General features: G+C 39.5%; 1 protein-coding gene across 1 annotated transcript; it reads right to left on the bottom strand.

The window, feature by feature from the left end:
* Nucleotides 1-35,827: 35,827 nt before the first annotated feature.
* Nucleotides 35,828-62,055, bottom strand: ROPN1L (rhophilin associated tail protein 1 like). Its single transcript, XM_069077144.1, has 6 exons — nt 61,872-62,055; nt 60,927-61,084; nt 57,663-57,786; nt 55,446-55,607; nt 43,030-43,205; nt 35,828-36,048 (listed from the first exon to the last, which is right to left on the bottom strand). Exons 2-6 carry the CDS (start codon nt 61,055-61,057, stop codon nt 35,973-35,975), a joined length of 669 nt encoding a protein of 222 aa, XP_068933245.1. The 5' UTR covers nt 61,058-61,084; nt 61,872-62,055; the 3' UTR covers nt 35,828-35,972.
* Between the last annotated feature and the right edge of the window lie 1,671 nt (nt 62,056-63,726).

Raw genomic sequence — 63,726 nt, 5'->3', positions numbered from 1 at the left:
GTGTGTGTGTGTGTGTGTGTGTGTGTGTGTGTGTGTGTGTGTAGGGTAAGGGAAGGGTTAAATTAATGCTCAGAACTGGGATAGCATTGGTCCAGGTGGGTTCCGAATGGCTCATTCACGATTTTATAGACAAAGTATGATCAGGTAGGAGAGACAGACAGAAAGAGAAAAAGACAGAGAAACAGAAGAGAGTCAGGCAAGAAGGAAAGGAGGGAAGGAGAATGAGAATTCAGGTAGTATTCTCACTGCAGTGAGTTTTTTCCTTCCTGTGAGAATCCTACTGGTGGTTCACCCGTCCAAGTAGTTTCTTCCTGATAGCTGATAGCTCACCTATATTGTGTCTGTGTTTCTCTAATGGCACTTTGTGTGCCTGTGGCTATACTGGGCCCCTAGATCAGTTAAGACCCCTGGGCTGGTTTGTGATGATTCTGCCCCTTAGGCCCTGCAGAAGCTAAATCCCTAATAAAGGGCTTCTGTCACCATTCTTCCCTTTTAGGGTGCACCTAGTTGAGACTGTTTACATTATATCTGCCATTGAGGATATTGCAGAGAAGGAACAACATATATTTATTAGTGTATTTATTAACTTTATGTGGGTACTGTATATATTTTTAAATGTACCTATTATTTCCTCATTAGAATGTAAGTTCCTATTGAATAGATATTGTTTTATTCCTTGTACTTTGTACAGAGTCTGGCACTGTGCCAGGTGCATGGTAGTTACTTAATAAATGCTTGCTCATCAATTGAAAACAGTAATACAAATTGGCATATATTTAATACACAAAAGAAGGAGAAACAAAGTGCTATGACTTCAAGTTAGTGATGACTAATAAATGGTTTGAGGGTGAGATCATGGAAGATCTCATGGAGAAGGAGGCACTGAATTGAACCTTAAAGGATGGGTAGGATTACAAAAGGTAGAGATTGGAAGGCCAAGGGCATTCAATATAGAGAACCATAGGAGCAAAGACAAGGGTACAGGAAAATGACTCATATATTCAGGACACAACAAGAAATTTAGCTTGGCCTGAGCGTAGTATATATTAAAGGGATACAGTATGAGGAAAGGCTGTCAAGGTAAATAGGAGCCAGATGACAGATGACAGAAGGCCTTGAATGCTAAGCTTTGGTGATTCAGCTTTATTTAATATGCAGTGTGGATCAGAGCCACATGATCAAAATTTTATATCAGGAAAATTAATCTAGCAATGGTGTGTGGGATTGATTATGAACAATCATAACATTTTTAGAGTTGACTGGAACCTTAGAGATTACCTATTCCAAAACCCTCATTTGATATTCAACAAGTATTTAGTAATGTATTATATGCTAAGCATATAGTGGATAGCACTGGATAGCACCCAGTGAACTGGGTGCTGCACCAGTCCCTGATCTCAAGAAGCTTACCCTCTATTGATGAAAAAAATATAACATGTATAAAGAAAATAAGGAAGGGGCAGCTAGGTGGCACAGTGAATAGAGCCCTGGCCTTAGAGTCAGGAGGACCTGAGTTAAAATCTGGCCTAATACACTTAACACTTACTAGCTGTGTGACCTTAACCCCAATTGCCCTGCCTTGCCCCCTCCAAAAAAAAAAAAGAAAGAAAAAAAGAAGTGTAAAGCATAAACAACAGGGTCATAAAATAATACTGGGCATTTCAGGCTTATCCCAGCAGGCTTCTTGTAGGAAATAGTACCTGAGTTTTGGAGGAAATCAAGTATTCTATGAGGCAACAGGGAGGAGGGAATGCGTTCTCTGCAGAGCAGACAAGCTGTGCACAGGGACAGGAGATGGAATGTGGCATGCACAGAATAGCAAGTAAGCAGACTTGAGCATGATATATAATGAGTGAAAAAAGTGATGTACAAAAAGCCCAGAAAACTTGTCTGGAGGCACTTTAGGAAGAGCCTTAAAAGCCAAATGGAAGAATTTAGATTTTATCCTAAGGCCAAGAGGGAGTGGTTGGAGTTTCTTGAGTAGGGGTGTGACATGGCCAGAGATGTGCTTAGTTATATTAATTTGGCAGCTGTATGGAGCATGCATTGAAAAAGAAAGAGATTGAAGACAGGGAGACCTATAAGGAGACTATTTCAATGGTCCATGAAAAATGCCAATCCTTGACCTAGGAGATGATGGGAGATATATTGTAGAAGAATGAATAAGACCTGGTGACTGGTTCAATATAAGGGTAAGAAAGAGAGAAGAGTCTAACTCCAAGGCTGAAAACATGAGTAACTAGAAAGATATCGATATCCTCAACAAAATGAGGGAATTTTGTTTTTGTTTTTGGAGGCAATTGGGGTTAAGTGACTTGCCAAAGGTCACATGGCTAATTTGTGTGTGTGTGTGTGTGTGTGTGTGTGTGTTAAGTGTCTGAGGTTAGATTTGAATTGAGATCCTCCTGATTCCAGGGCTGGTGCTCTATTCACTGTGCCACCTAGCCTCCCCAAAATGAGGGAATTTGGGAAGAATTTTGGGGAAAAGAAAATGAGTTCTGTTTTGGACATGTTGAGTTTGAGATGCTTACAGGCCATCCAGTTGGAGATTTCCAATAGGCACTTGACATTGTCAACCTGGAGTTCCAGAGAAAGTTTGGGAATGGATATATGCATCTGGAAATTATGTGCACAGAGAAGGGTAACTTCTGAGATTGATGAAAGCATAGAGAAAGAGGATAAGAAGATCCAGGACAGAGCCTGGGAAGTACCCTCAGCCACAGATGGTGAACAGAGATGATGATCCAGAGAAGGACACAGGGAAGCAGCGGCCAGAGAGGTAGGAGGAGAAGCGGGAAGTAGCAGGATCACAGAAAGTCAGGGGAGAGACTGCTCAATGTGTCAAATGTCTTAGAAAGGTCAAGAAAGACAAGGATGGAGAAAAGCTTGTCCATCGCTGGTAACTCTGAGGAAAGCCATTTCAGATGAGTGACGACACGGTAAACTTGGTCACAGAGGAGGAAGCTGAGGTCTAGAGGGGTTGCCATTGCTTAATTTCACACAAGTTGTTGTGGATAGCACATCTGGGACACAGTAACCACTTAGCAAACACTTAATTGATGGACCGACTTACTCAAAAGCCAGTGTTCTTTCTGCCAGCCTGCTTCTTCCTAATGAAGCTCGAGGCTTTTGTAGAGACCTGGGCCAGTGGTGGCCTCCTCCCTCCTCTGCCTTCCTCTCACCCAGCAGTGGCCATCCTGCCAGGCCCTTTGGCAGCAATACTGATTGACTTGAGTCAATGCCCATGAATTCCCACTGTTGGATGGGCTCCAGACTGCCTGACCCACAGCTGTATTGGGTACTTATGTAAGCAGCTTTCATTGAGGCATCTAAAAGCAATCAATGGCACAAATACCACTGTGTGGATTTCTAATTTCTAAAAATTCCTAATGCCTGGTCCCCAGAATCACTCATTACTACACGTCCACCTTTCCTTTGTCTCTCACACTTCCCTTTGGTACTACAATGTCACTGCCCTTTCCTCCCTCTTCCTATCTTTCCTTCTCTCCTCTTTATGTCTCAGGCCTGTCACTGATATTGGCCCAGCTAGTAGAATTGGGAGTTTTAAGAGGCTGCTGACCTGCGTTTAAGTATGCCAATATGATCTCATTTGTTCCCCCTACCTTTCTCCCAGATGGAAACCGTTTGCTCATAACTATGGTTATAAATGGAAACAAAAAGGACTGCCCTCCCTCTGAGCTCACTGCCTCCTTAATTCCACCTGTCACTCTCATGAGGTGGAGGAGGGCTTCTATGGGAAGCTCCTTCCACCAACTGCTGAAATAAGTGGCATTTCCCTGTAAGTTAAAATTAAGATAAACTGGGAGGGGGGGGGACGCGGTTAGGTGGCGCAGTGAACAGAGCATCGGCCCTGGAGTCAAGAGGACTTGAGTTTGAATCCGATGGTCTTTTTCTCCTCTTCTTCAGCCTCAACATGCCCACTTTTTTTTAACTGATCCTCAAATGAGATAACATGTGTAAAGTGGTTTGAAAAATGAAAAGCTTTATACAGTTGTAAGCTGTCCTCATCAACACATCACCATCTTTCATGATGGAGCTCAGATAATACTATCCAGCATTTACATTGCACTTTAAATTTTGCAAAGCATTGTACATATGTTATCTCATTTGATCCTCACAATATCCCTGCCAGGTAGGTGCTATTATTATTCCATTTTACATATGACAAAACTGAGGCCAAGAGAGGATAAGTGACTTGCCCAGGGTCATACAGCTAAATCAGTGTCTTAGGCAGGATTTGAATTCCAATCCAATCCACCAAATATTCATTAAGCACCTACTATGTGTTTAGCACTGTGCTAATCACTGGAAATACAATTAGTAAAAAGAAAGATTCTACCCTTAAGAACTTGGAATCTAAACAGCACACACAAAAAGGCAGCAAAGTTGGGGGAGGGAGGAAGGGAAATGGAACACATCGAGGGCACTTGCAACAGGGAGCATCTTATTTCTTGGGGTTGAAACCGGGAAGGGACAAAGATGTGTCAATAGAGCCTGAGTTAGCAGCGTGGGGGTGAGTTTAGGAGGGATGAATGTATCCTGGGAAAGGCATCTTGTTCTGCTAAGCTGAGACTGGGCAGGGCAGAAGATACCGAGTGAAGTCAGCGAACTCAGGGCTTCCTGACTCCAACTCTATATTCTATCTGCAGCTGTCCCTAACTACCAACAGGTACAGAATCCACACAGAAGTCACTGTTCTTCTTACAAGTTAGTATATTCTGATTATTGCTTAGGCCGATAGAATAATTGTCTTTCATAATTGAATAAAAAGATTGGCAAGTAAGTTCATCACCTATGGGCTCATTGAAAACCTTTTTGGTACAAGCTTAGTAACAGGTAGGACAGCAGAGATTATATGTGTATATGTGTGTATCTGTACACATACACACATGTATACATGCATATATCTACATGTATATATACATACATGTCATTTCTCATCCTGTTTCTGCCTGGTTTTGCTTTCTTCTTTCTTAGTCTCTATATTTTGAAAACTTTTTATTCCATGTGATTTGGGAATTCTAGGTGTTTTGACAATATCTATTAAAATATTCTTCTTACATTTTTATTACTATGACAATAGGGCCAATTATGGACGACAGTTTTATCTGTGATGATCTGCTTTGGGGATTTGTATTTGTAGTTTGGGGATTTTTCCTCTGGTAGCTTATGAAGGACAGTAAGTTTCTGGTTTATAATTATGGACACCAGACATGTCTTTCTAGGTGGTGTTGAGTAGGTGGCAGATTTTTGCAGCCTGCTCTGATGTATTGCAGCACAGTTTTGATCATTTCCTTGTATAATGTACATTAATCATTACATCTGGGCTCCTTAAGGATAATCTTTCTATAATTTCCAGAGGCACTAACTTGACCTTTAGTTTTAAGTCCCAACCTCCATGTTCCTAAACGAAGTCATAGGACTTAGCTTTTTTGGTTTGACATTTTTTTGTTGACTTATTGTTTGGCTGAATTCCTCAGGAAGTTGCTCATGGAAGGGTTTTTTTTTTCTGTTCTTCAGTCTTAGCTATTTCAAAGGCCCCATCCAGGAGTAAACCACTTACAGTTTTTATATACACACATGTATATACATATACATGCATACATATATGTGCATATCTATATGTATATGTGTATATTTACATGACAAATCCAGTAGCACGTGTCAGGTTTTGATACTGTTTGGTAACATGATGTACATTTGTCCCAGAAGTATTTCAGTGAGTTTGTAATTTGTTTATCTACTCTCTAAAGGTATCTATTAATCATCTTCCTCCTTTTTGACAAGGCAAGTAGTATAACTCTCTTTATTTTACATACAAGGAAGCTGAACCACAGAGAGGTGAAGCGAGTTGCCTAGGGTCACACAGCTAGTCAGTGTATGAGGTAGAATTTGAGCAGATGAAGGAACCGAAGCATAGTTAAGTGAGTTGCCCAAGGTCACACAGCGAGTATGAGGTAGAATTTGGGCTCAGGTCTTCATGACTCCAAGCCCAGTGACCTAACTACAATACAATGTGATACTTTCCAAATCTATTGCCATCCACTTTACTATTCAAAAGTTGTTCATCTTGCTCTCTCTCTTTATTATAATATTACAATGCAAACTGTTCTGTGGACTGATGCACAGGAGACAAACTGACTAAAAGTATTGGGATTTATTATTGTTGTTATAATCATTGCTATTATTATTTTTTGTCTTTTTTGGAGGGGGGAAGGCAGGGCAATTGGGCTTGTGACTTGCCCAAGGTCACACAGCTAGTAAGTGTTAAGTGTCTGAGGTTGGATTTGAACTCAGGTCCTCCTGACTCCAGGGCTGGTGCTCTATTCACTGCACCACCTAGCTGCCTCCAATTAATGTTGTACTTCCCGCATTTTTCAGTGGAGTTCAGACAGAAAAGATCAAGGGACAAGTGTCTGTATTGCTATTATTCTTTCAGAGTTAATGTTCTGCGGACGACTACTTGGGTGGATGGGAAAACTGCTTTTTCTAATTGAATAAAAGTATTGGCATGTATGCTCAACTTCTGTAAACCTGTGTTACCTCACTGAAACCACCTTAGGGACAACTTCAGCAGCAGACAGAACAATGGGTGTCACCTACACCTCACTCCATTCCCCATGGCTTTGATTTCTGCTCCTTCTCTGTATTTTGAAAAGCTTGTTATCATTGTTATGTGACAAGATCTCCAGCCCCTTCGATGTCCTGCTGTTTCCTCTGGACCCTCTCTAGGTTAGCATTGATCTTCCTGAGCTGTCGTGCCCCTAAATGGATATAAGATTCTAGCCCTGGTCTTATTAGGGCGAAGGACTGTGGGTCTATTTGAACTGGATCAGAGGGTGCCTGGAGGTGGCCCTGTGTGTGTGTGATACTACCACCAGCTCAAAGAGCATGTGCAAAGCAATGTGACTATTGGGCTGCATCATCCACTGAGTTAATCTTCCCATAGACAGTAAGGGTGCAGGACACCTGTCTGAGCTGCTTGTTTTAAATGTGTTTGCAGGAAGGATTACAAGCTTCAAGAAGTCCCAATTAACTCTAAATACTTTTCTTAAAAAAGGTTAAAATACTTACTTTCTTGTTTGTAATTTTTTTTGATGATTCCTATATTCCCACCAGTCAGACTCAGATAATTCTAAAAATGAATAGTCAGTCTAATTCATTGTTCTACCCACACTGACTGTAATGGATTTATCTTAGAGCACAAGTAACTTTCATCCACCAGAGAGGCCAGGGACATTCATCATTTGTATTGATTGGGAGGGGTGCATGCACCATTTTCTGTTCATTACATTTTCATTTCTGTAGGTAACCCTGGCATACAGATCCTAGAACAAGGAACCAGGGTCAAGGAATGTCCTCAGGCTGGGCTAGACTCAATCCCTGGGTAAGTGCCAAAGATCCAGCTTTGGCAAGATAACTGCAATTGCTTGAGCCCCTAGAGAATTACCTGTTCAGACTATGTTATTTGTTATCCCTTTTAGGTTCCTAAGTCAATTGCTTTATAACATTTTAATTCAGTACACATTTATTAAGTGCCTATTATATGGCAAGTACTATGCTAGGCTCTGGGGACTAAAGAACACTGGTTTGTTGAGAACATCAGATAGGATGTATACATAAAGTGCATTGCAAACCTTAACACACTTTACAAATGTTAGTTATTATTATGTTTTTATGTCCCTTCTTTGGGTATCTGGTATTTTTTGACAGAACTTGGTACTGTTCCAGGCAATAGGTAGGTCAGGGTTCTAGTGAGGGATGATTCCAGTTCATTCTGAAGTCTGCAGAGAAGTAACTAGGACAGGAATACTAGCCAAAGGGAGCCTGTGGTCTTGTCATTCTGGACCTGCAGATCTTTCCAGCTAACTGATAGTGACTGAGTGCCATTACAGTCTCCTGGAATTCCAACCAGAAGTAAACCCACAGGTGTGTTCCTTAGACCTAAGCCCAGGTCAGGAACTTGCAGAATTCAGACCAGGAAGGCAATGGTTGCACTTGACCTGGATCAGACCATTTTGGGAGCACTGAAAGTTTACAGGTCCCCAGCCCGAGCTAATCCTGGAATATCACAAAACTCAATACTCTAGGTAGAGTTGATTTTGTGAAGATCTTTCAAACAAAGCCTTGGCTCTACTTCTGATAGGTTGCTTATTCTAAGACTCCAATTCATCCTAAGGGCATTTTTTTGAGTTTTTTTTTTTTGCTTTTTTTGGGGGGGAAGGCAGGGCAATTAGGGTTAAGTGACTTGCCCAAGGTCATATAGCTAGTTTTTAGTGTGTGTGTGTTAAGTGTCTGAGGTCAAATTTGAACTCAGGTACTCCTGACTCCAGGGCCAGTGCTCTATTCACTGCACCACCTAGCTGCCCCTCTAAAAGCATGTTTTGAAAGTCCAGGTCTAACACAAGGTCTCTCTACCCCCACCCCATCCTACTTCCTCAACATGTATCTGTATTGTCAAAATCTTCCTTGAGCTGCTCTAGGAAAATGGTTATCATTGAGTCTAGTAAGATGCTTTGGGTTTAAAATCCTAGGGGCTTTCTGGAAGCTTTTATTCAGTTACAAAAAGCTGTCACCTTATGCCCTGTGCATCAGGAATACCACAGAGAGAGAGAGAGACAGACAGAGACAGAGACACACACACACACACACAGAGAAAGACACAGACACAGAGAGAGAGAGAGAACACAAGATAAAAAACCTCTTGGAATAATAAAGTGGATGACAACAGATTTGGAAAGTGTCACATAGTGTCATCGTTATGTCACTGGGCTTGGAATCGGGAAGACCAGAGCCCAAATTTTACCTCATACTTGCTGTGTGACCTTGGGCAACTCACTTAACCTTTCTGTGCTTCAGTTTCCTCATCTGCTCAAATTCTACCTCATATACTTACTAGCTGTGTGACCGTAGGCAACTCACTTCACCTCTCTGTGCTTCAATTTCCTTGTTTGTAAAATAAAGGAAGTTGTACTCAATGCCCTCCAAGAGACAATCTTCCTTAGAATTAGTAGGTTAAGTGGTACTATATTTCATGAGAGACCCATCAGTTGATGTTTGCTGGTTTTGCAGTGATTAATGTGGGCCAGAAACAAAACAAGTGCAGGGCACTGTCAACAATAATTCAAAAGGCCGTCCCACAGCTCAGAAGGGACACTCACTGAACCACCTCTCCCCTTCTAAAGCCTGGTTAGATTGAGGGACCAAACTGGGACCCTTAGAAGAAGACAGCTACTTAGAGGATCCTATAGTGGAATCCTGGAGATGTTCCAAAGGAACCTGGGATTGGAGTCAGACTGAAAGCAGAGGGTTAGGCTAATGACCCTCAAGGTGTCTTCCAGTATCAGTCTTAATCCAGGCCATACCAATACACCTGGTAATTTTGAATGCCTGTTAAATAGTAAGTGTTCAACAATGTTTGCTGACTGATTGAATGAATACTGGGTGTTATTTTACCCCCCAAGGGGGCAATGATGAGGAGGGCGGAAGGAAGGCACACAACAGAAAGTCACACATGCCCCTCTGGTTCTTTATTCATTTATTTCCTCCTTCAAAAACTGAGACAATACTCATAGCCCTATGTTTTACACCTCTCATGTTCAGACATGGGCTCATTTCTCTAGTCCTCTTAAAAACTGGTGACATTTTCCAGGTTATTTTGTTGCAGAATCACACAGTGTATTCAACAAGAGAAGACAACAGGGAGCAGTCCTCTCCTCACTGCTGCTGCCATGAAATATTAACAAGAAAAAGAAATCCAGACAGCTGTATCCCTGAAGAGTCTTTCCCAGAGAGATGCTTCTTGACAAAAGACTCAGGCTCTTCAGGCCTCTGTTAACTTTCCTCTCACTTCTCTCTGAGTTACTATGGAGGCACGGGGGAGAAGTCTACCTCCTTCGATAATGTTCTATTTCAGATTTTTAAAAAGAACAGTGTGGGAGTTAATTCTGGAGGACACTCTGGGCATTTTTAGTTCTGCCAAGCTAACTTGACCAAGGGGTAATTAGAAACTATGCTTAAAATTCAGGGAGCCTGAGTGAACGCCTACTCTGCTCCTTAAAAGAAAAAAATGCAGAGTTTTTATGGAATATTGTTTGCATTTGGGATCCTGAACTCAAGGCTTTCCTGTCATTGTTTCACTATAAGACCTCATTGAAGTCCTTGGTCTGTGTAGTCTGTTTCTTTGTATGTGTCATGGGAATAACAGAAATAGTCTCTTAAATTAGACTCTAGTGGTTTAATAGCACTAAATGTAGATGTATATGTAGTGGCTACTTTATAGTTGTTTGCAACCAGGAATAGTCCATCTGTAAACACTATTAAGAAATAACTACTTCAATAAAAGTAGTAGTAATAGCAATGGAAGAGACGGTAATAACAAGAGTATATAGTAGCTTTCCTTAAGGAAAGATGGAGTGGAAGTGTGTTGCAAAGAGAGATGGAAAGAGAGGTGACTTTGAGTCACAGGACTGGGATTTGAATCCTGTTGCTGCCACTTACTACCCATATGACTCTGTTTCCACATCTGAAAGATGAGGGCTTGGTCTAGGTGAGCTCCAAGGTCCTTTTCCATTTCTAGATCTGTGATCCTATGAAAAAGTCTCATACAAAGCGTCATTCACCTTCCTCTTATCTTTGGAAACACTATTATGGGCTTTTTTTTATTATTATATTTTTAACTAATTATGAAAAACAGTTAAAAAGTATTATCATCACATACCCCAAAGCACTGACAATTTCCTTCTACTCTTTTCCCATCTTCACTGCTAGGGATGAAAAGAAAAACCTCTTATTACTTTGCATTTTTAACTTTTGAAGCCTCCAGAGCATTAGGATGACATTTGCAGAAGATTTGTGGGTGAGTATGGTCAAGGAAGAGGAAGAGGGAGGGGTTGTGACCTACATTGGCGGAGAAAGTTAAAGCATTTGGGATCCTGGCCAGGGTAAAGTACACCTAACAACAACTCTAAAAATATATTTACGTGGAGTCTTGCAAATCTAATGAAAAGAATTTTAAACTAAAAAGGGAAGGGGAAGGAAAAGATAGTCTGTATCTATCCACCAGAGCAGAAAGCATAGAGGGCATATATAAATTTGGAAAAATATCATTAGAAAGAAAAATTTATAGGAAACAAAATCTAAGAAATTGGCCTTTTGAGAAAAAAAAGATACCTCAGTCCCAGACATCTTGTACACAAATGCATTTGCAAGAAGATATTGATCAAACTCTCTTACAAGCGATGGTTTCAGAAGCTGGGGCTGACCTCTGATGATTGGCTGACTGAAGCTCACGGGCCAGGCTCTCCTCAGAAGAGATGCTCTTCACCAGGGTATATAAAAATCAATCTGTGAACCAGCTCCACATGCTTTCTCTCCTTTGGATTCTCAAACTAGACTGCAGCAGGGACAGAGGCATGGGTGGGGCAGAAACTTCTCCCTCAGTCCCCAAGACCAATCAAAAAGGGAGTGATATTGTAATCAGAATCTACAGCAGGTCACCTGGACAGGAAGAGGCATTCAGGAAATAGATAATAAGTTTGACATAGATACATGATACATAGTAGAGGTGTTGTTACTCACGTCCAACTTTTTCTTGGCAAAGATGCTGGAATAGTTTGCCATTTCCTTCTTTAGTTCACTGAGGCAAACAAGGTTAAGTGACTTGCTTAGGGTCACACAGCTAGTAAGCATCTAAAACTGTATTTGAACTCAGGTCTTCCTGACTCCAAGTCCAGTGCTCTATCCACTCTGCCACATGGCTGTCCCATAATGTGATGAAAGACCTCAGATATCCATAAATGCTGGAGCTATCTCTCTGCCCCAAAGGAGAGCAGAATATAATTTCTTGTCTTGCTTTAATGATGATTTTGTCACTCCAAAAGAAGAGAAAGCAATGAGGGAAATTTCTCTTTTGTATCAACTACTTACCAATAGGTGGGGTATGATTGTTGGGGTGGAAATGATGGAAACCTTGGGTTCTAGATATACTGTTGTCCATGCATTTTTCATGACACTACTTGATCACTGGATTCTCCTGCAAAAAAGACAAGGTCTCCTTCTGCATCCTGCACCATCTTCAGTTATCCTGATTGATACCTGGCCATTGGACACAGATGGCTCTGGAGGAGAAAGTAAGGCTGGTGACCTTGCACACAGCCCTCCCTCACTCAAAGCAAAGTCAACTGCAAGTCATGTCATCATTTCCATGATGTCATGGTCCTTTTCAAGAACAAAGGATAAACCACAACCACAACCACTACTATGAATAATGATGCTGATAAGTAATCTTTGTATATAACTTTAAGGTTTACAAAGTATTTTATATATGTTATCTCATTTTATCCTCACAACAGGGGTGATAATATTATTATTAGGTCAAATGACTTGTCCTGGGTCACACGGCTAGTAAATGGATGAAGCATGATTTGAACTCAGGTCTTCCTGACTCCACACTAGTGCTCTCTTGACTTCATTACTTACCTGTCTGATCACTCATTCTTAAGTCTTTACCTCCTCCTATGTGTGGGTTCTAGACTAGGCCTCCTTTTCTTCCTCTTGTTTCTCTCAGTACCCCATTAGTTCCCATGAATTCAGTTATCACCTCTAAGCTAATGACTCTCAAATATATGTAACCATCTCTTACATCTCTTCTGAGTTCTAGTCCCACATTACCAATTGTTTGCTGGACATCACCCAGATGTCCCCAAGGAATATAAACTCAACATGTTCAAAATAGGACTCTTTGTCTTCCCTCCAAAATCTGCCCTCGTTAGTAATTTCAGCATTTCTCCTGAGGACACCAGCATCCTTTAAGTCACTTTGGCTTACAAATTTGGGGTATCTTCTATTCTTCTGTTTTATTTTCATGATATAGTCAATAAATCGCCACATCCAGTTCTCAGAGGAAGAAATTAAACATATCTATAAGTATATGAAAAAATGCTCTAAATCACTACTGATTAGAGCAATGCAAATCAAAACAACTCTGAGCTACCACATCTCACCAGTCAGATTGGCTAAGATGACAAAACAGCAAATGATAAATACTAGAGAGGATGTGGAAAAATTGGAACACTAATACATTGCTGGTGGAGTTGTGAAATGATCCAACCATTCTGGAGAGCAATCTGGAACTACAGCCAAAGGACGATAAGTAACTTCATATCCTTTGTCCCAGCAATACCACTTCTAGGGTTGTATACCAGAGAGACTATAGAAGCAGGAGGAAGACCCATATGTACAAAAATATTTAAAGCAGCTCTTTTTGTGGTGGAAAAGATTTAGAAATTAAGTGGATGCCCATCAATTGGGGAATGGCTAAACAAGTTGTGGTATATGAATGTAATGGAATACTATTGTGCCATAAGAAATGAGGATCAGATGGATTTCATATTTACCTGCAGAGGCTTATATGAACTGATGCTGAGTGAGAAGAGCAGAACCAGGAAAAAATTTGTACACAATTACAGATACAACGTATGTGTGATGACCAACTTTGATAGACTGGACTCTTCTCAGAAATGGAGGGCTATAAGTAAACTCCAAAAAACTCATGATGGAGAGAGACGTCTACATTCAGAGAAAGAACTAGAAAGAACAGAGTTTGAATGCAGATTGAAGCAAACTACCTGCTCTGTCTTTTTCTTGTTTGGTTTTGTTCCCTCTTTCCCATTGTTTATTCCATTTGATACAATCCTTCTTTATAACCTGACTAATGACTAATGTGAAAATATCTGCAGATCCTATACTTGTTTGTACTCTACCATGGGGGGGGGGCAGGGAAGGGAGGGGGAGAAAATTTGAAACTCAAAGAACTGGGGAACTGAATCTTGTAAACTCAAAGTAAACTAACAAATTAATGAAGACCAAAAAAAAAAAATAGATAGACACATCCTGTCAATTCTAACCCCACAATAACTCTGACATCTGTCTGCTTCTTTCCACTCACCTGGCTATCTCCCAGTCCTGACTCTGCTCATTGCTCACCTAAAGTTCTGTAATAGCCTCCCACCTGGCCCCTCTGCTTCTAGTTTCCCTTCTCTTCAAATCACTTTCCTTAGAGCTGAAAAAATAGTCTGACCATGGCACTCCCTTGCTCAAGAAGCTTCCACAGCTCTGTTGTCCTAGGACAATATGTAAACTTCCCAATTTAGCATTTAAAGTCCTTTACAATCTAACTCCATCCATAGTGCCAATAAACCTTCAAGTGAGCAGGCAAAGAGTAGATTGACCTTAGAGGAACAGATTATCCAAACTCTTCTGGAGTAGGGAAGGTAATGATGTAAAAATAAGACAAGAATTATCTTTGGTTTTTTTTTTTAATTTGGATATTGACCTTAATTCATTTCTCCAAGAAAAAACTTTTTGTCCTTGATTAATCACTCACCTTTCCAAGGATTTTGGAAAGGGTTTTGAAGGAAACTATTTCTTAATATTTTCAGTTTAACTAAAATGGTTTTTAATATAATTTCATAAGAGATAGTTTGGATAAATTAGTGATGAGAACACTTGGGATTCGATTTGAGTTTTTTGTTGTTTTCCTTGCATTTTATTTTTTGTCTTTTTACATTATTATAATATTATATGGCTAATTATGGTTAGATCTTAGGAAGATTCAGTAGAAAATGGGCTTTTGTAGACAATGGTTTTGGATAGTGGTCCCCAAAAAGTTCTAGGAAAATAGTGGAATACAACAGAGATGTGGGTTGGGTTAGATTGTTTCTAATGTCCCTTCCAAGTCTGAGATTTTGGGGTTCTGTGCAATCACTATGTCATGGGGCCCAAGATAAGAAAAAACAACACCAAAAATCAAGTAATGTTGCTGAGAGAGAGAGAGAGAGAGAGAGAGAGAGAGAGAGAGAGAGAGAGAGAGAGAGAGAGAGAGAGAGAGAGACTTGTTTACTTAGGCGAATCCTTTGCAATACAGAGGTAGAAGCTACCAGGAGGAAATAACAGAAAACTTCCCAGCAACTGGCCCCAAACCCCAAAGTAGTCTCTTCAAACAGCTATACAAAGATACATTTATTTGCAACATGTACGCACACACATGGAGAGAGGTCAGTTCACTTTCAGGTTTTAATTTGTCTGTCCCAGGAAAACACTCTCTCCTCTCACAATATTGCAGGGACCCAGAATTTGAAGCCGCTGCTGTCAATAGCTCTCAGGAAGGCCACGGTTTAATTCTCCAGGTAGGTCTGCTTGGAACCATAAGATAAAGTTAGAAGGAAGGGGACTTCCTTGTTGGAGTTATCCAGTTTCTGTTGGCCTTGGAGGAGAAAGAGACACATAAATGGCACCTATTTTTGACAGTGCACTGCGGCTCTGTGGGTCTGGTGTTTTGTGTATCTGTGTTCATGTTCCCTTGTGATGTTTGTATTCTTTTTTTTTTTTTTAAAGCAATTGGGGTTAAGTAACTTGCTCAAGGTTACACAGCCAGTTATTTCTGGGTGTGGTGCTGAGTGTCTGAGCCCAGGATTCGATCTCCAGGTTGTCCCAACACTGGAACCGGTGCTCTTACTCACTGAGCCACCTGGCCACCCCAGTGATGTTTGTATTCTTGCAGAAATCTTATCTGCTGGACCACACTGTCAAGCTGTCTTGGGCAAAAGAACATTGAATGGGGTCAGTTAGGTGGTACAATGAATAGAGCACTGGCCCTGGAATCGGGAGGACCTGAGTCCAAATATGGCCTCAGACACTTGACACATACTAGCTATGTGACCTTGGGCAAGTCACTTAACCCCAAGTGCCTTGCCTTTCCCCCTCAAAAAAAACCCCACAAAACAAAACATTGAAAGACAGCAGCACGGATACTGTTTGAGCCCTACCCTCTTTTCCTGGCTATCTCTGTCAGAGGTAAAGAGATCCCGATAATCAAAGATTATGGGATCTTAACATATGATCCACAGTCTTCTCCCTTAAAATGTGGTTTTAGAATTTAACTCAGGTTCTAATATCTAAGATATCAGAAGCGTCTAATGTTCCCTGCACCAGCAACTGCCAGTCATCAAATTGAGATAGGTAATTCAAAAGGCCATTTATTCAGCCTAAACCTGGAAGGAATACTGTGCCAGGGACTATGAACTCAATAATCGCTGCCCTCTCATGCTGTTCTGTAGCTCTTTCTGTTGTTGATCTGTGACTCCAGAGCTGGACCTCAATTTAGCTTAAAAGCTCTATCAAAAACTGTCTGCTCACTTGTGAATGAAGTCTCCTGGCCTAAGTGGACAAGGATCTCTCTTCTCCCACCTCACCTTTCTCTACCCACCCCCCTCTCTTTTTCTGAGCAACATTGCTTGATTTCTGTTGTTTTTTTATCTCAGGCTCCATGACTAAGAGGTTTCTACCCATTCTGGTACTGCTGACATACCCATAACCCTCTCCTCATAGAACCCAGGAAGCCAAACTCTTCTATGGAAGAGAGACAGCCACAACACCCCTTCCCACATTCCCTTTCTTTATGACCCAACTCCTGGAAGAGTACAGGAGAAATAGGACAATAATACCTAAACTACTCAACTGACTTTTTTATTTATTTTTTTTTAAAGCAACCAGGGTTAAGTAACTTGCTCAAGGTTACACGGCCAGTTATTTCTGGGTGTGGTGCTGAGTATCTGAGCCCAGATTTGATCCAGGTCATCCCGACACTGGAACCGGTGCTCTTACTCGCTGAGCCACCTGGCCGCCCCTTCAACTGACTTTAAAAAGTGGGTCTGACCAATGTTTTCTCAATAACATTGTTAATACTTCATAAACAAATCCTGTTATGAAGATTGTCCAATCACCCCTTTGTAGCATTTTAACATCATGGCTGTGAAATCAAGTGCTCTCACTTTAATCTACTCAGTCTACAACAAATCAGCTACTGATTCATAGCATTTGCCAATGCTGTTTAATCGAATGTGGAAGGTTTGGTGGCTGTGTGTTTCACTTTTTTACTCATGCTCTTTTTTTATAACCTTGTCACTTTCCAAGGACTTCACCCCCCACACTCCCATAACAAATAAATAGTTAAGTAGAACAAATGAAAATGAATGAGATCTGAAGTCTTTCATTGTTCTTTTTTTTACATTATTTTGACCATCCTAGAAATACACATTCCTACATATATACACAAAATCAGTGGGAAGAATAGATATACATAGGGAGCACACATGAAGGGGAATACAAAAGCAATGGTTTTGACCAGGGTCCACTCATGGAGGGGGTACCTCATGAATTAAAAGCTGCAGGGTCATTGATGTCTTCTGGTGATATAACTGCCCAGCTTCTGCCAAGATGTCCCTTCCTGGTCTCTTACATCACTGTTCAGTGTTGCTCAGAGGGACATTGCCCTGCTATGCAATAATCTACTGGACAGTGCTAGACAGTGGGAGATGTGACTAATACATGGCTAGATGGGTAGATGAATGGGAGGGGTATTGGGCAGGGGATGAGAACAGTTAATTCTCGGTATATTCTTTTTTTTTTTAAAGCAATTGGGGTTAAGTAACTTGCTCAAAGTTACATGACCAGTTATTTCTGGGTGTGATGATAAGTATCTGAGCCCGGATTCGATTCCACATCATCCCGACTCTGGGGCCAGTGCTCTTACTCACTGTGCCACCTGGCCATTCTCAGTATATTCTTGCAAAAAGCACAAGAATAATACTAAAAAGAAGAGGTGTGACACAGTGGACCAAGCTGGTCTTGAAGTTAGTAAAACCTAGCTCCTAATCCCATCTTTGACACATACTGTCTGTGTGACCCTGGACAAGTCATGTAATTTCTCAGTGCCCTAAGGAATTCTCTAAGATTGTAAATTACAGAGAAGAACCCACATTGGGAGAGGAGGTGTCCTCAACTGATAGTTCTCTATACCAATGAAATCACAATTCTAGCCCCCAGCCCTAAGGGTGTACTGGTGAATGTTTAACAATTGACTCTCTGAGGTGGGGAAGGGGGAGGGAAGAGGATATGTATGTGTATATATGTATATGTGTGTGCGTGTTTTTGTGTATATATGTTTGTATAGATTTAGGTGTCTGTGTGTGTGTATGTATGTACACAGGATACAGTTTTTAGTTCAATTTGCATTAATATTTTTCCATTACTTTAATCTAGTCAATCAACAAATCAATTACTGATTTATAACATTTGCCGATTTCCAAGATGTAAATGCTCACTCTGAAAATTTAACAATCAGTTTCCCCAGTATAAGCTGGCTCTAGCCCACCCCTGTCTTTATACTCAAAAAAGGGAGACTGGTTAATGAAACAAAGCTAAAAATGTTGGAAAGTTATGACTCCCTAGGGGAGTTTGGGTGTGGGTGGGTTGGGGGAGCAGGGAATTCTTGACCCCACAATTCTTACTACAACAGGATCAAATATTTAGAACTGGACCTTAGCATCAACTAGTCTAACTCCTTCCTATTATACAGGAGGAAACTGAGTCATTGCAGAGGCTAATTAATTTGCCCAAGATACAACAATAAACTGCAAGGATGGGGTTCAATCACATTGCTAGCCATAAATGTCCTACCTTTCCAGTTGAGATAGTACAATGTAGATTGGCACTGACCTATACAAAGTAAAGAACAAAGGGTAGGTCTTGGGTAGGTAGACAGGACGCTGACCTTTAGAGAACAGAGTGTGTCATGCAGTTTCACCCATCCCAATTCAGTGGTTAAAAAAATATGCTTCTTTTTCAGAAAGAGAAAATAACCTTGTGGGTTGAGCAACAGGACATTTTTTTTATGGTGCTGTTGAATCAGTTTGACAGAAAAAGGCAGGAAACCTTTCAAAGCTTTAGCCAGTCAACAAAATATTTTTCAGGTAGAGGAAAAAAATATAGACCTTCAGTTTTGTTTACTCCCACTTAACTTCTTGGGCCAGAAAGGGGATTCCTTTCACCAGAGAACTGAAAAATAGCCTCCATAAACTCCTGGTTCCCTTTCCTTTTACAGCAGAAACCCACTAGATTAGGGCTGAGGGTAGGTTTTGGGCAGTTTGTCTTTGGGAGCCATTTGGCTTCCTTTTAAATTCCTCTTTAGCCCTTAGGGTACCTGCAGTGCTTTGTCTGTCTCAACCAGCAGTCAACTAATGCCTGCAAAAGTTTAGAGGGAAGATCCCCTCCCGAAGGTATTTGCATTTCAGTTAGAAATTCTCCAAGTCTGAAAAGTCTTTTAAACCCAGAGGAATGAATCTCTGATGAGAAAATTTCAGGCTAGCAGCAAAGATACATAGAGCCAGGTGTGCATTCCAGATCACACCCTGGAGGGAGCTAGCTGTCTGGCGTCTGGCGTGTCAAATTGGAAGGCTGACAGGGTGCCCATACCTATTCCATCCCAAAGTTCAAATCTATGTGCACCTTATGTGATTAGATTCCCGAAGGTGTGTGTTCACTTGGGATTTTTATAAACTGAAGTTTATTTGAAATTCAAAACTCTGCTCCAAAGAAACCCATGATAAATCCTGTTGTAAAGTGAATAATCGCCCCCTAATTTATTACATCGGACAGCTCAGTGGTGAAGTGGAGAGAGTGCTGGGCCTGGAGTCAGGAAGACTCATCTTTCAGAGTTCAAATCTGTGCTCAGACACTCACTACCATGTTCCCCGATAATAAGACACTGTCTTATTAATTTTTTTGGAAAGAAAAACACCAGAGGGCTTATTTTCAGGGGAGGGCTTATGTTGTCCTGCCTCAGCTCTCCTCCACGGCACTGCTCTCAATGGCGCCAGCAAGCAAATCACTGGGGAAGAACAGGATGACGTGCTCACTGCTGCAGCTCTGATTGGATGCAGCTTGGAGCACGGCATGCGTTTGGGGGGGGAGGGGACGGTGCATACAGAGGGTACCGTAATGTAGCGTGTAGCGCAGGGGATCTCAATAGGGCTTATTTTCGGGGGAGGGCTTATTTTAGAGGAATCTTACACAGTAAGGGGAGAGCTTATTTTCGGGATAGGTCTTATTATCGGGGAAACATGGTAGCTGTGTGACCCTCGGCAAGTTACTTAACCCTATTTGCCTCAGTTTCCACATCCATAAAATGACCTGGAGAAGGAAATGGCAAACTACTCCAGTGTCTTTGCCCCCTAAAAACCCCAAATGGGGCTATGAAAGAGTCAGGCATGCCTGAAAATGACTTGAACAACAAAATAATTGCATTTGTAGATTCAACTGTTCATGTCTTGGATTTGTTTATATATTTATTTATTTAAAGCAATTGGGGTTAAGTAACTTGCCCAAGGTTATAAGGCCAGTTTTTTTTGTATGGGTGTTAAGTGTCTGAGGCCAGAACTGATCCCGTGTCCTCCTGACTCTGGGGCCGGTGCTCTTACTCACTGTGCCACCTAGCCAACCCAATGTCTTGGATTTATTCAGAGCAAGACACACCTACTATCTATTGTATTCTTCAAACTTTTCTTAGAATTTTAGAAAAATAACTAACTCTTTCTGTAAAAAAAATGTGAGAACAAATACTACATATTGAAAATCGATAGCTGAAAGGAGTTATTCTTCAGCCTATCTAAGGCATAGGCTCTATTTAATACAACTAATTTTCAGTAGTTTTTCAATCCAGCTAATTAAAAGCACATAGGACTGTCCAATTAGTGTGTATAATAAGTCCCCTGAAGTGGTATCATTATTTGAATTTGCAGGGTATATTTTCATTGAACTGGGACCAATTACCATATGTTACATAATTATAGCTTCAAATAGTATGAATTAGAATATAGGCAACCACTAATACAGTGTTGGTCTAAGCCTGATCTTTGCCATTCTGTTTTCCGATTTTCATCAAATAGGGAGTTCTTTGCGAAGCAATTTATGTTTCCCATTGCCTTGAACATTGGGTTATTGAGTTCCATTGTTTGTCTAGCCTGTTTCATTGATCAGCCTCTGTTTTGTTATCCATACCAGATGGTTTTGATGACTGCTGTTAAACAGTACAGTTTGATGTCTGAAAGTGTGGTACCTACACATTCATATCTGATCATATATCTATTATTTTCCTCAATTTTTCTTCTATTTTCAGATGGTCTTGTCTCACTTCAAGCTTACTATTTCAATTTATTCAGTTCTATCTCAGTCAATAATTATATTTCCAAAGATTTCTTTATCAATGACTAATCTGAAACTAAACCTGGAGTTTGGAGATCACTGATCTCCTAGAGTAACCCCAAAGGGTTTGAGCAGTGATGGACCAAGGCAGACTAGGAAGTGAGTTAGGTAAGAGTGTGTGGCAACCACAGAGAGCCAAATAACCCAGGGATTAGTCAACACAGAAAAGGTGAAGGTAAGGTAAAGGTCCAGATGCCTACCAGGGGCTCCCTATTACCTCCAGGATCAAATATTAAATCAAATCAAATATATAACTCTCTGTTTGGCTTTTAAATCCTTCATAGCTTGGCCCCTGCCTTTCCAGTCTTGCACCTTACTCCCCTCTATGTAGTCTGCATCCCACTGATGCTGGCTTCCATACTGTTCTTCCCATGAGACACTCCATCTTCTGACTCTCAGGCTTTTCCCCTGCTCCCCCTGTGCTGGGAGCTCTCTCCCGTCTCTCCACTTCCTGACTTCCTTTAAGTGTCAGCTAAAGCCCTGCTTTCTGCAGAAAGCCTTTCCCAGTCTTCCTTGATCTTAATGTCTTCCCTGAGATGATCTCCAGTTTCTCCCACATATCTTATTGTATATGGTTGTTTGCAGCCACATCTTTCCCAAAAAACTGTGAGCTCCTTTAGAGCAAGGCCTGCTTTTTTTTTTTTTTACTTTCTTTGTAATCTCTGGTGTTTAGCATAAAAAGTGCTTAATCTTCTTGACTTGACATGGAAGAAACAGGAAAAATGGGGAGTCTGAATAGAAGGACTAGAGCCAAAGCTCCCCAATGTGAGCATATCCCTGGGATAAATATGTTTATTTTCTATGAGTTACCTCACCAGGCAGGTGTACCGGACACAGCAAGACTGTTTGCCAAAAAGAGCCAATCAGAAGCCTGCAGTGAGCCAAGGTCTTGCTTACTCCTGGACACCTTTGCTAGTGTTTGCTGGCTGACCTTACTGAGCTGTGCCCCCCAAAATGGCCCAAAACAGCCTTGCAGTCAATTGTTCCTGAAAAACATCCTGCTTCTATGTTCCACCTGTTCCTGGGAAAGATTCCTTTTCCCAGCATCTCCCTAACCTGCCCCTTTGTGGTTTTCAAGCATAGATCTCCCCTGCCTTTCCTGGGTTCCAGGTTTCTTTGTACTTTGCACTGGGGTGTCTCAACATTGGTATTTGATTTTCTTTCCAATAAAACTTTCGTGCTTTCAACTCAGCTTGAAAGCCTCTACATTTTGAGGGATGGGCTTCGTCCAGTTGACACAAATCCAGATTGGACATGAGGGCACAGGTAGAAATGTAGACCAAGCACAGAGGGAGAGATTGGCATACATTATGGTCTAGACAGGTAGAGATCTCTATAGATAGTGGAGATAGTACGCTGGACGTCAGGCTGGGGCAGGCATGGAGTGGCCGTACAGCAGGTCAGGCTCCAGATAAATATTCTAAACAAGAGGGTCAGAACTTGACCACTGAACAATTAAGTAACAGGTGTTAAGAGTGTGGACACAAGAATCAGCAGCAATATACTAAGTGAACTTCTCCCAATGCAAGGGATCCTTATATGCCACCTGAGTGGGGCCAAGGCTAGGATCATGTGATGCCGAGAAACTCAACATCTGTAGACAGGGGCACATCAGCACATCTAACAAGTTGTCCAGTAATAGGGAATCTAAACTGACAGGTTAGTAACTGGGTAAATTTTCAATCAAACAAAGTGATCCTATTCCAATAAATGGTTTAAAGTTGTTTAATGTAGGGGTGGTTAGGTTGCACAGTGAATAGAGCACTGGCCCTGGAGTCAGGAGGACCTGAGTTCAAATCCAACCTCAGACACTTAACACTTACTAGCTGTGTGACCTTTGGCAAGTCACAAGATACCCCCCAAAAAAAAGTTGTTTAATGTTTTCTTCAATGTACTAAAGAAATTTTATTTCTGATAATTTGTATACATATCCTAGTAATGGCCTTCTCTCTATCAATGACTATCAGAAACAACTGTTCTTGAAAAGTGGTCTGGGGCACTGAGAAGTCTAGTGACCCACCCAGGTCACATCAACCAATATTTGTCAGAGGCAAGGAGCATGAACCAAGGTTATTCTGACTCTGAGGCTGGCTCTCTACCATGCTATTGCAGAGGGGAAGGGTGCAGGAGAAAATCTATAATTGTGAGAACAGCAAAGACTCCCAAGGGAGGAAGGAAACAAGCATCTACCAAGCACTGTGCTAAAAACTAGGAATACCAATACATAGTTTTGAAATCCAAAAGGTCAGATACAGGTCAGGTTCTCTTTGGCCTGGAGGTGTGAGAACAGTGTTACTGGGTAGTATAAATCTCTAGGATCAGGATAGGGAGCTAATAAGGCAAAAGTTTGTCTGTAGCTCTTAAATGTACACTTGCATCTGTGCCCTGTCCAGAAATCTTATTTCTTTCAATATTATTGCCTCAATGTACTCTAGGCTGAATGTAAAGAGAAAATATTTTTCAGAGACTAAAGTTCTCTGAAATGTTTAAAGAATAAATTACTATATGTGTACATATATATGTGCACACAAATGTATATACTATATGAGCACACACATATGTGTATGTATACATATGTGTGTACATACATATATGTATATGTACACATACATGCACATCCATACACATATACACAAACTCCCATTATATACTCAGGCCACTGTCATTGCAACAATCCATCCTGACAAGGGTACTCTCTAGCCAAGAATATCAGGACACTTCCTGGAGAAGGTGACACTCAAACTGAGTCTTGCAGAAAGGGAACATTATTAATAGGCAGAGGGAGAAATGGAACCTGTTCCAAGAATTCACTCTGTCTGCAGAACAGTCTCAGGAGCTCTGAACCAACAGCAAGGTTCCAAAACCTCTGCAACAACAGCACTGTCCTTCACCAGTGGACAGATCTGGCAAAACAACTTCAAAACAGACAGACAAAGTACCAGCATAACAGCCATGTCTCCTTAGTCCTTGGCAGCTCTGGGTGGCAGCTCTCAAAAGTCCTGGGCAATTCAAACTGGCCCTCAGCAATCCTCTCAGTCTCTCTGCCTCCAAGATGCTGCATCCAAAAAGTTCTTCTGCCTCTCTCTTTTCTTGTGTCTCTCTAAATTTACATCACCAGCCCCTCCCAGTTCAGCCTTCTCTTTTCACAGTCAACAAATGCATCCCACAAGTGGGATTCACAAGCTCTGGGTTTTAACACAATCAAACCAAAAACTAAGCCAATACAGGGGGATCTTTAAATTCTATTACTATTACAGTGGGCAGAGTCATATATGTGGGAGAAAGTGGGATGAAATCAGAGCACAAGAAGCAGCCAGTTTTGGCTGGAGTATGAAACAAATGAGAAGGAGTATTGGGACTTAAAACTGGAAAAGTAGATTGGAGCCAGATTGCAGAGTTCCATGAATGTTAAGGCAAAGAGTTGCTATTTTGTTTAATACATAATGCAGACAAATTGGAATTTTTGTTTGTGTGTGTGTGTGTGTGTGTTTGTGTGCATGTGTGTGCAGGAGATTTGTGCATTAGGATGATTACTGTGGTAGTTATGGGTGTATTAAAGAGGGGAGAAATAATAGTTTAGATAAGATGTAATGATGGCTGAGCTAGGGTGGTGGTGGTCTGGATGGAAGGTAAAGACAGATAGGAGATAATTTGGAGGGAGGATCAACAGAACTTCATAATAACCTGGCTGTGGAGGAGGTGGATGCAGGAGGAGAGGGAAAGGGAGAAAGTGCCAAGAATGAGTCTGAGCTTTGGAGCCTCTGTGACTGGGAGGATGGTGGCACCATTAGCAAAAATGGGAAAATTAGGAGGAAAGAGAGGTATCAGAGGGAAGCTGATGAACTTCAGTTTTGGTCACATTGAATTTGAGGTGTTTTGTTGTAGTTTTCTGAAATTACTGAAAAAGATCTTTAGTACCTGTCTATCTTTCCCCCTCTGAAGTTAATACTATCATCTGATATGTCAACAGTGTAATCCTCAAGTCTGATGAAGCCTAGAATAGAGGAAATCTAATCACTCAATTGATCACTTGTCTTCACTTGGCAGGATGTTAAGGTCAAGATCATTCACACTAACCCCAATACTTATAGGAACATATTCTAGTAAGACAGGAACAACATTTTGAATCTCTGTGGATAGATTAGTCTATCTAAAAAAAGTAAGGCACAATGTTTTGTCCAAGTTAAGTTACAAAATCTTTTGAGCACCTTTGAAGGATTGGCCTTTTTGTTAATATTGTAGAAAATTTAGATCCAAATAACATTGAAATTGGCTTATAAAGAACTCATATTCAGAGGAAAAATTGTGGTTGTGCTATATAGAGCATGATATGCAAAGATAAGCAGTTGTTGTGTCTTTCAACATGAGATCCATTTTGACAGAATCAGCTTTCAGAAGTGTTGTTATTGTTCAGTCATTTCAGTTATATCTGACTCATCATTACCCCATTTGGGTTTGTTTGTTTTTTGCTTTTTGGAGGGGACATTGGGGTTAAGAGACTTGCCCAAGGTCACACAGCTAGTTTTTGTGTTAAGTGTCTGAGCCTGGATTTAAACTCAGGTCCTCCTGACTTCAGGGCCTGTGCTCTATTCACTGTGCCACCTGCATTTGGGGTTTTCTTGGCAAAACTGCTGGAATAATTTGCCATTTCCTTCTTCAGCTCATTTTATAGATGAGGAAACTTGAGGAAAACAGAGTTAAGTGACTTTTCCAGGGTCACATAGCTAGTAAATGTCTGAGATTTGAACAAAGACTAGAAGTATACCAAGTATTTATTACAGGTTGACCAACCTCATTCCCATATTTGCTGTTATTATCTCAAACTCTAGAATAATCCAAATAGTATAACTGGATATTTTCTAATTAAATAATTAAATTTCTACCTTTTTCTTGTTAATGATCATCATCACCACCACAACTCATTTAATATTATTTAGTTCATAAACTAGAGAAATCTTCTTTCTCAAAAGTAATAACATCACTTCTTATCTTTAATCTACTATTATTAAACAAATAATAAAATTGTAGAATGCATAATTTATTAACAAATGAAATCAATAATAAAGATATAGATAAAATATTTTAGCTGAAAGAAATAGCACAACCTTAAACCTTCCCTAAAATGATTGATGACATTACTTAAGAAAACACAGTCCCCCCACTATTGTTTCTCTCAAGATACCAAATAAATTGTCTTCTCAGAAATTCTCTTCACAATATAACAGTGAAAATAGCTTCATTAAAAAAAAAATTTCCATCTCTTTTTTCTGTCTTCTTCAGCTTCTCTCTACAGCCATGACAAGGAAACAGTCTCTTTACTAGGCTTTCATAAAATTCAACTTATGTTTCTTCATGTTATAAATTAACATTCCTAACAAGAAATGAGTTTCTCCTCAGTTTACCTGTCTTTTTCAAAAACTCTTTATAGATCTTCATAGATTAAAGATTTAATTCACACACCCCTTCTCTGACTCCATAGGGAGAAGCATCGCAAAGTCATATATTTCTGTCAGTCCAAATCACCACCTTGAATTTGTTTTTTTTCCCAGTTTTCCATTGGGTTCTTAAAGATAAAATGACAGTATCTATAGCCTCTATGCAAAAGTTAGTGAAATTGGTGTTATGGAAGTAGCTTTATCATTAAAGAGTTCAGAGTGAAGTCATTGTCCCTGAATTGGACATTTGAAGTATTCAGCTTTCAGGAGCAATTAAGAATCTTACTACCGTGTTTCCCCGATAATAAGACCTATCCCGAAAATAAGCCCTCCCCTTACTGTGTAAGATTCCTCTAAAATAAGCCCTCCCCCGAAAATAAGCCCTATTGAGATTGCTACTGTAGTGAAGGTGATCCCCTGCACTACACGCTACATTACGGTACCCTCTGTATGCACTGTCCCCTCCCCCCCGTGAACCGCACGCTGCGCTCCAAGCTGCATCCAATCAGAGCTGCAGCAGTGAGCGCGTCATCCTGTTCTTCCCCAGTGATTTGCTTGCTGGTGCCATTGAGAGCAGTGCCGCAGAGGAGAGCTGAGGCAGGACAACATAAAAACCCGGTATGTAAGCGGGAGTGAGGGGGCATGATGGAGGATAAAAAGGGCATGATGGAGGAAAAAAGAAGAACTCAGGGGGCATGATGGAGTGAAAAGAAGGACTGATGGTCATAATTTTATTATTCTGTCTGTTTTGACCCCCAGACATGAGTACAAAAAAGGAAGAGCTATACTGTTGAGTATAAGAAAGCAATTGTAGAGGAGTCACATGTCATTGCTGTCAATGTTCATTAAAATAAGCCCTCCCCTGAAAATAAGCCCTCTGGTGTTTTTCTGTCCAAAAAATAATAAGATAGTGTCTTATTATCGGGGAAACACGGTATTACTCAAACTTTCCTAAGGCTCTGAGATCTCATCAGTTTTAGTATTCCATCCATCAGTGCAGATTGCAATTCATTCTGTGCACTTCTCATCCATTCTCATATCTCACCCTTTGTTTACCATAGGGATGGGGTACAGGAAGGGGTTCACACATGTCATAGGTCTTCCTTGTATTCTCTTAACATCTCAAGGACACTGGTAAAGCACAGGGGTTTGTTGAACAACCAAATTACCTTTTCACATCACACATTTCTTCCATGGCTCCCATTACACCACTCGTAGGTTTCTTTATTTGTAAAGTGCTCCAGACGGTTTAATCACCATGTCCTCTTCATTCACCTTTGTGGAATCTTCAGCTTCAGTTCTTCCTATATATAGTCTTATGTTCCATGACTTGGAGCCATACAACATGACCAGAAAAATGGATATTAAAAAGCATCTAGAGATGCTTATGAAAGCTTTGTAATTTCCCAAAGGCAATTCAGCGTGTTCTCTTCTCCCTATTCAATGTCAAACCCAGGCATCCATCCATTTGTAGTATACATCTATGTGTTGTTATTGTTGCTTAATTATTCCAATCATGTCCAATTCTTTGTAATCCCGTTTGGGTTTTTTTTTGACAAATCTATTGGAGTGGTTTGCCATTTTCTTTTCCAGCACATTTTACAGATGAGGAAACTGAGGCAAACAAGGTTAAATGATTTGCTTAGGGTCACACAACTGGTGAGTTTCTGAGGCAAGATTTGAACTCAGGAAGATGAGTCTTCCTGACTTCAGATAAGGCACTCTAACCACTGTGTCACCTAGTTGCCTTATGTCTGTCTGTCTATCTATCTATCTATCTATCTATCTATCTGTAAACACAAATATATACACATGTCTCTGTGTATATAGATGTATGATCTCTACATTTTGTCCACTAAATTGAATTATCCTAGCTGGATAATAGGCCTTGTTCCTTCACTAAATATTTCATTTATGCATAAAGCAACTAAATTCTTTTGAGTACTGATGCAATTCACTTAGAAAGTAACACAATATTCCAAGGCTTAAGGTAATCAGCACAATGTCACCTGCAAAGAAGAATATCTGGAGGGCCTTGCCCTCCCTGCAGAATCATTTTTTGACCTTTATAAGCTGTGCTGGATCTCCTTCAGCACAGGATATAAACATCAAGGGAGCATATATACCTCCCTATTTTAAGCCTTGCTCATTATTCATAGAGGTCATCTGTGATTAAATCTCTGGAAGAATCTTATATGATTTGAGTATATTCATTGGAAACATTTGTTGGAGAAAAGTCTTTAAGGAGACCTCTTTCTCTACCAATTCATGTGCTTTTTAGTCAATAAAGAAAAAGCAAAATGGGTCCTTGAATCTCTACATCTGTAGACCAATTGTATGACATTAAAGATACGGTCCCTGTGGTCTATCACTGGTGAAGGTCTGCCCATTTGTTCCCCTCTAACACTGTCATCAAGGATGCCCTCAATACAAATATAAACCATATAAATGCAATATTGTCATTATGCTATTCTGTCAGAGATTTCTTCTGTATCTTTGGTATCTTCCACAATCTGTTTTCTCCAGCGCCATTTTCACTTCCTCAAGAAGCATACCTGGGACTGTGGTGTTAAGAGGCCAAAAAGTCCATTATCTCTGATGGTAAAAAGAATATATAAGAACCTTTGCAGATCTTTACCATCTTGAATCTGTTGTTTGTGGAGAGGACCTTAGGAGGAAGAGAAGAAGGAAAAGCAGAAGTTGAAGGACCCAAGGAGGATGTAAGGATAAAGTAAATTAGGTAAAGGAGGAAATGGAATTTAAAAAACTCAAGGGCAAGGAAAATGTAGTTGCTACATTATTAATTTAAAGTAAGAAGTTAGAGAAGAGAAAGGAAGATGAGAGTCACAGCTGTCAAATTGTTAAAAAGTACTAATGGGGCTGTCAAGGTGTTAACCTATAATCACTCACAAGTGGTATGAAAGACAGGGATCTAACTTTAATAAATACACAGGTAATATATTACACTGACTTGCAGAAGAGATCAGAGGGAGAAAAAGGGGCAGGATGACAGTATAAATAGCTACATGCTGGGCTTGAAGAAGAGAGGACTGAAACCATAACAAACCAAACAGTCCTGTCCCTGTTTCCCAGAGGGTACTGATGGCAGGGTCCCCTAGGAGACTGAGGTAGTCTTGCAGCCATCTTCAGGAATTCACCTTCCAGCAAAGGGGAATAGGATCAGAAAGTGACTGATGGAGGGATAAAAAGAAAAAAAAGCTGAAATATCAAATATTTTAAGAGAAAAGGCGTTAAGAAGGTGAAAAGACTTGAAGAACACCTCTCTACACACCAGGTTATCAGGAACAATGCAGTGTTCCTTAAAAAAAAAATAGAATGACTTCAATGAGAAACGATATGTACTAAATGTTATAACAAACATTTTCTCCACCAAGAACCACGGAACCACCACACTTGGACTCTAACATCACACTTCTAGATGGACTTATAGAGGAGCTTGAAATGGTACTGAAAAGAGCACAAGAAAAGCAGCCAGATTAGGTCAAGTGCATCAAGCCAAGATCTGTGCTGGAGATCATGTAATCATGAGGGTGTTAAGAGATCACTCTCTGAGGCATCTGAAGGATGGAAAAAATACTGGATATTACAAATATGGAAAAAAAGGCAACCAAAAGAGCATCAGTAGTAACTACCGGCCTACATATCTATTCTCCCAGCTATACAAAAACTTTACATAGTTCACAGACAAGTTGGGCCAAGTTTTGGAAAAAAGCCAAACATTCCTCTGACCATATGTCCCCTGAGGGAAGGGGACAAAGTGCGACACCCTGCATTTTCCAAGCACCCAAAGCACTCCCACCTCCTGCTGCCAGCCAAAATATCTCAGTTGGTATATGGAGAACCTCCAGTGAGAGAGGAACAACCTTCCCATTGACTCCAGATTCCTGCTGCACTCATCCTTTGAGGAAAGAGGAAGAGGAAAGTACCAATCTCCACCTTATTTATTTATTTATTTTTAAGCAATTGGGGTTAAGTAACTTGCTCAAGGTTACACGGCCAGTTATTTCTGGGTGTGGTGCTAAGTATCTGAGCCCAGATTTGATCCCCAGGTCATCCCGACACTGGAGCCAGTAATCTTACTCGCTGAGCCACCTGGCTACCCCTAAGCAATTGGGGTTAAGTAACTTGCTCAAGGTTACACGGCCAGGTGTTTCTGGTTGGATACTAAGTGTCTGAGCCCAGGATTCGATCCCCAGGTCATCCTGACACTGGAGCAGGTGCTCTTACTCGCTGTGCTACCTGGCCGCCCCTCAATCTCCACCTTTTGAAGAGTAGTAATGAAGGGGGGGATCTCCCATCTCATTCTGTACTTGTCTCCACAGCCTCCTTTGGAAGAGGAGTGGTATCCTCCACTCAGTGATGAACTTCCTCACAACATCCCAGGGATTCTGAACCCTATAAGTCATCATGCTAACCCTGTTTCCCACCCACTACCTCCTAATTCCTTATTCTCATACTTCTTAACTCTCCCACCCCAAAGTTTCAACCAAATACTACCCAGCCCATCTACTGTGCCTTCTGGAATTCCTTTTATCCTGAATCATTTTCTTCCCCATTCCTTCCATCTACTATCTATTATTGAAGCCTGGCTGTTGCCTGTGGCACAGCCTTCCTGGCCACCCTTTTCCAGATGTCATTTCTAGTACTGGCTGCACCTTCAATCATTCACCTTGGCTCACTGATCAAGGCAGGGGAGTTACAATACTTCTTGCTTCCCATTGCTACTTCCAGATATTCCCCCACCTTAATCACCCAGTAACATCTTGTTTTTTGAGGTTCATGTTATTCATCTCTACCACACACTTGAAATCCTGGTAACTGTTTTCTGTAAACTTCCAGGTCACCTCCTTCCCTTCCTCAGTGAGTTTAGTACATGGCTCACAATTTTTCTCTCTTCCCCAATTCCTGCCCTTATACTAGACTTTCAACATACATATGGACTCTGCCTCAAACACCCTAACAACTCAGTTTTTCTTTTTATTTTTTTTTACAACTCAGTTTTTCAACCTGCTCACTTCCTACCTCAATCACACACAAAGATGGTCAAACCCATTATCTTGCCATCACCCATAAATGTACCACGCTCTGCATTTAAGAATTGTAAACTCCTCTTATCTAACCATAATCTATTGGCTTTTCAACTCTCCCTCTCCTTTTTCTTATGAAACTTTACCCTTTGTCTGCAATGTGACCTCCAATCCCTTCATCTCTTAGGTCTCTCCCAGGGTATCTTCTCTGCACTAACCTCTCTCTCTTCTCCCTATCTTAACCCTTTGGTTAACCAATTCAATCCTGCATTGTCCTCTCTGCTCTTGAATCCCTAACTCCCTTATCATATCACTGCTTTTGCCCAGCCAATCCTCAGCTTTGGATCCATCTCACCATCTGTCACCTTCAGTCCTACACAACTGTAGCAGCAAGCACCCCAGCATCCCCAGGGTGGCTGCCAACACAGGTTCTTGGATCAGTTTTGATAAAGGAAAGCAACTCAAAATGTGTTAACAAGCTTATTTTAATCAGTCAAACATATATCATTTACCTAGTTCAGGGGAAAAAGGTCAGCACCTCGAACTTCAGAGTATACAGACAGAATTATCAAGACAGAGAAACAGATCAAGTAGACAGGTTTCCAAACTGTCCAACCATTACATCCATACCAAATCAACATCTGGGTTTTTCAAAGTGGGGGGGGGGCTCTCAACATCGGCTTCCCACAGTCTCATCTGATCAAATCACACAACACTTCTCAAAGTGAGCCCCAAAGCAAAGCTTCACATCAGGGATTATACAGCCTTCTCCTGGGTCAGAGAATGTAACCCCCTTCTTGACCCACTGCCCAATCACACAGCATCAAGGTGTGGGCATTCCTGAAAACCAAGCCTCCTGCCACAGGCTCCATGTGACCACATTCAGCCTATTAGGAGGCAGAGTATATTTTCAAATCAAGGAAGATTCTCAGAGTCTCTTAAGCCTATCAAAGGGCCTAAGGGCAGGGAAGATCTTTAAATTTGCATTTCCATTACAACAACCTGTTTCTGAATGAAGGTAGAGTAAATAATAGAACCATTCTGACTGGGCCCTAACTGCTGTGAGGCAATCCTACTGTATCAGTTGCTATCCCACTCTCCATAGTGGCTCTACTGGAACATTTTCATCCTTCCTCAAACCTCCCATTATGCCCCATCCCAAATTCTCTCAATTAAGAACCTTGAGGGCATTCCTTAAGAGCTCCCTTTTCTTTGTTCCTCCTCCTATCACTCATATGCTTCCTGTCCCTATCTCCTCCTCCGCCTCTGCCTCATATGAAGAAGTTGCCTTACTCCCTCCCAAGGCTAACTCTACCTGTTCAAGGGATCCCACTGTTTCCCTTCTTTATCATCTGCACCCCATCACTTATTTCCAATCTCTCCCTGTCTATGACTCATGTATTACTGCCCACAAACAGGCCTATGTCTCTCTCATCCTGAAAAAACCCTCACTTGATCTTTCCATTTCTAATTATCTATGATGGGGGCCTCTGATTTTTCTTCTCTCATTCTTTTTATTAAGCTCTTGTAATCTGGCTTCTGACCTTAATTCCACTGATCATCTTTTAGTTGCTGTATCCCCGTCACTTAAGACAATGCCTGGCACATAGTAGGTTCTTAATGGACTGCCCATGTGGTGAGTTCAAAAGATGGCAGAGACAAAGCTCCCCTGGTGCCCCTGTGGTATTAAGAGAATATGAGGAGGAAGGCTATTAACACAAGGGTTTGACTCTCTGTTGAACTGATGGAAGGTATGGACAAGAATTGCACAGACAAGCATGGATAGGTTGTGACCTATGTTTTTGGATCAAAGATACTTTGTTGAATATGATACATTTTAGACCAGGCTTTCATTTTGAATTTTTTAGGTCTTCCTGGATTAAATTGGTTTGTTTAAAAATTCATTCTGTGATTCTTTTGTATTTTGGGGGGGGGGATTTAGTCCATTTGTATTTAGTATTGTAATTAATTCTATTCAACAATCATATTAAGTACCTACTATATATGTAAGTCACTATTCTAGGCTCCACTCACACAAAGACATAAATGAAATAGTTTCTTCAAGAAGCTTATATTTTATTGTGCTATGAAGTAAAATGTACACAAGTATGATAGAAAGTATAAGGAAAATACCTTTTTATTAATTTTGTTTAAACCTAGCTTTGTGTGGTTGAACCCAGAAGGTACAGTTAGTATTAACAGGTGATTCTGACCCTGGTGACTCTCTATAGAAGCCAAAGATGCCACATAAGTCTTGTGTTGGGACCTTGCCCTAAGCTTCTGCTTTGGCCAGATTCTTATGTCATGTTTAGATATACATCGTATGGATATATATCTCAAACAGCCTACATGCTGTGTCTGGAAACTATTCAAGTGATTAATATCCTGGTGCCCTTGTTTAAAAACTCTATAGAACGTAAAATTTGAGACACACCTTTTTCTGACTCTCCTCTCTGCCAAACAACTTAATAAAATTCTTTCTAAAAACTTTTTTAGTTTTGAGGTTTGTTCTCAACTAACAAAGGGAAACAAAAGGTAAAAAGCACTGACAATGGGGAAATTGGGGAACAATTCATGAAGGATGTGACATCTGAGATGAACCTTATTGCAGAGTTGAGAAGGGAATTCATGCTAGGCTTGGGTGATAGCTTATGTTAATTCATGGAGGAGCAATATTAATCATCAAATTTGGGGAAGAGCTAGTATTACAGTTTCACTGGAATATAGAGTTCATGACAGGAAGGAATACAAAATAAGACTGGAAATGGGTGTGAGCCAGTTTTCTGAAGACCTTAAATGCTAGGCAAAAGTATTTGTATTTTGTCCTATTGGTAATTGAGAAGGTTTTTGAGGAGAATGACATGGTCAGACCTATGTCTTAGAGATCAGACTCGTGATTTCACTAATAGAGGAAATTCCTGGATGAGGAAACATCCATTGCCAATGCAGGTGGGCACCTCCTCTACAATTCGGACAGCAGGCTAAACTTAAGCACTGAGAAGTTAAGGAATTTATCCAGGCTCACTCGCACAGCATATGTCAGAGCCAGACCTTAAGTATGGGTCTTCCAGGCTCTGAGGTCAGTTCTCTTTTCGCTATGTCACACCATTACACCCTTTCTCCATAGCTGCTATTTTTTAAAAAGGCATTTTTTTATGTATTTTCCATTTTTGTGACACTACCCTGGAGAGGCAAATGCATTTGACTAGTTCTTGTTAGATTTACTCCATTTTCTAGCTAGAAACACTTTGTTGCTATATTTTAAGGTGCAGCCTTTTCCTAGCCAACTGTTAATTTCCTAAATCTGCCATTTTCTTCTAACCCACATTCTCTTAACTGTCAACAGAAACGAAAATGATTGCCAGCTCCTCAAGGGCAGCAACTGTCTTGCCTCTCTCTGTGTCCCCAGTCCTTAGCATAGTTCCTGGCACGATGTAAGCACTTCATACTTTACTCATTCATTGCATTTCCATGGCTGGTTGATTTTGTGGCTCATCTTTTGTGACATATTTTTACTGTAATGGTAACAAATTCCTGTTATTACTTGTCAAAATACTGGAATTTCCATACTATTTTAATGGTTCATGGAACAGTGGCACTAAATCAGGGCTGTCCTAGAAAACTGTTAACATATGGTTTGCCTAAGGAAGGCCTGATAATTCTGGTCTTTTTTTCCCTTGCCCATTGTCTTTTTGGAGCAACAATTTTGGTCTCCATGTGGAGTGTGTGTGTACACATACACACACACACATATAGTTGTGAGGCAACTGGGGGTTATGACTTACCCAGGGTCACACAGCTAGTAAGAATTAAGTATTAAAAGTGTCTGAGATAACATGTGAACTCAGGTCCTCCTAACTCCAGGTCTGGTGTTCTATCCACTCTCTACCTAGCCACCCCTCAGGTTAATATACTTTCAAACTAGACTTTCATGAAATCTCAACTTTTATCTCCTCATCCCTATGTGTTGTGTTAACAACAAGGTAGAAGAATAAAACGTAATTCCTATTGAAAGGTGAGGATTTTGAAGGTGTTCTAATATAAGATTTTTCTATATAGTCACATTTTTACTTTAATCATTTTTTAAAAACCGGACTCATAATTACATCAATGTAAGAAGTTCCTAGAAGAGGAACATTCTCTGCATCTTAAGACTCTTAGTTACTTCAGTCATGGAGAGATTAAGTGACTGGTCAAAGGTGACACATTTCTTTAAAAAAGAAATCACAGTGCACATAGTATGTTGGTTAATGCAAAGCTGTATTTTGTGCTACGTTTTTATAAAGCACTATTTGATTCTTAAAAGCACTCTATTTTCTGAACTAGTGCCATATGTTTTCTGAGAAATTTTTCCCAATTTTGCTTCTTAAATTGCACGAAATTTCTTCTTGTCTTCTATGAAGAAATCTGAAACTCCTATCATGCCATTTTTCCTAGCAACTCTAAGAAAAATAAATAAAGGCACATTCATTAGTACATTATTACAGGAAGGAAAATTTTTAAAAATTTATTGTAATATATAACAACTAATATAAAATTGTCTAAATAAATTTAATTATGGTCATTTACTCAATACCCTCTTATTTTTATTTTTTTTCCTTTTAAATTTATTTATGTTTAATTTGTAACATTCAGTTCCACAAATTTTTGAGTTCCAAATTTTCTCCCCCTTTCTTCTCCTCCCTACCCTCTTCCCCCCAAGATGGCATGTGATCTGATATAGGTTCTTCACATTAAACACATTTTCACAATAGTCAAGTTGTCCAGAAGAATTATAACCAATGGAATTAACCACAAGAAAGAAGAAACAAAAAAAATGTAAGAAAGCAAATAGTTTGCTTCAATCTCCATTCAGACTCCAAAATTTTTTCTCTGGATGTGGATAGCCTTTTCCATCATGAGCCCTTTGGAGTTGTCTTATAACCTTGTATTGCTGAGAAGAGCCCAGTCTATCAAAGTTAGTCATCACAGATACAATGTGTCTGTAATTGTGTACAAAGTTCTCCTGCTTCTGCTCCCCTCACTCAGCATCAGTTTATATAAGTCTCGCCAAGTTATTATGAAGTCTATCTGCTCCTCATTTCTTACAGCACAATAGTATTCCATTACATTCATATACCACAACTTGTTTAGCCATTCCATAATTGATGGGCATTCCCTTGATTTCCAATTCTTTACCACCACAAAAAGAGCTACTCCTCGATAATTCTTATTACAAGACAAAATTTTCCCTTATATTAAGCCCAAATTTGCCTCTTTACAATTGCCACCACCCACCAGTTCCCATAGATTCAATTATGTTCTATATACAAAAATGCCCAGATTAGTATTTGATCTATAACATCCTACAGTGGATAGAAAATGGTACTTTGAGTCAGGAAGACCTTGGTTCAAACTGTGCCTCTAGACATTCAGTAGTTATGTGACTATCTCACCCTTGGGTACCTTTTTTATCTGACACACTACAATTCCACAACAGTTGTCTTACTCCAACATTCAGTTTCCCTGCTCCCCTCCCCTTTCTTCCCACCCCTATTTGCCAGCTAAACACAGACCTTAACTTTTATATTGGCAACATACTCTCTTTCCTTCTCCAACTTGATCCCATGGTGAACCATTTCAACTCTATATTATTTTCTCTCAAGTACCTTGTTCTTTTATCCTATTCAAAGACTAGACCCTGCTAAACCTCAGCCTTGGTATCCCCCACTATTCACTGTCTTTGTTCCTACTCATATGTTGTCAAATGAAACTGAAGAAAAATCTCGAAACTGTGCTGACTGGATCCTCTACAAATTACTGTTACAAAATCTTAACTGGGTCTTCACAGCAGCAAGGCAATCCTTGTATAACTATTCCACTCACCATAGAGGATTTTCCAAACCTTTTCATTCCTCTTCAAACACCTATATAACTCCCTCTCCTTCACACTCTCTCAGCTGAGAACCTCACCTCATATTTCACTAAAAAAAATGAAAACAGTTGCTCCCCCCTTCCCATCTCATCCTGCTTCATCTCGCATCACTGAGATAGATGCCTTCTGCTACCTCATTCAACCCATGAGGTGGTCTTTCTTATTAAGAAAAACTCTTCTAAGGAGAGGCCAGGTGGCTCAGCGAGTAAGAGCACTGGCTCCAGTGTTGGGATGACCTGGGGATCGAATCCAGGCTCCGACACTTAGCACCACACCAGAAATAACTGGCTGTGTAACCTTGAGCAAGTTACTTAACCCTGATTGCTCAAAAAAAAAAAAAAAGAAAGAAAGAAAAAGAAAAACTCTTCTATATGCATATGTAATCTCAATCCATTCAGTCTTCTCCAGGCAGATTGCCCCCTCTATCTATTCTCTCACTAATCTTTAATTTCTCCCTTACAACTACTGGCTGTTTCCCAATAAGCACACCTATGTCCCTCCCACTATCCTCAAAAAATCCTCATTTGATCTGTTCATTTCTACCAGCAATTACCCCATCTTTCTCTCCCTCCTCACTTCTCTCCTCTCCTGTTTTTGTGACTAAACTCCATCTACAACAGATGCCTCTACTTCCTCTCTTCCCACTCTTTTTAAATTCTGAAATCTGGATTCCCTCATCACTCAACCAAAATTGTTCTCTCCAAATTTACCAATTTTTTTTTGCTTGTCAAATCTAATGGACTTTTAAAAATCCTCATCCTTGCCCTCTCTTGTAGCCTTTGACAGTGATAATCACCCTCTTTTCCCTTGATACTCTCCTCTCTAAATTTTCATTATATTACTCTTTCCTAGTTCTTCTTTCTGCTCTTCTCTGTCTTCTCTTGTCTTCCATTTCCCATCTCTGTTCTCTTTTGCTAGATATTAATCCAAGTCACACCTGCTAAACCATGAGTGTCTCTCAAAACTCTATATATACTATTTCACTCTCTCTTCTTCTCCACCTCTTGGCTTCCTTGACTCTTTCAAAAAGTCCCAGGTAAAATCCTACTATTTGCAAGACAACTTTCTTAATTCTTTCCTTTTTTCTTTTTGATTTTTGGAGGGGGTAAGGTAGGGCAATTGGGGTTAAGTGACTTGCCCAAGGTGACATGTCTAGTTTTGTGTTAAGTATCTGAGGCCAGATTTGAACTCAGGGGTCCTCCTAACTCCAGGGCCGGTGCTCTATTCATCGTGCCACCTAGCCGCCTGAACTGTCTTAATTCTTAACCTTAGTGCCTTCTTTATGTTGATTATCTCAAATTTATTTACCCTTCCTATTTATATCTTGTTTATATGTGACTGATTGCATGTTGTCTTCCCCATTAGACTATGAGCTCCTTGAAGGCACTACTTTCTACTGTGTGCCTAGCATATAGTAGGTGCTTATTAAATGCTTGTGGACTGATTAATTGACTTTGGGGGAAAGTCTGGGTTTCAGTTTCATCATCTGTAAAATAAGTGAATTGGACTCAGAAGCCCTCTAAGCCCTTTAGCCATCTCTAAATCTATATGACCATATAAGCCTCTCTATCTGGTCTTCATTTCTTTCCCTATCTGTAATCCTGTCATCACCAACTATCTTTTAGACATTTCAAACCAGATATCCTACAGATATGTCAAATTTTTCCACCAAACCCAGTTTTCTGAACCTCCCTACCTCTATTCTTCAGTGGCATCTTCGACTCTTCCTTCTTTCATATCTAACCAGTTAGTTGCTAGATTTGGTCAATTCTACCTATGTCACTCACATTTATCCCCTTTGCTCCACTCACACAGCTACTGTCCTAGACCAGACCCTCGTCTCCTCTCACCATGCCATACCCCTCTCCCTTTTCCTCTCCAATCTCCTCCACTCAGCTGTCAATGGGATATTCCTATGTCACTCCACTGCACTTAAAGTCCTTTACAACTTGGCTCCAGTTTACTTTTTCCTCCCCATACACATTCTTCCCCATTTCACACACAGTGCAGAACTGGCCATTTGACTTTTTTTTTTCCTGTTCCTTAATCAGCTAACAAACATTTATTTAGCAGCTGCACTGTACTACATGCTGGAGACACAATAAATCAGTCTCTGCTTCTCAAGAAGCTTACGTTCTACTGACATTTCCTCAGAGTATCTATTCTTTCTCCCATCTCTGTGCCTTTGCTCAGGCTAACTCTTACCTGACACCTGGAATGCCTTATCTCCCACCTTTTTCTCCTTAGAATCCTTTGTTTCCTTCAAAACTTAGTTCACATGCCTATGTGAGGCCTTTCCCGATGTCTAGCTCCTAAGCACTTTCCTCCACCCAAATTACTTTATTTTGTATATCCTTACTTACTTACTTATTGTAAGTATATACTTACTTATTGTCCATGTTGTCTCATCTGAAACATGTAAATTTCTTGAAAACAAAAACTGATTAATTTTTGTCTTTATATCTTCATCAGTGCCTGGTATATTTATTAAAATTAATAAATGCTTACTGATTTATTGCTCCTAGTTCTTCCCTCTGAGGTGAAGAGAAAAATCTCTCTATTTTCAGATACCTGAAGATCGGTATCATGCACCCCCAAAGAAATCTTCTCCAGGTTAGACAACCACAGTTCTTTCAACCAAGCTTCATGTGGAGAGAACTGGAGAATTTTCACCCCTGATGGCCTTCCTCTGACTTTCAATAGCCTCTCAATATCCTTCCTAAAACTGCCCAGAACTGAACATAATAATGCATTATAAGGTATGAGTAGGACAGCATACATATACAAGGAGTCGATTTTTTAAAGTGAGTGGCAGCACTAAGTCATCCAAAGTCCATGCAGTAAGTGTCTAGGCTGTCCTTGGGAGTAAGGAAGGACCGGGCTAAGTTTCTATCTCTGATACATGGCTTTGTTACCCCAGCATGTTCCAAGTAACTCTTCAGGATTTCAGAGCTGCACAGAAGTTGCTGGTCTGCATCACTCTTTGATTGTTAACGCTTCATTCGAATACCTTACATATTCAATCAGTTATCTAGTTCTGTTGATCCCACACTTTTTCATTATTTCTTTGTATCTACTCCCTCTGGTTCCGTTTCTACTGCCACCCTTATTTCTTTGGAATATTATTGATTTGTAAAATATCAGACAAACCTATTATTCAGATGAAAGCAATTAAATATACCCCTCCAAAGGTAAATATAAATAATTTTAAATCATCATTTGAAATTATCTATGATATTCATTCTATTGGCACAGAAAATCAAGAAAAAACTGTACATAAAAATTACACCAACCAACTATTCTGGGGAATAATTTGGAACCATGTGCAAAAGGCTATACCTGTGCCTACCGTTTGACTCATCAATAGCACTACTAGGTCTGTATCCCAAAAAGATCAAAGAAAAAGGAAAGGATCTACATGTAGAAAAATATTTATAGCAGTTCTTTTTGTGGTGGCAAGGAATTGGAAATCAAGGGGAATGGCTGAACAAGTTGTGACATATGATTATGATGGAGTATTATTGTGCTATGAGAAATTATGAGGAGGTGGTTTCAGAAAAACATGACAAGAATTATGCGAACTGATGCAAAATTAAGTGGGAAGAACTAGGAGGATCATTGTGCATAGTAACAGCAATGTTGTAATGATCAACCGTGAAAGACTTGAATACTCTTTTCAATACAATAATCCAAGACGGCTCCAAAAGACACATGATGAAAAAATGCTATCCACCTCCAGAGAGAGAACTGATGAATTCTGAATGCAAACTGAAACATAATTTTCTCACTTTTCTTGTGATACAGCTAATATGAAAATATATTTTGTATGATTTCCCATTTATATTATCATTTTGGTTGTCTTCTCTGTAGGTGGGAGAAGAGAGAGAACTGGGAACTCAATTTAAAAAGAAAAGAATGTTAAAAATAATGGTAATAAAAATAAATTACACCAAGAATATAATTTGTCTAAACACAAATGATACAACTCAATTTAAAAAGAAAAGAATGTTAAAAATAATGATAATAAAAATAAATTACACCAAGAATATAATTTATGTCTAAACACAAATGATACAATCACTTCCTTAGGCAACTGAAAATTGTGCCTGTCCACACGCCTTCAGCAGTTAAGTTAAAGAAGGAACTTAAGAATAACTCAAAGGACCAAACTGTGTCAATTGATAGTGCATTTTTTCTAGCCACAATGCAATGAAAATATAAGGTGAAAATTATTTCAGAGTGAAATGGTAATGAAATGTTTGCATTACTGGATGTGCCTAGTCTTTCTTGTGTCAAATGTAGGCTATCGTAATAGGTCACATAAACCTCTTTGAGACTGAGAAGTTATTTGTGCACCTAACCAGGCAACAACAACCAAAACAACTTGTTATCATGGAATCTGCTTTGTGAAAGTATTTAATTTGCAGAAATAATTTAACTTCTATGGTTTTCATACAGTTAGCTAAATTACTTTACTTTTGCTTTCACACTGCACTTTTTTCTTCATTTTTTTTACACTTTTTTCTCTGCCTACCATAGCTTCCCTCACTTTCTGCCTATTGAATTGCATTTTAAAGGGTTAGTTTTTGAGAAACTAACTTTGATAGTCAAAGCCCCTCACACTCATTACACCACATAAATGAAGCATAATCAACTTATTGAAGTGACAATTGGAATTGTCACCCTACTAATGACTTGATAGCTTATCTAGCACCCCCCAGGCACTTAGGATGTGAAATATACTGTTCTTTGCTGGCTATCTGCAGTAGCCACGTGCCTTCATTTGTCATCCCAGAAATCTAAATCTCTTTGATGCGTACAGTTTTCTGTTTCATTATCAAAAAATTCTAGTTATCTTTCTTTTTTTTAAACAATTTTCTCCTTTTTTGGTGCTCTTTTTGGAGGGGGGAAGGCAGGGAAATTGGGGTTAAGTGATTTGCCCAAGGTCACATAGCTAATAAGTGTTAAGTATCTGAGGCCACATTTGAACTCAGGTCCTCCTGACTCCAGGGCTGATACTATATTCACTGCGCCACCTAGCTGCCCCTAGTTATCTTTCTAAATATATTTTTACATCACATTATAGTTAAAATTATTTGAAGGATTGGATGTAAGAACGAATGTAAATTTATTAAAAATTTTATTTAATGGGGAGAATAAAATTTCTTCCTCCAATGACTAAAATGAATTGAATAGAATATTGTCAATTATGGTAGAGATCAAGGAGATGATATCTTCAAAATTATTTTGTTTGATATCCTAAGTCAGGGGTGGGGAACCTGCAGTCTCAAGGTCACATGGCCTTGAGGTCACAGGCTCCCCACCCCTGTTCTAAGCACGTAGACCAATCACAAAATTGTTCCTTTAACTTTTATCAGTCTCCTTATTAGTGTGTAATAAAGTAGGTTATAAGATTACTTAGTTGAAATTTAATGGAAATGTGCATTTTCCATAGTAGAGTCCCACATTCATTAACATTAAAAGAATATCAGATTCAGTTTATACTTACACTGTTTCTTCAAGATTACTGAGAAAAAGGTTAGTATCACTCTCAGTTCTATCCTGATCTAAGCTTGAGAGATAACTAAAGATGTAAGAGAAAGTCTCAAAGGGGATACGAGCAGGTCCTCCTTCAGGATCTTCTGTAAGGATTTCACAAGCATGCTTCATTGCACTGTGTAATGTCTGGAAACAACAACAGAGAGAAAAAAAGTTAAATTTTTTTAGATTTAGATTCATATAATCTATTTAGATTCATATAATAATCAATAATTACAACAAAGGGGCATTTTATTGAAATTCTCTGTCAAGGAACTAGAAAAAAGGGAAAAGAAAAGGCAAAACAGGATATAATTGATCTAAAAATATCTTTTCGTGGACTACTGAAAATTGTGAGGAATGAAAAAAGATCATTAAGACTAAGAGAAAATGTAATGGGATACCACCTGTCAACAAAACCACCCTTATAAGGCCAACTACTGTCACACTGAAATTGCAGACTCTGGTTAGTATGATTTAAAATGGTAGTCCTAATTCTGTAAACACATAGACAAAACTTTGAGATTTCTTGCATGTGTTCTAAATAAACTTCTAGTCTTTGAGAGCTGAATTAAAGTATTAGCTATGTACACAATTTATTTTTGTTTTTCTGTTATTTTGTGACTTTACTACCCCAATATAAGTGCTTATTTAAGAGTATCACAGATCCCAGCTTTGGAGTGTTTACCACTTTTTGAAGCTCCCCCCGCCCCTCAAAGTTTTATTTTTGTAATATTCATGAAAAGGTAGCAGTTGATTTTGCATATAACTCATATTCATATAATCCTGTATTTTTTTTTGCATTTGTGCAATACTTTCCTACTTTCTACCATCCTCATGAGTGTTGTAATTGATACTGTGATAAACGGTCCAGAAATCCTAACACAATACAACAAAAGGTGACATAAAAGTATTCATTGGCCAATAATTATGTCATACTTTAATTTCCCATTCAGAGAAAAAGTGACACTGGCTTTTATGTGTTTTTTTCATAGATGTTGGACTAATGTAGTGAAAGTGGTTATACAAATTACACAAATCCTTTACATAAATACAAATTACATAAATCCTTTACATAAATTCAAAGTTGTAACTGGAAAGATACCCCAACTCTCTAGTCCCCATCCCCCACAAAAACATGAGATTTTCTAAAAGAACTTCCAGGGGATCAAATAAAACTTCTGATGGAAGGATATTTCTCAATTCCAACCTAAGCATGATTGATATAAATGCAAAACAAGGGACGGAATACTTTTTTTTATTTTTACAAATAAACTATAAAAAATTTAAAATTAAACAAAGAAAAGAAATGAATGAAGTTGGTATCATTAGTAAAATTAACCTTGAAAATACAATGGAGTTTTTGTCAGACCTTCCAAGACACCTAAAAGGCTAAGGCAGCTCCTTCTTAAATTTTCTGTTTTTCCACCTCTGCTATTTACCATGTTCCTCACTATGCCTTAAATACCTACCCTCCCTTCTGTCTGTTGCAATTCTATCAAATCTTTTCAAAAACTGGCTTCAAATGCTTTTTCTTTCAAAAAGTCTTCCCTGACCCACTCTGGAAAATAAAAAATCTGATATTTCTATTCCTTTGTCTTTAGATAATAATAGCAACAAAATCAACAATAGCCACTACACTACATAAGTGCTAGTTTTTCTTGCAGGCCAGGTAGTGTGCTAGGCACTTTACAAGTACATGCAGTTCTTGCTTTACTTAAAGGGTCTGTTCTACAGACCTCTATGTAAAGCAGTTTTTATGTAATGCTAATTTGCCCCTACCCATCCACTTCATTTAGCCTATATAATACAAAAGCATGCACAAAATAACTGTTACAAAATGTACTTAAATGCAGACATATTACTGTTGTCAAAATAAACAAAATTATGAAATGAAAGGTAAACTTAATGATAAAATATGCACAGTAATTGTACAGCAAAGTGTGCAGTGGCTGTGTTCAGTGGTTGGCTGTACAACTTTTTTTATGAAATTATCGAGAGATGTTCGGATAGGGATTCTTCTCTTTTTTGCCTTGTATAGCCAATGAGACAAAGCAATATTATCCTCAACTAATCTTTGAATTTTAAAAAATCTTAAAGTAGGGGCAGCTGGATGGAGCAGTGAATAGAATACCCACCCTGGAGTCAGGAGGACCTGAGTTCAAATCTGGCCTCACACTTTACACTTACTAGCTGTGTGACCTTGGGCAAGTCACTTAACTCCAATCGCTCTGCCTTCCCCCCTCCAAAAAAAAAAAAAAAGCAAAAAACAATGATGAAATGTTTCTACCAACTGTTTTATTGTGAAGCTTTTTGGTTCAACCTTGGGTTCTGACGCTTCCCTTTCTTCACCTTTTTAGCTAGCAGCTCAATCAGACCCTCATTGGATAGTTTTCCTCCATGAGACTCAATCAACTCCTCGACATCATTTTCACCCATTTCTAGCTCCAATTCTTGTGGTAATTTTACAGTCCTGTTACTCACTTCTTCAAATGTTCTATCTTTGTCACATCCACAAAAATGAGGAACAAACTGTGTACATACTTTTTCCCAAACTCTCTTTATACATGTTTCTGTTACATATCTTCCCATGCCTTTCCGTATTCTTTATGTAAAGTAGAATCTGCATACTACAAAAAGAAGTACATACTAGTAAAGAGAACTATCTGTATTTCATTTTACCTTCACAACAATCCTGGGAGGTAGGTGCTATTATTGTCATCCCCATTTTACAGTTGAGGAAACTGAGGAAAACAGAGGTGAAGTGACTGGCCCAAGATCCAGTAGTTAGTGTTGGAAGTTGGATTTGAACCCAGTTCTCCCTGACTCCAGGCTCATTGATCTATCTACTGTGCCGCCTCACTGCTTTAAAAAATGGTTGGGGCTAGGAGATAGGTAAGAAGGGACTAAGCAATTAGTAAACACCTACTTTGTATCAGTACCGTGTATTATGCACTTTATAAATATTATCCCATTTGATAATACTCACATGACACTTTGTAACTCTCATGAATTAAAATAATTTTTTTTATTATTTCTGTGTGTATTTCCCTTACAAGACAGTAAGCTCTACAAGGGTAAGAGCCAAGTCTTGTCACTGTATCTCCGGATCACATCCCATAATACTCTATGTATAGTAAAGTATTTAAATATTAAGTAAAATTGAAACTTAAAGGATTGGTTCTAAGGTTTAAGAAATCATTAGGGTAAGGTGATAAATGACCCCCATTTAATGGGAACAACTAGTAGAACTTGCTTAGTCACACAACTCTACCTAACTACAATCACTAATGTTCACTTAATTTTCATAGTATGCCAATCGCTCCTCTGCTCAAGGACTTTGAAGCTCCCAAGTATCTAATGAATAAAGTACAAAACTTTTTAACCTGGGAATCAAGGTCCTCCACAATCTGGTTCAAACATACTTGTCTAGTTTTATTTTTTAGTCTTTTCTTTCATGTAGTTCTAGCTATACTGAGCTACTAATTCCTCTTGTCCTGGTCTCTCCCATCTCAATGCCTTTGCTCACACCACTTAATGGAAAGTGTTCTCTGAAAGATGTAATCAAACATTTTATTACAAAATCCAATGGCCCTTTTTCAGTCTTCTTGACCAACTCCTGTAATGTTTGACATTGATAATCATTTCTTCATCAATATCCTTCTCTCCCATTCTCTTAGCTGAGAACCTTTTGTAGAAAAAGTTGCAGCCATATGGGATGGCTAGGTGGCAGTGAATAGAGCACTGGTCCCAGAGTCAGGAGGACCTGAGTTCAAATCCAACCTCAGACACATAACACTTGACCTTGGACAAGTCACTTAACCCCAATTTCCCTGCCCTCTTTCCTCCAAAAAAAAATTTTTCTTAAGTTGTGGCCATTCACCATGAATTCCCTTTTCCCCTCTTCCTCATCCATCACTCAGCTGTCTTCTGTCATTTCCTCCTCCTCCACACCACCTCACATAACGAAGTGGTCTTAAATCCTTATCAAGGCTTAACCTATCTATCTGCTCAAGCAATCCCATTCCATCCTGCCTCCTCCAACAGAATGTCCCATTATCCCACTTCCTTCACATATTTTAAACCTCTCCTTCTCTACTAGATCCTTGTCTACTGCCTACAAACATATCCACTTCTCTTATCCTAAAAAAAAACACAAACAAAAACAAAACCCTCTCTTGATCCCTCCCGTCCCCACTATCACTCTATAATCTCTTCTGCCCTTTGTAACTAAACTCCAAAAGTCTGCAAAGGTGCCTCCTCTTACTCTTAACCCCTTAACCTCTGACCTTATCCCACTGAAAACAGCTCTCTCCAAAGTTATTAATGGTCTCTCAGCTGTCAAATCCAATGGCCTAAATTTACTCAATCTTCAATTCTCCTTGACCTTCCTGTAGCCTCTGACATTGCTGATCCCCCTCTCCTCCGTGATACGCTCTTCTCTTTAGGTTTTCAGGACACCACTCTCTCCTGGCTCTCCCTCCTATCTATTTGCTCCTTCTCTTGTCTCCTTTGCTGGATCCTCCTCCAGATCACACCCTCCAGCTGGAGGGGTCCCACAGGGTTTTGTCCTGTCCTGTTCTCTTCTCCCTCTACACTATTTCACTTCATGATCCCATAAGCTCCCACGGATTTAATTACCATCTCTATGCTGATGATTCTCAAATCTAACTTTCCCACCCACCCCAAGGTCCCTGCTGACCTTCAATAGCACATCTTCAGCTGCTCTTTAGACACTTCCAAGTAGATGTCTAAATGCAACATGTCTAAAATGGAACTTACCTTTCCCTTCCAAACCCTCCTCCTCCTACCACCTACCCTTGTGACTATAGAGGGCAATGCCATCCTCCCATTCCTTCAGGCCTGCAACCTTGGATTCCTTACTATCTCTTAAGCCCCCCACCCCCAATATCCAAGCCATTGCCAAGGCCTGCCGATTTCACCTTTCCAACATTTCTCATATACACCCTCTTCTCTCCTCTGACACAGAATGTCAACCATTCTGGTTCAGGTCTCCATCTCCTTATGCCTGGATTATTGCAGTAGTTTGCTGGTGGATCTGCCTGACTCAGGTCTTTCTCCACTCCAATCTATCCTCCATTGGGCCTCTAAAGTGAAGATCCTTTTATGTCATACACACACATCTCAAACTTCAGTGGCTCTCTATTGTCTCCAGGAGCAAATACAAAATGCTGTTTTGCCTTCATAACCTACCCCCATCCTACCTTTCCAGTTTTCTTACACCTTATTCCTCAACATGTATTCTTCCATCCAGTGACACTGGTCTCCTGGGGGTTCCAACGAAAGTCCTACTTTCTGTAGGAAGCCTTCCCCAAACCCTTTTAATTCCAGTACTTTTTCTCTGTTTATTTTATCCTATTTAACCTGCATGTAGTTTGCTTTGTATATATTTGTTTGCATATCATCTCCCGCCATTAGATTGCAAACTCCTTGAGGGCAGGGATTCCCTTTTGCCTTTTTTTGTAACCCCAGTGCTTGGCACAGTGCCAGGCAAATAGTAGTCAATGTTTATTGATTACAACTAGTACAATTAGGAAAACATGTACAGCAGCTAACCATTGGCTTTGAGATTCTAGAAGAAAGATTAGGTCTGGATATAAAAGTTTGGAGTCAAAATTAAACTGTAAAATTAATAGGGAAGCACATTTTTCTGAAGTATTATCACTGAGAACCTAAAAATTCTGTAATCTTTATGTAATTTATATTGAATCAGTTCTAAGAATTTATACATTTTGTAATGGTGAATTTCCACATATTAATTTCCAGTTTAATAAGGGTAATCATAGTAACAGTTCACCTTTATATAGTACTTGAAAGTTTGCAACAAAGTGCCTCACAAATCATCATCACCACTGGCATTTCTATAGTGCTTTAAGGTTTTGCAAAGGGTTTTACAAAGATTATCTCATTTTATCCTCACAATAATCATAGGAGGTAGGTGCTATTGATAGCACCAGTTTATAGATGAGGAAGCTGAGGCAGACAAAAGTTAAATGTCTTGCTTGCCCATAGTCACATATGTAGAAAATGTCTGAGGCTTAGATTAGAACTCAATATTTCCTGACTTTGTATATTCACATTTCATTCGATCTTTCCAACAACCTTCTTACAAAGTTATTATTATCCCTATTTTATAGATAAGGAGAGTTAAGTCACAAAGAAATGAAGGGTCATACACAAAGTAATTATCTGAGACAATATTTGGACCCCATAGCTTCCTATTATACTCTTATCTGCTAGACCAGGTTGACTCCTTTCTGATGAGAATGAATGAAATAGAACATACTGTCCTAGGCCTCAAGGAGCTGACCATATAGGTAGGAAGATACAACATTCAATACATAGTGGGCTAGGGAAAGGTGCAAAGAGGGAAAGGAAGACTGAGCAAATAGAGAAGTACACCATTCCACTTCTAAGAGTGATCATTAACGGAGGAGTCTTGTTCTTGATGCTGACAATCCAAAGAATACTTCAACTTTGAAAATAAAGTACAGTGGGGCGGCCAGGTGTCTCAGTGAGTAAGAGCACCGGACAACCTGGGATCGAATCCGGGCTCAGATACTTACCACACCCAGATATAGCTGGCCGTGTAACCTTGAGCAAGTTACTTAACCCCAATTGCTTAAAAATAAAATAAAATAAAAGTAAATTGGGGAAAACAGTGTCAAAGTAGAAGGCCAGATCTAAAAGGGCTCATTGTTTCTTTCAAGGTTTCATCTGTTGGCAGGAAACAGCAAGACAGGATAGATACTAACATGGAAGGCCCACTTGATGGAGCCTGGATTTGTGAATCTCCTGCTTCTGAGGAGTTTACAAGGGGGCCTGGTTTTCCATAAGACTATTCTACTGCCATCTAGTGTAGTAAAAAGATTTGGCAAGTGAGTGTCTATATTAGGTTACAGAGAATATTTTTGATCTCAAAATCAGTTTATGGCCAAGAACTCAGTTGGCACGGGATACGCAGGATCCTTAAAAAACCGACCTGGATGAGGATAGGTATGGGAGAGATGGGGGGAAGGAATGGGGCAGATAATTTCTACTGTATCTCTAAGGATTATTCTACCCCTTACTCAGGGATCCTCTCCCATGATATAGTTTTAGCATTCGTGTCAAATAGCTTCCAACAACTTGTGCCAACAATGAAGTATTTCAGGTAAGAAGCTATTAATAATGATGATTTTCCACACAGAATCTACAAGCTTGAAAATCCCATATATTGAAGTCAAAGTCAGTTGTTGGTGTGACAAATCAATCTGAAAGAGTCTGGAAAAAACTGAATGATATTCAAAGAAGCAAATTTGCTATAATCCAGGAAATCTAAGGAAGACACAGACTCTTAATTTATCTTTTATGTTATGCCACATAGGTAACAGTAAATATACCAATACATCAGGTCATCATTTCAAAGTAACACAATGAAAACAGTAAAAAAAAATTATGAACTCACTGAAAAACCTGAACAGAAATGCAGCATTAAAATGTGTCCCCCTTTTTTCATAGCGGCTAAGTTTCTTTAACTTAAGATATAGTGTCAGATATAGAGAGACACATAACTATGCCTATTACACCCCAAGAATTCATGGAACTAAAAATCTGAGCACAGAGATTTCCTCAATTACCTGCTAGGGCTTTGAGAGAACTAAACTCTATTAAAATGAATAGAAGTTGAACTATCCTAAAAGATAAGAATCTTATAGAGCAGTATTGTCTCTAACTAGAGGGACTCCCACAAGATTTGGGGGAGGGGAGCAGGAAGAAGGGCAGCAGTTTAGCATGCTGTCTGAAACTGCAGCTGAAGAGCAAATAAATTCACTTTTTGTGAATTTTATGTGAAAATTTTAAAAGGCCACAGCATGTCAGTTTAAAAAAAACCTACTTTATTTCTTGTTATCTTTACTTCATTTTCAGGAAAAAATAGTATCCCTTGAAACTATTGTTTTCCTGCCATATACCCAATATCAGTACTTGAAATAAAAGAATCTCCTGTCTTGGCTCTGCTTGTTTTCCATGAAAAACCTCAAAGGAAACATGTGGCAGGGAAGTTTATTCTTATAATAATCAATGTAGTAGTTAACATCTATTAGTATTTTTACACACTCAAGTATAAGAAGTATCAGCTATTCAGTCAAAGTTTACAATATGTCTAGCTACCAGATAAATGCAAAACTGTATAGTCACATGGGATTCTTTAGTCCAGGGGTGCAATCCATAACAGCCTGTTTTGGTACTACCAGCAAGTCAAGAATAGTTTTTACATGTTGAAGGTTTCACTGCATTTAAAAAAAATGTAAAATTCATTCCTAGGTCAGGGTATACAAAAACAGGTAAAAGTCTTCACCAGGAGATGGCATAATTAGTGTCATTACTAGTTCAAAGTAGAGACTGAACTCAATGAATATGAAGAGAGTTTAAAGCCTTATCATCAAACAAGCTGAATTCATATGGCTCCAAGGTATGTAGTATATGCCAAGACTGGTGGACAGTGGGGTAGGAACCATATACATTTGTAAATGAATAGATAAATCATTTATTTTCTAGCAACATATTACAGAATTTCGGAGTTGGAAGGGATTTCAGCGGCCACCTAGTCCAACTCAAAATTAAAGAAAATTCTTACAACAGCATACCCCAAATGAGTGCTATAATGCCCTATTTCAGAAAGCCCAGCTCATTCCACTTTTGTATTTGAAAACAGCTGTTTTGCCTCCCCTTGTTCTTTCAGCTTTTAATCTTTTTATGGGCCCAGAATTGGCCCTTTAACCATTCTAGGAGATATCCTTTGGATGGTCCTTAGTTTATCATTGGCTTCCTAAACTGTGGTGTCCAAAGCACAACATAATGCTCTAGATGTGATCTAATCAGAGCAGAGTACAGAAGGAATATTGCCACTTAATTCCCGGAATCTGTAAGGCTTCATTTCTCAATGTAGCCCAAGAACATGTTAGCTTTCCGGCTCTCACTTAGCTTGAGGTCCATTAGAATGACCCCTCCCCCCCCCCCATCTTTTTCAAACTGCTGTTAACTCAGCTTACTGCTCTCCTCATCTTCTCTTGTGGTTAATTTTGGGCACCCGAATGTTTAACTTTATATTTATCCCTACTAAATTTTGTCTAATTAGAATAAAAACAAATAATTGGGGGAAAGAGATATGGAAAAATATGTATATCCCAAATAAGGAAAACGATATCCCATTATTCGAAAGTAATGTTACTAAAATAACAATGTCACTGATATTATACAAAGCTTTGCAAAGACCTTAAGGTTTTTCCTTCTAGACGGTATCTGGTGAGATACCTCCTCAATGACATAATCTAATCTTAACACATTTGAGAAGAGGAAATATCTTCTCCTTCTCTCCCTTAACTCAATGAACTCATTTGCCAAGTATATTATTAACCACCAACTGATTGAGTAGGTAGTTTTATCCATGACAAAATGTTGCCATCTAGTGTTAAAACATTTAAGTGGGTGAATATTTTCCCAAATAGATTCACAAAGCACTTTGTTTTTTATTTAGTTTTTGATTTTCAAAAATAGGGAAATACACATTTAAGGTATGAAATTTCTTGCTTTTTAGATCACTAGAAATTAAAATTTCATAATTAAAAGTTACAGATTAATAAAACTGTGTGGGTGTAGGTGTGGGTGTAGGTGTAGGTGTATGGGTAGGTGGTTACCTAGAAGAACTGAATTCACTTTTTTTGTTCATGTCCTCCAATATAATATTTAGTGAGATGCCTCAATGGCATATTCTGATCCTCTGAACTTGTAACAAGGATATACCAAGAATTTACAATGTCAGTTACCAGAAGCTTCTTGGGCCAACAGTTAGGAAATTTTGTTATACCACCATGTCCAAGTTTACAGTACAAACCAAGTATATGGTACAGTACAAGTTTACAGCTACCCAGAAGTAGCTGTGCCAAGGTCAAAAATGTTTTTCATTATACATCTTTGGGCTTTTCTCCTTACTAATCATAGATAGTCATGCTTCCCTTTTGGAGTTTCATAGCTGCCTCATTTATATATGAACATTTTATCTCTTCTTAATATTACCCCTAATCAAGTATCATCCTTCACTAACCACTCTATATCATCTCAAACATGTCTCCCTCTATCTTCTGTGACTTGAAATTCCACTTTGCAAAGGGCTTTTAAATCCTCCTTTGTGGTACCCTCTCACCTCCCCAACAACTTCTTTTGAGGGTATCCAAGAAATACAGAAGTTGCTTGAGTATAATTATAACTAGGACTTACCACAATTTTTTGTGTTATGTGGGATACCTATATAGCCCTCTAACCAAAGATGTTCCACACATCTCTAACCTGAGCCCTCTTCTTTTCTCACTCTGTATTATTTCATCGCTTGGTGATTTCATCAACTCCCAAGGATTTAATTATTATCTCAATGCTGATGATTTCTCAAATATACCTTTCTTGCCTCAATCTTTCTACTGACCTCAAGCTTTGTATCTCCAACTGCCTCTTAGACATCTTAAACTGGATGTCCAGCATGTCCAAAACTGAATTCATTCTCTTTTTCCCTAAACCCTATTCTATCTCACCTTCCATCCAACCTTCCCTAACACCAAGCTCACAACCTAGGAGTTATCCTGGATTCCTCACTATCCTTCACTTCCTATATCCAATTTGTTGCCAAGGTCCATCGATTTTCACCTCTGCAACATCTCTTCATTACATACCACTCTGGGACAGGCAGGCCTTCATGTCTCTTTTTTGGATTATTGCAGTGGCCTGCTGGTGAGTTGGCCTGCCTTGAGCCTTTCCCCACTCCAATCTATCCTCCATTCAGTCACCAAAATGATTTTCCTAAAGTGCAGGTCTCACCATGTCACTCCTCCCTCCAATAAACTTCATTTGATCACCTTCAGGATCATATACAAAATACTATTTGGTGTTCAAAGTCTTTCATAACTAAGCCCCTTTCTCCTCCAGTCTTCTTACACCTTACTCCCTACCACACACTCTTTGATTCGGTGACATTGGCCTCCCCTTGCTGTCATTTTTTCTGGCTGCCTCCATGCTCAGAATTCTCTCCTTCCTCATCTCTCCCTCCTGGCTTCCCTAGCTTCCTTCAAGTCCCAATTAAATCGCATCTTCCACAAAAAGACTTTTCTCAATCTTTCTTAATTCCATCACTTTCCCTCTCATTTACTATTTACCCTGCATATTAATTGTTTGCATGTGTTTCCTTTTTGTCTCCATTAGATTGTGAGCAGCTTGATGGCAGAGACTGTCTTTTGTTTCCTTTTTTGTATCCCCAGTGCTCAGCATATAGTAAGTGCTTAATAAATGTTTACTGACTAATTGACAGATATTTTTACACAGTAACTGCAAAACATTTTAAAATCACTTATTGTAGTTTATTTGATTTAGCTATTAAAGTATTATTTTATGCTTCCTTTACAAATGAAGAAAGCATGAAAAATGGATTAGGTAACACATGAAATGATGAGCAAGGACTTTAATAGTACACATAGCACTGGAAATCAAATCTTTCTATATAACAGTAATACAGAGTGTTTTTTTTTTTTAACTTACCGACATTTTTCTTATACTTAGTACCATGATTTTTAGAAAATACATTTAACTAATGTCACTGAATTTAAAAGGATTGTGCCATATACTTTAACATTTAAAACTGGTGATTTCATAGATAACTCCCCTCCCCCAATTGAGATTACAACTCTATTATAGCTAAGAGTTGATATGATCACAAAATGTATTGCCCTGAGACCAATCTGTTAATGAGGTCCTCCAAACTTAGTTAGGCTGGTCCTTGAGGATAGACATATACCACTAGATTCACATTTGAAAGACCCGGCATAGCAGTTGAACAAGCCAGGTCACTGCCATGCTGCCATGAGGCACATGAGAGTAGGGCTTTAGAGTGGTGGAAATAAAACTAAAAACTGAAAATTCTAGGTCAGGTACAAAATTACCAAAGTGGTCATAGTGCTTTTCAGTTTCACTTATTCAAAGTCATAAATTAAATTTTAGAGATGTTTTAGAGTTGTTTAGAGGCAGTCAGGTTGGCACAGTGAAATAGAGTGCTATGCCTACAGTCAGGAAGACCTGAGTTCAAATCCAGATTCAGACACTTATTGTCTGTGTGCCCCTGGACATGTCACTTAGCCTCTGTTTTCTTCAGTTTTCTCAACTAAAGAATGAGAATAATTAATAATCCTAGGGTTCTTGTGAGGAACAAACAAGATAATAATTGTAAAGCATTTAGCATGGTGTCTGACACATAAGAGGCACTATAAACATGCTTATTTCCTTCTCTTTCCTCCCTTTTAACTGTCTTATACAAAGTTATTAATATGCTTTCTGTAGAATACCTACCCCACCCAATGTACTACAGCCAAGTGAGAAAAATTTCATCCATTCTACTGTGTCTTCAATAGGATCCATTTTGAGAATGAATTTGAGTGTTTCTACCGGCAAGCACAGAGCTTTCCATTTATCCTGAAGTTCTTTTAAATCCACAACGTGTTTATGAGCAAGCTTTAAGAAATATAAACAAAAAGTTAAAATCATAGGATAGAAAGCAGTTTTAAACAAAAGTAATTGTTGATCTTCTAAATTTCAAGTACTCTGGGAAAATTGAATTGTTTCATATGTGAAAAAATTAAAAGAAACTTATAATAATATATGTCTTTAAGATGAAACTTAGAACTAGAAGGAACACTGAAGATAATTTAATTCAACCGCCTCGGGGCGGCTAGGTGGTGCAGTGATTAGAGCACTGGCCTTGGAGTCAGGAGGACCTGGGTTTGGGTCTGGCCTTAGACAGTTAACACAAAAACTAGCCGTGTGACCCTGGGCAAGTCACTTAATCCCAATTGCCCTCCAAAAAGCTAATAATAAAAGTAGTAGTAATAATAATAATAATAATTCATCCGCCTTCATTATGGGGAGGAAAATGAAGCCATGAGAGATGAAGTGGTCATCCCAAAGTCACACAAAGAAATCTTATTCCTGCAATTCCTCTATTACAAAACCTCCATTTCTCAAAAGCAAAATACTTCAAAAGATGTGAAAAGGAATTAAGATTATTATATCCTGAAGTTTCAGATACAAATACCAGTTAATAATAATTATGGAAGGGGTAGCTAGGTGGCACAGTGAATAGAGCACCAGCCCTGGAGTCAGGAGAACCTGAGTTCAAATCTGGCTTCAGACACTTAACACAAAAACTAGCCATGTGACCTTGGGCAAGTCACTTAACCCCAATTGCCCTCCAAAAAGCAAAAAAAAAATTTAATAATAATAATAAATATGGAAGCTTTGGTTCACTCTATGATAAGATTTTTACAGAAAGATCCTTTCTAAATTGAAATGGAGAATTCAGGTGAAGAAACATGGTTCACCGTTTGTCAGATATTCTTTTTTTTTTCTTTTGGAGGAGGGAAAGTAGGGCAATTGGGGTTAAGTGACTTGCCAAGGTCACACAGCTAGTAAGTGTTAAGTGTCTGAGGCCAAATTTGAACTCAGGTCCTCCTGACTCCAGGGCTTGTGCTCTATTCACTGTGCCACCTAGATGCCTCTATCAGATATTCTTTATGCCTATAAAGTAACTATTTCTAGAGACCTCCAAAAACAGATTGAGGACCACATGCCAAAGCTACCCAAAGCAGTGGTCCTAAGGGAGATGGTATGGTATTTTTCCTGATTAGATGGATGGGAAAAAAATTATAAAAGTGATGTGATTTCTGAGGTCCACCCTCAAGATTGAGTTTAGTCTGTGTAAAACTTGGAGACCTTGGCAAGGTGCTGTGCCACATGAGTTACATACAACCTTACTCTAATTTTTGAGCCATTAAAATTATTTTCCCTTCCTGGAAGAAAAACTAATTGGAAGAGCTTTGCAAGAACACCTCTGACAAAAATAAAGGTCAGAACATTTCAACTTTAGAGACTAAAGTACTGAACGATTCCTTTTTAAATATGCTACAGTTTTTTAGTCAACATTGGAAACATGGTTCAAAAGTTTAAGGGAATAAATAATTTAGAAAATGAGTTGTAACTTTATTCATAGAAAAACCAATGAATTTTTAAAAAGGAGTACTGGATACATGAACTAATGACAATATAAGATTTAGGTGATGATGAGTAATCCTACTTAGGGAAACCTAACAATGAATCATATAAGCTTGAAGCACAGGAGATAATTATGTATAATTACATGTGCTTCCTCTTCAAATAAACTTTTAAAATTTGTTGGATGTCAAAATAGAACTCGTTAATGTCTCTTGGTGGTATCAGCCTCTTACAGTACACTTAGGTGGGTTTGATTTCAAGAACTAGAAAATTAAACCGTAGAAATAGTATTAGAACTACAGTACAGAGGGGTGGCTAGGTGGTGCAGTGAATAGAACAACAGCCATGGAGTCAAGAGGACCCAAGTTCAAAACTAGCCATGTGACCCTGGGCAAGTCATTTAACTCCAATTCCCCTACCTTTCCCTCTCCAAAAAGCAAAAAAAACCCCAAAACCCCCCAAAACAGTAAAAAGATGCTATACCATTATGAAGGTTTTTAAAAAGTGGTTCTTTTGTACCTGCTTGTGTAAAACTTTAAGGAGTCCTCTTGTCAATCCTGTATCTGTTTTTTGGGTAGCCACTGGCAGTTCAACTCTTTCCTTCACAGGAAGGGGATCCCCTCTTGACAAAGCTGAAAAATACCTAACAGTAAAAGAAAAATCTTAGATCAGTATTTATAATCTAAATGAATTAGGCTCTTAAAAGAGTTTTGTGAGTGATTCTAAAAAGGTAAAAATGAATGAACGCAGTTAGCTAAAAAAGTAACTAAAACTTTTCAACCAGGCTCTAGCATCAATCTAAAGTGTTAAATTAAAATAGAAACAGGTGCCACTACACTGTACATAAGGATCCCTACAGACCACATATTGACACAGTTATAAGGTGTAATAGTATCTATGTTTCATTGCATTTTTATTTATTTCATTTAATATTTTCCAATTACATTTTCATCTGCTTCAGGTTGTACTCAGGAGAGTTGTGGGCCACTGGCCATCTATTTGACATTCCTCTTCCTAAACTGTGGGGTCAAGACCCCATGTAGGCGGTCATAAAAAATTTGGCAACAATAAAAGGTTTCTGAATGTGCAACGACCAAAAATTAATTCAAAATCAAACATGTAATGAATTCGAGGTGTTTCTGGCAGCTCTTGCCCTTTAGCATGATGCAACTTCACTACAGTCTTGGTTCTGAACATAAATCATGCACACTTTTCACTTTGCATGCCCTCAAGCCACATATCTCCAAAGGGGAGGGGGAAGGTGTCTCAAGTGAAAGAAGTTTAAGAAGCCTTGATCTAAAGCATCAAGTCTAACTAAGGCTGGGCTCTTGAGTAGTGTAGTGCCAATGCAATATTCACAGAGCCAATAGCAACTGTAAATATGCCAGCATAGCTCTCAATCATAAAATATAACAGACTCTCCATACAGAAGACAGAAGCAAAACATTTATTCAGACACCAGGAAACCAAATCCCAACACTAGAAAGTCAAATCCATCATTGTAGCAAAGAAGTTAATACACCATAGCACAACATGAAGCCACACCATCCTACAAACCAACTCACAAGCCTGTCTCTCTGACTGCATCCTTTGCTCCCTCAATCTCTAACTGCTCTGACTCCCAGCTTCCTGTGGGCTTTGCTCCACCCTTCAGCAAGCTCCTCCCACCACAGGCTCCATGAGATTATATTCAGTCTATTAGGGGGTAGGGAAGATCTTCAAGTCAGGGAAGGTCTTCAAATTCCCTTAGGCTTATTATGGGGCAGGGAAGATCTTCAAATTACCATTACCATTACAAGTAGTTGTACTGTTGTTCTGAATTTCTCATTTTGTTGAATTTCTCCTCTTCTCCCCCTTTCTTGAAGTTGTTTGTTTTAAATACTAATATATTAATGGAAGTTTACCATTTTTGTCATTTTCATTTCATAGTAACCCCAAATCAAGAGGTTTCTTGTTACTGAAGTAGTGATAATCATAAAGACAGATGCTAACCACCTGGGTCTGCTGTACGGAGGAAGATATTCTAATCTACCTGCCCATTCCTCATTCCCCAATAATCACAACTCTCCACCATTTCTCATCAAACCCCTTCATTTTTCCTTTCTAAAACAAACAGGAACTCAGAAGTTTGAAATTTTTCTCAATGGACTCACTGAACACAAACTAGGAAACTGGTTGGCAGGCTCTGCAGAAGAGGATGAATAGTTAAAGGAGAGGTGGTCATAACACTGGCTACTACTAAGTACGTGAAGGGCAGGAGGGCTTCTTTGTTGCCATTTTGTACCTGGCAACAAACATAGCTGATTTCTTGAATCTAATTCATTTCAGCACTCTACTCATTAGACGGAAGTATCTTGGAAAGGGACTTAAAAGTACTCATGTATGAAGTAACATTATCTTGCTACATAGTTCAGACAAAAAACCTCATGGAATTCAGGTAACAGACTCATGATTATAGAGAATTCTACTTTTTCTCCTAATAGCTGTTATGACCATTGAATTCTCATAATATGAGAAGCAGTAGGAGGAATTAAAACACTTGCATTTTTTATAGAGGAGTAAAATGATTTAACCAAAGTTATTCAGTTAAATGGCAGGGCTGAACCACAACCTTAAGTCTTCTGACTCCAACAGAAGCCATAAAAAAGATTAATATTGGTAAATAAGTAAGGTTTATTAAGAATTTGGGGTCAAAATTATTTTTAATATCTTAGGGCCCTGAAAATTGTTTACAAAAATGATTTAAAGATGTGTGTCTACTTTTGTGCCATGATATCTTTATGTTTTCTTCTTTCATAGATTTTACCCAACATAACTTATGAAATCTGTCACCAATGACATTTGCAATACTAGCAGTTTTACACTTATTTTTATACTCAGAAATTATCTTCTATGATTTATCAGTGAAGAAATAAAAAAGCCATATTTTATTACTTCAAAACTAAAGCTTCAAGAGTGTTGTGAGATATGTGTCCTTTAGTCAATGATGCCTCACAATGACATTACCTAAAACAATAGACTACAGGGTGATGTAATATTACATCATACACACAGTTTCATTTTTCCAGTACTGATAGGAATTTTACATATTTTTCATTAAAAATTAATTTTTAGTGGAAGAGGAAAAAAACACAAAAAGCCAAAACTATATAATTTTAACGAAAAATAAACTGAAACTGAAAGTGAAGTTAGTTTTTCTGGGAAGTAGTTTTAAATAGGATAGGCAAGCTCAGCTGATGGAGAGGAATGAAAATTGTTTGGATTCTCCATCATCTAAGATGCTCTTATGGAAGAACTTGATGTTAGAAGCTTCTGTCTAATACTGACCACAAAGTAATATTGCTTTAAGTTTTTCAAGTGCACCTCAAAACTAAAACTCGGCTTAATAGAAGTTAGTGTTAATCATTATGGTAAGTTTTTTAATTTAACATTTCTCTTTTTGAGCTCTTCTCCTATCACATCCCATCACACATAAAACCGACAACGGAGCAGCCAATCAAGAAGTATTCTCTCTTAGCAGGAGTTCGCTCGCACCAATCATAGACATTGTGTTAGACATCTCTGGTCCCTCAAAATTGTGAGCAGTTCCTTGGCAAAGAAAAATCCTATTCCTTGGGGGAATAAAAATTCCTTTTCACTAAAATAATTTTTTTAAAGACAAGTTACAACAGCACAGTACTCATTTCTTAACAGGACCTGCGAGTGCCTCGGTTGAAATATTAAGGATTTCCAACAAAAACCCAACCCACGCACGCAGAGGCGCTTTCTGAGGAGGGGGCTTACCCTGCAGACCACTGCAATACATCGGTTGGCTGAGTTCTAATAGCAGCTTTGGTGAACTGTTTCAAGATATCTGGAAGTTCTGGGGGTATGTGAATCTGCTGGGCGCAGAACATAGTGTCTGGAAGAGGCATGATTCTCCGGGAGTTTAGCAACCCAAGCTTGAAAAGAAAAATAAAATAAGTGTCCCACGGAGATAGTTACGAGGCTCACTGCTCTAAGAGGAAGGTCATAGTTACCAATGTGATGTAGTTATCCTGAGGTCTTGAGGGGAGTGACTTTTTTGGGGGGATGGGGGAGGAAGCAAAGTAAAGATTCTTGGGCATTTGGGGAGGGGAGGGGAGGGAGGGAGGAAGGAAGGAAAAAAGGGATCACAAAACACAGGATTTTAAACCAGTCAGGAGAGAGAAGATAGAGCTTAGTACTTTTTTTTTTTTTTTTAAGTCTCCCCACCGCCCGACCTGGAGTCAGGCAGACTCATCTTCCTGAGGTAAAATCCGGCCTCCGGCCTCAGACACTTACTAGCTGTGTGACTCTGGACAAGTCACTTAACTGTTTGCCTCAGTTTCCTCATCTGTAAAAGGAAATGAATGGCAAGCCACTCCAGTATCTTTTCCAAGAAAACCCCAAACGGGGTCAAGAAGAGTGGACACGACTGAGGACTCCTGACCAGCATTACTGCCCCATCCCCCCGGGCTCTGGGAAGGCCGGCACACGCAGGTGCTCCCTAACCGGGTCGGCTGGGGTCGCGGGGGGCCGAGCCCGCCTCCTCCTCCTCCTCCCCGGGAAGGGGAGGGTCCGGACGCCGGAGCTGAGAGACGTGTCAGGCTGCGGCGCTCGGACTGTCCCGAGGACTGGGCGCAGCTTTCGGGGAGCCGCCCGGGGGGCTGCCGCCGAAGCATGGGCAACTTCTTGAAGGGGGACCGGAGATGTTGGGGTAGCTCTTACCGGCTCCTCCTGATCCACTGGAAATGAGGACCAACGGCGGATCCTCGAGATTACCCCACAAACCCGGCCACTGGTCACAGGGTGGGGTCACGATTGTTTCGCGCCGTATCCAGGCAACGGGGACGCGCGGAGAGCCTATCTCCCCCATCCCCCCCCCGCAATATCCCGCCGCGCAGGCGCACAGACGAGCCGGGGCTGGGCGGAGGTGGTGCAGGAAGGGGCTTTCCGTTGATTCAGGTGTCCGAGGAGAGCTCAGGCTTTGGCGGAGGTCAGCCGAGAAGATCGTGTCTACAACTCCCACTAACAGGCGGAGTAGAGCGGCCCCTCACCACACACTCTGCAGTTTCCCCGAACTTTGGTTGGGGAAAAGCAGGTTTCCTGTCCTTTGCCACTGAATGGGCGGCGCGGTCAGAAGGATGAGTGCAGGCTGGCCTCGGGGTCAGGGCTTGCTTCCGCCACATTACTGGCTGTGTGACCCTGGACAAGTTACTTAACTTCTCATTATCCCCCCAACCACTCTTCAGACCGCAGGTCCCAGAGCATCAACGGATGGTCATCGGTAGAAGGGAGTTCTTTGGGAGGTGCCTAACAATGACTGAATCACAAGTCCTGTCCAAAAGATAAGCTTTGGAACAGGTTATCAGGTGAACCCAAGGGGGAACAATCTATGTCAGGGAACTTGAAATGAATCCTGATTTAGTTCATTGCATGCCACTTTTATCCTGGGGACCCAGAGTTAGGTAAACGGTTTGTAGACTAATCGCAATTTGCAACGTTTGATTTAGTGGAACCCCCAGAATAACTTTCTGAAGGACAAGGATTTCGGGAGACGGGAGTGTCTTTGTATTCCGAGCCAAAAGGGATCGTACAAGGCACTTAGTAGGTTCCTAATAAATGTTACTGTTATGAATAAATGACTGGTGGCTTTATTAATAGGGGCAAGCTAGGGATATTTTAAAATAGCTTTTTCTCTAGTCATTTAAGAGATCGGGACTTCAACCTAAATAAGTTAATTCTATTCATCTTTTTGCCTGATCCAAATGATGGAACATAACCTGACACCTAATAACCTTTAACCTCAGCTTACTTATATTTAAAATAGGAACATTTTACATTTAAAATGTGAAATTGGAAAGTTTGAAATGTCTCCATAAAACTGTTTAATCTTCAGAATCCCTGTAATCAGTAAGCATTTATTGACCTACTTGTGATACAAAGGCAAAATAATGCAATCACTGTAAAGGAACTAATGTTCTATTAGGGAAAACAACCTGTAGACATATAAATTTATACAGAATGACAAATATATACAGAATACATATAAGACTAGTAGGGCACTAGTAGTTGATGGGATCAAGGGTTTCAAGTAGAAAATATTTGAAAGGTATTCTATGAAAGGAGGGTGTCGGAGAAGAGTGTTTTCAGTGATCCACTGAAAAATCATTTTGAAAGCTGTGTGGAGACTGGATTGGAGAGGGAAAGAGATGAGTCAGGGAAAACAAGGAATCCATTACAGTAGTCTAGGCAAGAGATCATCAGGATTTGAACTAATGTGGTAGCCGAGAGGGAAAGGGAGAGAGGAAGAAAGAGATTGAGAGAGATGATGATGATGGAGGAGGAGGAGAAAGAGGAGGAGGAGGGAGGCAAAAAAAAAAAAAGATGTTATTACAGCAGAGGTTCTTAACTTTTTATGTCTGCTATGGCAGTCTGGTGAAATCTTTGGACCCTCAGAACATTTTTAAATGCATAAAATAAAATATATAAGATTACAAAGAAAACCAATTATATAAAGTTATAAAAAATTTAAGTTTGTTGACATGTAAAATTAAAAAAAAATAACCTCTAATCTAGAGAT

Source organism: Petaurus breviceps, unplaced genomic scaffold (assembly GCF_028583685.1).
Source record: "Petaurus breviceps papuanus isolate PSGF00001 unplaced genomic scaffold, PetGlider_PUasm1.0 151, whole genome shotgun sequence".
In the NCBI taxonomy this organism is placed as follows: domain Eukaryota; kingdom Metazoa; phylum Chordata; class Mammalia; order Diprotodontia; family Petauridae; genus Petaurus; species Petaurus breviceps.
Note: the sequence above shows the minus strand (reverse complement) of the source record. Positions and strands in the feature narration are given on the sequence as shown.

Excerpts from the sequence above, each read along its gene's own strand:
- ROPN1L (XM_069077144.1), bottom strand. The coding sequence starts at position 61,057 with ATGCCTCTTCCAGACACTATGTTCTGCGCCCAGCAGATTCACATACCC. Across the intron at positions 55,608-57,662 it reads TTAAAGTTTTACACAAGCAG|CTTGCTCATAAACACGTTGT; the intron begins GTACAAAAGAAC and ends TATTTCTTAAAG. Across the intron at positions 43,206-55,445 it reads GCTGTAGTACATTGGGTGGG|ACATTACACAGTGCAATGAA; the intron begins GTAGGTATTCTA and ends TGTTGTTTCCAG.